Raw genomic sequence first — 72,089 nt, 5'->3', positions numbered from 1 at the left:
TTTTTTGCCAATTACGCCACTGGGATACGTGTTACGTTACTAACATCAAACCAAAAAATTGGATTCGGTTTTTATTTTGCATTCAGACCGATTCAAAATATTAGATTGATACAACGTGACAGGTTTCTTTTTTTCAAAATCATTAATTGATAAGATATATTCAACCCTTTTGAAGTAGAAGTAGAAGCTTAAGATTTCTCTTTCTATTGACATATTGAGAGAAATAAAAAATATTGGATGTGCTAATGTATTATAATTATAACTGCAATACAGACTGAAATGACGTAAAAGCGAAGCGAGCGAGTCAATTTTTTTTTGTTATTCAATTGCAGCAAGATTTGTTACTTTTTTTTAAATGAAATGCGATGGGTTATTTGAGGTGATATCCATCACCCCCCCCCCGGGAAAAAAACAGACAAAAACCGCTGACGCCTATTACCGTTTAACAAGGTGATTTTGGGTAAAATGAAATCACTTTTTATTTGATAAAAATGGATGATTCAAAACGCATGTAATAAAGAGGTTTTTATCGAGGCCGTTCTCTATAGGAGGTCCGATTATAATAATAATAATAATAGCGGTATTTATAAAGCGCCTTTTGCCTGAGGATACAAAGCGCTGCTATCATTACCCCGGCTTTAGCTCGAGCTGCCATCACCGGCGCTCAGTGCATGCAAGGAATTAATCCTGTCGGGTACCCATTCACCTCACCTGGGTCGAGTGCAGCACATTTCGGATAAATTTCTTGCTGAAGGAAAACACGCCATGGTTAGGATTCGAACCCACGACCCTCTGTTTGAAAGGCGAGAGTCAGAACCAAAGATGAGCTTCGGGAAATGGAGTTGAATTGGAGAAATTATATATGTTGATGATGTCTCAGTGCCTCTTTCCAAATTCACGGGTGCGGATATGGAGTGATATGGAGATTAACAAAACTGGTGTGACTGTATACGAAGAAGGGTTAGAGATAGAATGTAATTGAGGAAGAGATGAGAGAGAGAGGGGGGGGGAAGATAGAGGGGGAGTGGCAAAATGGAGAGTTAATATAAAAGTGAAGAATGCAGAAAGATGGAACGCGAAAAAGAAGCATGCTGTGTTTGCCACATGATAGTCTCCATGGTAACCGTCATTATTTTCCCCCCAATTGCTCAACTAAAGTGGACGTGATCTAGTTAAGTCGTTGTTATGTCGCGCAGCATGAGCAAACTGCCGGCAAATATTCGCTTTAACTGACGAAATACCGATATAAGTGACTTGAGAATTGTCCCGAATGATCGAATTACAAATTATTGCTACCAGTGATACCAGTATTATTTAATACTCTGCTCTGATTTGGGACACTCCCGTGCACCTGCCCCCTTCCCCAACATTCGAATCGTGTTAATACTAACAGCAAACTTTGCCAAATATTCCGTGGTACATCAGAATGCGAGATTCATTAAAAAAAAAGTACAGAACACGATGTGGTATAATTCTTTTCACAGTGATGGGTATCAAAACGGTACACAGTAAAAATTGTGGTGTTAATCGTTGTACTTAGAGGACCACACCAGTTATTTTACACAGGTGTTAAATTGGTGGTGTTAGTTTTACACATAAAGGTGTTTTTACAACACCTATGGTTGTTACATTTACACTCTTTGGTGTTATGTTCAATCTCTAGGGTGTTATTTTAACACCTCAGTGTGTGGTTCGCTATTAACACCAATTGGTGTCAGTTTTAACACCACAGTTTTTACAGTGTATAAAGTCATATTTCTAACATGAATCAAAATCGACTCGAAATGATGTCGGCCGGGATTCCATTCTGAAGTGATTCTGATTTCTGAGTTGGACTTACTTTTAATCGAACCTTGTTGATTCTCAGAAATGGTTTTCCAGTTTGCGTTAACGGCAACTGATTGTGCAAAGAGTTCCAGATTATGAAGTTCAACGTCTAGTTCAATCATACTTTATTTAGTGTAAAAATGTACTAAATCTGATATATGTATTTTTTGCTTCAGAATCAAGTATTTTCAATTAATTGATTATGACTGTATTATAAATCAATGTATACTAATTTATATGAACACAATCTACCTTATTTGCAGACTCAATCGTATGTGAATGTATATGGCTTGTTACGGAGGACTGTACATATCTACTGTACCTCAATTGTGTGTGCTATGTATAGGTTTGGCAGTTTCTAATTAGATCTTGTTGATGAATTAAATTCAGCTGTATTTATGTCACTAAGAAATTAGTCCGTTTAAGTGACATGTTTTTTATTTATTTTATGTCTCAAACAGAAATACTTAATCAAAAGACAATTTACTCTATTTTTGTCTTGAATTTTTTTTGTCGGAACTTTTGATCACTTGATATCTTGAGTTTCAAAAATATGTTTGTCCTTCTAGTTTGAAAATGATCGTGGTTAGTGAATTAAGTGTCATGCAAATTTATTCATTTATTCATTTATTTTATTTATTCATTAAAATATCTTTATACATGCAGCCTGGTCCTCTTAACATAAAAATAACAATATATACATAATAGATAAAAGTAACATTGGGTTCTGTAATGAGTGGGCTCAATAATATTTAAAATCAGAATTATTACAAATACAAAATTGTTCAAATATAACATACACTACCAGTCAAAATTCCCAGACGCACCACCACCTGCCTCAGTCAGAGAACGATAAAACCCGGCCGAAACAGGCAATAGTGATTCAAAGAATGGTGACTGGTATTGTATTCTTTTTTTTTTTGAGTTGATGAAATGGGAAAACTATCCTGTAGACAATACAATAATTGCGAAATATAAATTAAGATGTATGGTATCATTGACATAGTAAATACAAATAAAACAAAATATAAAGGAAACTAAGAATCTAATCATCATTGAGCATAGCATACTAGACTTAACAATAAAATTTTACAAAATAAATAACGCCAAGCTAAGTAATGGAAGCTTACTTGCGTAATGCACGAATTGTATTACATAAACAGCATCCGTTCCAACATATTGAATTTCCCAATCATTAACAACTAATACAAATTAATGAGAAGAACGGACGCAATGACTTGTTTTGGTGAGTTGTTCACATCGTTTTAGAGTCAGGTTTTGCCTCTCCAATACTTCATCTCTTCGAGAAGGACATAATCGGGTACTAGCGTTGATGATCATCCCGGACGTAATTCATTATTTTGGACATCCAACATGTCCACCAATCCTGATCAGCACAAGCAATTTCATGCATGGTCGGTGTTGGCGTTCGTGTCTGTATGATACAAGCACAGTTAAAAATGACTCCTTTGCACCAAGCTTACAAGATTCACCCATTTAACAATCTTTTGATAACTAAACTATATACAAGTCATGTTCATCTCAGGATTTACTTCATTTTAAGTTTGGTTCCGAGCTGTCGTAAATATAAACTAAATAAATAAGACTAGCACCAAAAGGGTCAAAACTTTGTTTAGAAATTTCCATTTTGTGCTGGGTCAGAATTAAGAATATGGAATTTAATACAAAAAGGATGTACTAACTTTGCTGCAATTCTTTATAAACTTGCCGTAGATCTGTGAACATTTTTTTTTTCAAGCGAAGCTTTGTTCATATTCCTTCTCTTTATTGAGTCTTGGGATCATACATGAAAGTATAAATTAACGTTGCTTTTTGTCTGGTTTCTCGAGATAATTTTATATATAAGCTTCGTCATTCACTTTGCTTAGATTACATATCCTTTATGAGTTTTTTGCGATTTTATCTCACTTGTCAAATATTAATATGTCTAATCTGCTGCGAATGTAAATCAATGAGATAGGCAGTTGAGTATATTCGAGAATGTTATGATACATCAATGTTTGATCATTCGAATATCAATTTTAAATTGCAGTTTCTATTTCAACACCTTTGGTTTTCACATTTGCACTCTTTGGTGTTATGTCCAATCTCTAGGGTGTGGTCCTCTATTAGAACCAACTGGTGTCAGTTTTAAACCATAGTTTTTACAGCTCAGTTCTGTTTTAGAAGATGTAACCATTTTTTTTTGTCTGAAAAGGTCTCTTGAAAGTCGACGTATCACATTTTGTTTTTATTTTAATAGTTTTCCCTCTGTAAGCGTATAGGACACACTATATCAATTGTTTGGATTGTGCTACCCGAATTCCGTAATGTTGTAAATCTTGTATATTAATGTTAGAAATGTTTCATGTTACGAAATTTTATGTGAAAATTAACCATAGATACCGGTTAATAATGTGTGTCTTCTTATCATGCTAATGAGCCCCGAATATTTGTTGTATCTTATTCACATCAACAGATCATACAGGACAGCACTTTTTACAAACAAAACTAAAAATATTTACAAAAAACTAATTAGGAATTGAGATATATTATTGTCATACTTCCGTCCTGGTAGTCTTTTTTATAGACTTCATGGTCAGTTCTTGAAATATCATTGGTTATTTGTTTGATATTTCTAGTAAACTGGTGAATATCCTGCAGATTCGATGTCAAAAATTAGTTCGTTGTAATATAGGCCTACTCTCATGACTTTTCATTTTCTTATTTAATGTATAGAAATCGCACAGCGTTGCTCTTTCTCGTGATTATTGTGTGCACGTTTACCACGTTTACAGAAGGTGAAGTTGAGATCATGTGTTTTGTAAGTTAATGCAAAGAGAAATATAATATTTAAAACGTGATATTGTTGCTGTAATTAAATGGTATTCCGACACACACGCAATTATGTTCACGTCGCATTTATGTCAATTCCCGTGTTTTGGGGTATGTGTGTTTTTATGTTTTAATGTATGAGTTGCCGGTTGCGATTATGGATATGGTTATGTATTTTTCGATTGACACGTTCATAGAAAGCGTTTACTTTTAATTAATTGGCGCATTATGATCACCAAGATAGATATGCTGCGGGTGAGTCATGAATGCGTTTGTTTTCTTTCCATAACAATTTACAAAATTGATCAATTAAATTTAGTGGGGAGGCATTTGAGGCATATTCACAGTTTTGTACTCCCCCCGCCCCCCCCTTAAAAAAAATAGGGGGATGATTAACCTGATTGGAAATAAGCCAGCATTAGTTTTCGGTTTTATACAACGGTGCATAATAGAGTCTTATACAGATGTCATGACCTCGGTAATGGAATTCTTATCTCTCCCGAATATAATGTACGACTTTCTCATACTCCCTGTGGAATATTCCCGAAAAATCTTCCTATTCCAGTTGACATGCATACTACACCGACTTTTGCATATTACCGGGTTACCTTTTTTAAAATGTGTAACACCTTGTTCGAGGGTGGCAATATGCGGGGATATCTAATTAAAAAAATGCATTTTTTATGTTCTAAATTCCTGTTTCCCCCTTTTAATTAATTTGCCTTTTAGTTGTTTTTAATGTAAAATTTCACTGTCTGACGCCACCCACTCTGACACACAAGGCCTACATCAATTTGCTGGAACATGACGTGATAAGTACTGCATGATGATTATCAGCTGCTCTTTTGATAGTGATTGATTGATTGATTGGTTGATTGTTTTGTTTGTTTCTTTGACTATTATAAAGTTCACACCTAAATTAACACTAATGCGTAAAGTTTTTCCATTTATTTGAATGCATTATTAAAGAGCATATAGCTGCCGTGGCCGGGGATCGAACCCCGGCACCTTAAACCACACTGCCACGGCACCTCTAATTGATTATTCGATTGATGGATTAGATTGATCGACTTATCGATCGATCAATATTGACTAAAAGTGGTTTTAAAAATGACTGATCATATTAAATTATTTATTGATGGATTATCGATTGTTGATTAGTGAGCGATTGACTTATCATTTCTTTACTTGATTTAATCGTTGATTGGATTAAAGAAATGAATAACGATTATTGATCAGTTGAATGAGTGGACGAATGGATGATTTCGTTCTGTGAATGCGTTGTTGACTGATAATTTGACAATGGATGGATGGACTGATAGTCGATACGTGGATAAGTTAACTGATTTTTGCTTGATCATTTTGAATAGCGAATGAATAAATGATCAATTTATTGATTTATTGTTCATTAAATGGATGAATAATAATTGATAAATGAATGAGTCGGTGCGGTGATTAAATGAATTGTTAATTTGTTAAATAGCTTATTTATAAAGTAGATGCGCTTTAGTGTTTGATTACTTGACTATATAGATTTATTGCAGCGTTGGTGAGTGAATGTTAATGCTTGACTGAATGGATAAATGAATGAATGATTAAAAGTATTAGTCTGTGTTTTCCCTAAACCAGTATTATTTTACATTAAATGATTTACTCTTCAAAGGTTTGTTCAAAATTACCAATTCGTTGAGGGGGCGTGTTTCCAACCATCAATAATCGTAAAAATCCATCAGTGGTGTAAAAATGGGGGGGGGGTTGGGCGCTTGCCCCAAATTTATAGGAATAAGACGAAAAGAGAAAAGGAAAGAAAAGAAAAGAAGGTGAAATATGATATCATTATCTGAATATTATTTCAAAATCTATCACAAAATTGGATTTGCATTAAATGAAAATTTCAAAGATATTGCCTGCTCGCTTTGCTCGCTCGCCACTTTGCCCGATATCCCATATCTAGCCCCCTTGAAATTCGTTGGCTTATTACGCCACTGAGAAATACTAGTACACCAGTTTTTGGGTTTTTTTAAACTAGATGGCGCTATTTCTGTTTGCGTGTGTGTTAGGTGTGTGTGTAATGTGACTTCATTTTTGGTGGCAACCCTTGGCGGTCGGACTTGGGTGAAGACAGGCCTAAGCAGAATTTGGAGGCTACACGGGCCTAATCACTAGTGGCAGGCCATAGATATTCATTCGAGCCAACCCATTGCTATTTTTTTTATTTTGATATGGCTGATTGACAAAGTGTATGCATATGATTATCCATCTAACACTGATTCTATTTTTGGTAATTACTGAACTTCCTTTTCCCAAATTGGGAAGAAATATCACCAATTTTGGACTATATTTTCACTGGCGGAAGGATTAGGGCTATTTTGCTGTTTGAGGTGATGAATCTGCTCCCCCCGAAGGTGTCTTCAAACACGCCAATTTATTTTTAAAATGAGCCGGTCGAGGGACCCTTTTCTGATCAGATATGGATTGCCAGATATATATCCTATCCACTGGTAGTAAACATTCGACCCCCGAATTTCATCCTTATTTTTTATGAATTTTTTAAAGTGCCAATTTAACACATGAGTCTATGGGGAATGAATTAGGCCTGTGATACCTAGAGGTCACGGAGTGCCCCTACTTCTCCCAGTAGCGTAATGAAAAAAAAAATCGAGGGGGGGGGGAACGCGCGTATGGTGGAAATTATATTTGCGAGCGAGGAATATATTGTCCTCTTTATTTTAAGAAATACAACAATCTAACATTATTTTGTAGAAGTTTGAATTTTTTTTTAAAAGAGTATCATTTTTCCTTTTTGCTTTCTTGTTTTTCCCATTTTATTTTCAATCAATTAATATTTCGAGGATCCATGGATCCAAGGCCCCCCTTCTTCCGCTTATACATGGCCATCGTAGGCCTACCTAGTCTGAAGTAGGGTTACCCGTCCAATATCGGTGAAGATTATTTTTTTGAACCACCTTTAGTGAATTGCCTAAATTATCTGATTGTATTGTTTTCATTCTCCCCCCCCCCCAAAAAAAGTACATGTAAATTCCATTATGAAAAAAATGCAGACCATTCAAAATAGATCAGCTAGACTTATTTCAAAGGCAAATCGCAGGGAAAATACTTCACCATTATTACAGCAGTTGCAATGGCTTCCAGTCTCTGAATGCATTGTTTTCAAGATTCTTGCTCTTGTTTTCAACTTGTGACACGCGGAAACTGATGTAGAAAGATGACACATGACACCATTCCTTGTGTTTCGGTTCGTTGAATATCGATAAGTCGTTATATACAAAATTCCAAAATTTCCAAGTACAGGAACAAAAGATGAAGAAATAAAAAAAACCTGCAAAAACCAATGAGAATAAAACAATTAAATAGAATGATAATAATGTTTGAAAAATGCACAAAATAGAAATATACACATATTTGCTTGTGACTCTAAGATAAAACATTCATCAATATGACGTCAAGTAGACTCGTAATAATAAATGATAAACATGTTGTCTATATCCATTCATTAAAACTTATTCAATATTGCCTGAATTCAACTCATCTAATCACAAATTCAGTTCCTCCATCGTTATGGATAACTCTTCCAACAAATAAATGAAATACATCCATTAAGTGAAATTTACCGAACAACAATTAAAATATGCCAACAAATTAGCATTGAAATACAGTGGTTTATAAATGATAACCACTCACCCTGGCAATCTGGCCTAGAGGACCATATTTCCTCTGGTGATAGCCTCACCCGCTACACGAATGTCATGTCAAATACCTTTAAAAGGAAAGTAACAATTATTACACATAGTAAGCAATTATTGTGACCCTTTACTCTGAAAACACAAAACTGAAACATTGAATTTACAATTCAATAACCAAAATCTTCAATTCTAAAGATTTTACTAAATCGTTTTACTTTACGATTAGAACCGAACACATTTTATGTTTATAACTACATACTACAATCAAGTATACAAGTACAAGTAACTAATATAAAGGACAGATGCACAACTAATTAATTATTTAATTCACAAAACCCCTCAGAATAAGACAAATATGCTATGCTAGCATAGATAGCACTTTAATATAACCTAACCTCTTATTCCGAACAATAGAAAATACATTGTTAACCAACTTTATAAACTATTGTTCAAAACTAACAGAATTGACAAAATAGGATAAATATCTTACCTATAATTCTGACCCGAAAATGAAGAAGCCTCTCTGCCTGCCCCATGAATGGGGTGCAGTGCAGGAGTGAATTGGAGCAAAATCCCCTCTCCCTTTTATGCAGATATCACTCTCCATTCACAGATGCTAAGCCTTGACCATAAAGATCTACGTCATACAAGCTCATAGCTCTGGAATGTGATGTTTTGACCCAAAGACCATTTAGCATCACTCTTACCCAGAAAGAGTGAATCATACTTTTTTAAAAGCATGAAGATTGTTAAACATTTCTACTTTGTACTACTTCCTTTGCACTTCCTGTAAAGGCATCTATTACTTACAGACAAATGATTAAGAGTAATGAAAATATATGAATTTTCAATAAACAGTTCATTTTGACCTGTTACAAAAGCATATATGGGAGAAGCTCCTGGACATATCAGACATAATCAGTAATTATATTCATGGGCAATACTATTCCTTAGATCACATGCTGACCAATACCTTCTTAAACACTGCCGTCACCTCCATATAGCCAACTTCTCCCACTTTCCAGCTCATTCCTAACATTCCTGAACAACCATAATTTGGCAAACAGGTTCCTAATTTAAAAAGAGGAATGTATATACAATTTGTTTCGTAGGACCCTATTAGATTAAAGAAGTACATTTTTTCAGTCAAATTCTCTTAAACTTCATGTCATTTCCCAGCACAATCATCTCCTGTCATATTTTGCGCCCTCAGTTTGAAATTTTGAATGACACTTATAGTCAGGGGCCTTCGCAAAATTTTGGGGACAGGATTTACAAAAGCGCCATTTTTTGCATGTGGGTCCCTGGTATCAAAAGCATTAATTCTAGATAGGGTGCCCTGAAATCGGTGAAGGGCACCCTATTTTAAAATGCTAATTTATGCAAATTTTATGCAAAAAACTCATAATTTACCATATCTCACTAAAAATAATTTTCAAATGCCCAATTTGTGTGTATTTGGGTTTTCTTATGCTAAGCATTTAACTGTAGGTCGATTTTTATAAAATTGGTGAGTATGAATCAATTTTTAAGGTTAATTTATGCAAATTATATGCAAATCACATGTAAAAACACATGTATTTCCATATATCGACATATAGAATTGTCAAAATCACAATTTTTTCCACACTTGTGTCACTGGTACCAAAAGCATTAATTCTTGATAGGATGCCTCGATATCAATGACTGGAATCCTTTTTCATAGGGCTAATTTATGCAAAATTATGCAACATCACACTATTCACCGTGAATTAATGTATATGTATAGTGTAGACCTAAACTTTTCTATAGAAGCCTATTTCTTTTCTTTTTTTCCGGGGGGTGGGGGTATTTGGGATTTATTTTGACAGGGCATCAAATCTAGATTGATTTCTGTACAGCTCCTGAATAAGAATCAATTTTCAATGTTAATGCAAATTTATGCAAAATTTATGCAAATATGTGTAAAACTCATCAACTATCCTATTTTGAGGTTTTAAACCGAGGGACAAGCACAACACTATGCATATGAGACACTGTTACACAATTCATTCATTATGGTGACTTTCCATGCGACCAGAGGAGAGCATCATGTTTAAAATGCAAATTTATGCAAATTATAAATCCTGTGCATACCCCTTTCACATTTAAAAAAAAAACCCGAAATCATATGGAAAAGATAAACAGTATTTCATCCTTCTTTTCAAAGCAATTCAAGAGGTCAGATTTCTTTCCCAAGTCGAGTTTTCCCCGGTCAGAAAGAGGAGGATATATGGATGGTTCTCATGGCAGAAAAAGCTGTCCATGTCTGCCCCTCTGACAACTATGTACATTTTTTTTAGAACAGGGACACATAAGATTTGAGCGAAGAGACCTGATCCTCCTTCTTTTTCTGTCGTCCCTTGATTGAAGGTGACTTGTATAATTTCAGTGATTTTTCTTTTTTGGCTTATGAATTGATCTCTATCTCTAAAACTAAGGTAACACCAAGACCAAATTCTCCCAATCAATTTTAGGCCGAATCAGAGTCGAATCTGTCTGGAATAGGTCCCGAATCAGAGCTATCGACTTCTCAAAATAATTGTCCAAATGCCTCACCAAAATTAATTCAACCGAATTCCATCCAAATACATCCCAAATGTGGCTCGAAAAATGTGTCTTGACCACATTCTGGAGTATTTTGGAGATGATATTCGGCTGGTTTTAAAATTTTCAAGACAAGCAGAATCTCTCCACGAATGTTTCCGTTGGGGAGGGAGAACAGAATAGTCCCAGATCCTTCCAGCGATTCCGGGAGCTCCCCGAATCCGAGATGAATAAGTACCCAATCTAGGCCATTTTGGGCAGAATTGATCCGACTTCGTTCGGGAGAATTTGGTTTTGGTGTAACCCTTTGCTTAAAGCTAGGATTAGAACGGAACCGAATCAGCTGCGAATCCATCCACATACACGTATTCTGGTGGTTTCAGGAATATTCTGTTTTGCCTTCGTAAATGCAAGAAAATTCGGGAACATTCGCTGAAAAATTCAGCTCATTTTGAAATGTTCAAAACCAGCCGAATACCCTCCAGACTATTCCCGAATGTGACCACAACAAATTCAATTCGGGCCACATTCGGGAAGTATTCCGATGGAATTCGGTTGGATTTTTAGAGGCATTTTGGGGTATTTTGGGAAGACTCGATTCGTATCAGTCGTAGAGTAATTAAAGGTCCGACTCTCTTGCCCCCCCCCCCATATCGTACGAATCATTACTCGAATACAAAGAAGAATATAGACGAATGAGATGAATTGGCCAGAAATGAGAAAAATGGCATCCAAAAAGCTGCCGAATCAGTAAATTATAGCCCATTTCGAAAGAATCTGGCACATTTTCGGAAAATTCTGTGGCGTACTTTGCGAATTCGGGCATCATCGTTCGATTCGGGTCGTTATTCAGGTCTTCATTTGGCGAAAATCGGAGGATTCGGGCTAAATTCGGCTCGATTCTGGCCGCTCTGGCTCGATTTTTGCCACTGTTCTGGTTGGCATACGGCTTTATGCTTTATGTAATATATTAGTCAATGGAATACAGCTTCATACATAAATTATTGTTAATTTACATAATATAACACACTTTTGCATGGAAACGGGATTTTCAATAGCATTCAATTGAAGATTTGAACTGAGTGATAGAGGTACTTCAACAGTTGGCCCCTTTTCCACTGTTAAACCCACTGGAATGTGACTAATTTACATATATAAAATAATTGCTAGTTTACATAAATTAGCATATTTTGCATGAAGACGGGATTTTCAATAGCACGTTTGATAGGGAAATTAAATCTATGGATCTGATAAAGATTTTCTTTAAGTTGGGTTTCTTTTTATTCCTTTTTACTAATTTTTACTATTCATGCATAAATCAACTGCTAATTTACATAAATTAACATATTTTTGCATAAAAACATGATTTCAATATCATGTTTGACAAGGAAATTTAAAGCTATTGACCTAAAAGAGACTTTCTTTGGTTTGGTATCTCTTTATTTACGTTTATTAATCAATTCCTATTGGCATATGGCTTCATGCATAAATTACTGCTTATTTACATAAATTAGCATATTTTTGCATAAAGTTGCAATTTTCAGCACCAGGTTCTGTGGAAAAAAATTAAAGCTTATGACCTGATAGAGACTTTCCTAAAGTTTGGTATATTTTTTATTAACTTTTATTAATTCCCATTGGCATATGGCTTCATGCATAAATTTCTGCTAATTTACATAAATTAGCATATTTTTGCATGAAGATGCAATTTTCAACACCATGTCCTGTGGGAAAAATTAAAGCTATTAACCTGATAGAGACTTTCCTAAAGTTTGGTATCTTTAAAAAAAAAATAATTGATTCCTAATTACATATGGCTTCATGCATAAAATACTGCTAATTTGCATAAATTAGTATATTTTTGCATGAAGATGCAATTTTCAACACCATGTTCTGTGGGGAAAAATGAAGCTATTGACCTAATAGTGACATAGGGAAAGTTTGGTGCTTTTGTAAACTCTGTCCCCAAAACTTCAAATTCAGGCCTAAGGCCCCTGACTATTAAGTTTCTTCATCATTCAAAATGAAGTGCTTCAGGATAAGTCAAACTTTATACAGTCATCATCCCTTTACTAAATCACATAAGTTTAAACTTTTTGCGCACTATTTTCCTTGTCATGAAATTCAATAATCTTAGAAAATCGATTGAATTAGAGCCGATGGGGTATTATAAATATTTGTATTTGATGAAACGTCCACCCTTTGAAATCTCAGAGTTTATTGCTCTGCGCGGGAATGAATATCTTCCTCCCGGCAGGCCATTTTTCTCCTCTGTTTTGCGAGTTAAAGATATGCACTGTCGCTAAATTTTTTGTAATCAAATTTGATTTTTCCAAGGGAAGCATATTCAATATAACTTACAAAATACCCTTTTCTCGGGACCATTTTCTTTGCCCCAAAAATATTACAAAACGCTTTAGCTTCCGCGATTGCGCGGGGTGATTATTACTTTAATTTCCTCCATTTTATCCCTTTTTTGTGCGTTCACAGTCATTTGAAAACAATTAAGGTTCAAAATCACAATATTGTCAACTGAATAGCAGTTGATATAGGTACTAGATACAAAAGAAACGGCTCCTTTGTACCGAAAGCTTCGGGGAAATGCCCCCTCCAGGCCTTCACCCACCCCGTTAAAGAGCTGCGCGCTTCGCGCGCTCTGTTCACGTGCATTTACAGCCCCTCCAACATGAAATCTCGGCTACTCGGTTGCTTGATATTCATATGCCATAATGATCGTGGGCATTAACGGAAAGACAATATAAATACATGAATTGGTTTGCGTTTTTCCGTCAAAACATACAATTCTTCTCAATAGCTTCTTGGTAATGATTACATATTAGTTGATGATACATGTCCTTCTGCTCGTAAGTCTCATGATATGGCCTTGATCAAGAGACTAGAAACTTAAGAAATTTCATAAATGATTACAAGCGAGCGGAGTGAGCGAGCCGAAATTTTCGCGTTTTCCCGTCAAAACATACATTTCTTGTCAATAGTTTGTTAGTAAATCAAGTATTAGTCGATGCTACATGTCCTTCTATTCGTAACACTCATAATACGGCCTTGAACAGGAGACTAGATACTTATGGAATTTCATAAATTATTACGAGCGAGCGGAGCGAGCTAACCGACATTTTGGCGTTTTCCGTCATTTTGGTTTTCATATTGGTAAAACATATTTTGTAAGAAAACGTATGTCTTTGTCTTGGTTCACTTGTATTCATAAGTATACATCATGATAATCATGTATGGCCTTGTTAATGGCGATACCGTGATCATGTCGGCGACATGCGGAAATAAAAGATATAATAAAATGGAGCGAGCGAAGCGAGCGAAAAAAATTTCTGTGTTTTTCGTCGGAAACATGAGATTCTGTTCATTATTGCTGTCATATACATTATTGGGTAGAGGAACTGTCCGTAACCAGACCAAGGAGTTATCAGGCGCTTGCCCGATAACTCCTTAACCAGACCGACCTCTGGGAAGACAAGCAAAAAAAAAAAAAAAAAAAAAAGGGGGGGGGGGTTGAACCCCCTAAACCCCCCTTGCTTATTTAGTGATTGCATTTATGAATAGACTGGATATGCATTAATTGGGAGAATATTGCCTATGATTTTGAGTGATTTTCGATTCTCGTGTGTTTTCATGGATTTTTTTGCTGGCTACACGAGACCTCGACCTGCATGCCACCCCTCGCCTCCCTGCCAAAGTAGCGCATCTAATTTTGTCTGAAGGAGAGCAGCAATGGACCCGGGGGCCACTTACATTTACATTGAGTGGATACCATGCGCGACCAAAAAATACGTAAAAAGGATGTCTTTTTCACGATAGGGCACGTTACCTACGTAACGTGATAACTGATAAGGGTGTCAAAAACACAAAAATAATGAAAAAAGGGTATCTATTTCGCTGGAAAAATTACGTGTTTAGGGTCGATTTTGCGGGTATGATAAAACAAAATTAAAATGTTTTAAAAAAGGATGTCCATTTTGCCCCAACACTTCGTGTTTAGAGTCCGATTTGCGCGAGATGTAGAAGGTACTAAACCAAATAAGGTAAAGCCGACGACCGAAGGACCCGTAACAATAAAAAATTTATGTACTTGTTTAGGGGTTCATTTCAGGGAATATTTGCCAAGAGTATCGTTTTGTTTCCAATACTTGTTAAAGGTAGGGTTTCACACACCAATACTTGTTAAGGGGTGCATTTTCAGAATATGGAAATTACGTGCTTTTCGAGACCCCATACTCGTGAATGGAAGTGGCCCCCCCCCCCCCCCCCCCCTGGGCAATGGACATTCCACTTTGATCGATGAACAGGCTTAGTCCTACAACATAGTTGGAATAAACTAAACTAAGAAAAGTGTTTTTGAATTAATATTACTTTCACGACGGCATTGTAATATCCAGAATAATCTCTTTGGCCTGCATTTTGAACTACCTAACAGTAACAGTTAAACTACGTCACACACATGCACCCTTATTCCAAGATGGCAGCCCCCAGTGCGTATGGAATTCCTAGATTACCAGGATTTGTATTCACTGAGAAACTCGGCAGTGGTACCTATGCTACAGTTTACAAGGCATATCGAAAGGTAAGTTTCATCGTTTCTCACGTAAATTTGAATTTTCTCTCATATTAAAGCGAATTTCCGATTGTTTGCTCCGCGCCGATTTGTTTCGTTTGTGTCTCAACTCCCATTATTTTTAGTCCCACATCATTAAATTTGTGTAAGTTGTATTGACTCTCTGTAAGACTGTGTAATGTTCCCCAAACAAGTCTGCGCAGTCCCCCTTGTCTGCGCACACACGTACCGTACTGTATCTGCGCGATTCTATTTCTAGTAAAAGAAGATAGGCCTATGCATCAAACACAAACTTACACATGCAATACATGATAAACAAATAGACTCTATTCATCAAAAGATCTGGGGCCATATTCTGAAAATTGTCTTATTACTATATATAGGCCCCCCTAGAGAAATATTCTTGTATCAACTTAACGTCTGATTTTTCTCTTTTAGACTATTGGTTCAAATCAACATTTTTCTGAGGTGGACTTGACCTTTAACATAAAAGTTGCTTAAATGTGTAAAAAACGCCTTTTGCCCTCAAACCCATAGGCATTATATGTAACTTACACTTTTCTATCGCGACGCTCATTACATGCATTAATGCGTGCTAGTCACACCAACAAAGGCGAGGCAAGACCGATTGAGTGTATTGTAGTACTCTTTTGAAAGGCAAGCTAGCAAGCGCATTGAAGTCAGCATCGACACTAGTGTGACTAGTGACGGAGGTTGCATTTTGGTGCCATTTTATCGCAATATCGGGGAATGCATTTGGAGGTATTTTCCCTATATCTAAGCAAGTTAAGACATTAATACTGTCATGAAGCATATCAATGTTCTCGTTAATATATTCTCTTTCGTGTTGAATGCTGATACTTTGCATTGATTGCTGATATTAATGACAAAATAGAAAGATTTCAATGCACATGCAAATTTTGGCCTAAAAACATGAAAATTTTGGCATAAATTCTTATATTTTTCAAAAAATATTAACCGGACTGTCCTGAAAACACTTGCAATCGATTTCTACTGTCTAAATCAATGTGAAATGCGTATTTAATATTTTTCCATTTTTTGTGCAAAAATATGAAATTTCATGAAAAATTGAAGATGGCCGACAAAAATGGGGTCCTCTGGGCCTTCCGTACAGGATATGACCCGGCAGCAACACATTTTCTTGACCACTGATATCATGCCAACATCTTGGGACCATCAAACCTTTTGTACCTGATCAGCTGAATAAATTCTCCCAGCCCCTGGACTATACAGTGCGTATCAAATAAAAGTTTACACTTAGAAAAATTCCTGTAAAATCATACATTAGTACTATCCTGAAGATTTTTCCACATTTCAACATTGGTAATGATCCATTTAAGCAAATGACGATATAATTGTCAAAAAATATTTCCGCTTGAGTGAGCACCACTCACTTTTAAAAAGTTAGTGAAAAATGATTTGCGCAGAACTTTGAAATAGTTATGCGAATAAAAGTAGACCTTAATCATGAAGAACACGTGGAATTTAGCTAGTAAAATTCATTTTAAGATATCTTTTACCTTTTTAAACTTGTTTCCATGCGGAAAAAATTCGAAGAGTGCATTATGCCCCACCCCACTCCCCCACACACCGAGGCCATCATGACAATATTTGCTTTACACTGAGCTGTGATTTACATGAAATGGCTTAGGCTTGATTTTTATTTTGTTAATCATTGTCAAGCTTGGGAAAGGTGTGGATAAACAAGCATTAAATGAAAAACGAAATGTAAACCCACTTTAAATGATAAAAACTTAGTGAAAAAATGCTGGAGATGTCTGATATAAACTTTTGTTCAGATTCAGTTGTGTCCTCAAATCAAGCTGGCACAAAAAGGGTAAAGGATGTGCTTACTAAGTGTTGAAATTTCAATTTGGGTGGCAAAATTGTTACAAAATGCTTGAATGTATCCGTTTTATTTCAATTGACTAAAAGTGCAAAGGAAAGGTATTAGAAGTGTTTCACAGGGTAAGTGTGATTTCGCCTATTCCCCTTGACACAGCGTGAAAACAAGCATTTCTGCGAGCTTTACAAAAATGGACAGTGTTCACTCAAGTGTAACATTCTGTCAAAACTTTTACTTTCATTGGATCGATGAGACCCAAACCCAAGAATGTATGTGAAAAAGTTACCCACATGTTGTATATTTTTTAATTCCCAGGGCTTTTTCAAAGTGTAAACTTTTTTTTGATACGCTCTGTATAGGTGCCGCTTTTCTGATGGCGACGACGGCGGCGTCAACACCAAATCTTAACTGAAGGTTAAGTTTTTGAAATGACAGCATAACTTAGAAAATATATGGACCTAGCTCAGGAAACTTGGACATAAGGTTAAAGGGGAAGTTCACCCTGACAAAAAGTTTATTGTAAAAATAGCAGAAAAAATGATAAAAAGTATTGCCGAAGGTTTGAGAAAAATTCATCAAATAATTAAAAAGTTATTAGAATTTCAATTATTTGATTTGTGACGTCATATGCGAGCAGCATTCCTACATAGCGAATGGTAAAAAATCAATGAAATGTCATTTTCTCAGAAAATTGAAAATGGTTTTCACTGTAACATTTGTATATCAATAGACAAATCATTTCACACCCGATCAAGAAAAAGAAAACAAAACTAGAATTTTAATTCGTCATGAGGACGAATTAGGTGATCTGTCTCTGATTCTCTTGATCATGAATATGACCACCATATTAATTCAGATCAATATGATAATCATGATGAAAACCAAAATATGTTGATAGCTCTTGCAATTCAGGAAATGAGGTGAAGCGGGGGTTGGTTATAATTATGATGAAATGGTAATAAGACAAGGTAATAATCTCAACTTACCGACAGACAATCATCCAATATATCAAAAGTGTTTCAATTATTGTATGATCCCAATATTTGACACAATATACGCAAAATCGCACAGATATTATTACAAACCTAATTTGGCTAGCACAAACGGTATCTTGGATTTTTCTCTAGGTGAAATGACAGAGAAAAGGGATAGTACAGACTTGAATATGAGATGACGTAGAAGACACAATGTATGAAGTTTGCTTCAGGTGAGATGATACCAGCCCACAGAAGTAGTAATTTGAAGACGTTCTCAAAACATGTGCCTCTTAGAGTAGAAAACTTTGATAAGTGTGTCAGAAAGTCTTGTGATGATGTAAAAAAAACAAAGAGATAGGGCAGAGAGGGAGAGAGAGAGGTAGAGAGAGAGCTAGTACCAAATCAGAGACTTTATATATAGTGAGTCACAGGTCAAAGGTGAGTGTGCTGTTTAAGATCAAATACTGACCACTTCGACATATATTGCCAAGGACTCTTTACACATAAGCAAATGAAGAGGATCTCTAATCCAATTTTGCAAGTGAAATTAAGGCATAACGCTGGCATCTGATCGGAAAATAAAGACAACTTAGCAATAGCTTAGAATCTCAGTTACATTATACTCAAAGCTCAGAGAAAACCAATCAATATAAATGGAGATATGGCTCGCGAAATAGAGGAATGTAAAATCCAGTTTTGAGAAAAAGTCATTTCCCATAGAGATTGCACACAAAATGAGCGAAAATGACATGCCTCTATAACTTGCAGTTTTTCAGGATGATCAGTTCCTTTAAAAGTGAATAAAGGCATCAAATTAGAAAGAGTTTGTCCTCAGCTACAACATATTGAAAACTGAGCGAAAATTGACCAATATTTACAGAGTTAAAGTCAAATTTGCATAATTATAATGACGTCATAAGTAGCAAAATGGGAATTTGAGTTCCGACGCCATTTTGATGACGTCATGATAAAATTTCGGGTCAAATGCGACATGAAATCACATCTCCCATCCATACTCTATTCGAATATGAAAAAAAAATGGGGGTCACCGTACTCCTTTAAAAGCTACAATGAACACTCATTTTGTATAGCATGTTTTTGCACATATATTGTCTATGGTTAGTGCGCGCGCGCGCGCGTGCTGTAAACTTTGATGGAGGCTAATTCCTTTATTACTTGTCGTAGAAGGTTGATCAAGGTATCAAATTGTTCAGAATTATATTATCGGTGCATTGATATGAAAAAAATGGCGATCCTATGTTTTATAGTGCCGCTACGTGCGGGAACGCGCGCGTAATCGTGCACGCGCAAATAAAAAAAAGCATAAAATCACCTGAAACATACTCTACTTTGGTCAAATAGTGATTTTGAGCATTTTAAAATTTTGACGCGCACGTCGTGACCTTTACATGACCTTTGATGACATGGGCAGTTGACCCTTGACCTGAAGTTAATGTGATGTAAATATTGTTAATTTTTGATAATTGATAATGTGATTTTACAAAATGGCGTCTAGATGACGTCATGATGACCTTTTGACCTTGAACTTGTTTCGTTCACATGACATGATAAGTCCCCATATCTGATGATATTTTGAAGATAATTGATGATGAAGATTTGGAGATTTTATGGTAACAAGAAAATGGTGGAAAAATAAAAATTAATAAATAAATAAATAAATAAATAAATAATAAATAAAAAAGAAAATTCTTACGAAATTAATAGTTGATCTGTCGATTGACAGATCACCTAATTAAGTCATCGGAACCATACAAAATTGGAAATTCATACATTTTATATTACATAACACATGGGGCAGCTGCTCGTTTATGACGTCACAAATCCAAAATTTTGAACTCTAATTTAATACTAATAACTTTCTTACTCTTTAGCGGATTTTCCTCAAACCTTCACCAATATTTTTTATTATTTTTTCTGCTATTTTTACAACAAAGTTTTCTTCAGGGTGAACTTTCCCTTTAAGCAAGTATTACCGAACATCCTGCTTGAGTTTCACATCACATGACCAAGGTCAAATGTCATTTAGGGTCAATGAACTTTGGCAAAATCGGGGGTATGTGTTGAATTACCATCATAACTCTAAGTATTTTGGTCTGGTTCGTAAAACTTGGACATAAAAGTCATCAAGTATCACTGAACATCTCATGTGAGTTTCAGGTCACATGACCAATGTCAAAGGTCATCTAAGGTCATTGAACTTTGGCCATTTTAGAGGTAATTATTAGATTGCTTTCATAACTTTCAAAATTTACATATATAGCTTATTAAATGTGGATGTAGGGGCAATCAAGTATCACTGACAAGTTTTAGGTCACATGATCTAGGTCAAATGTCAATGAACGTATGAATGGTGTTTTTGTGAATAATTATTTCCTGGTAGTCTTCAAAGTCACCACTGCTGCTATATTGAATGGCGTGATGCAGGTGAGATTTGGGCTGTGATAAGAATGGAAATATGGCATTGCCTGTCGCCCTCATGTTTTTATTTTTCCTGTTTTTTTTTATATCCAAGAGTCAACAAAGGGAAGTGGTGGCAATCAAATGTGTATCCAAGAAGAGCCTCAACAAAATATCAACAGAAAATCTACTCCAAGAGATTGAAATCTTGAAGAAGATTAAACATGAATACATCGTGGAACTCAAGGATTTCCAGGTACATGTAGACTCAGAATTATTGCATTTTATGATTGGTACATGTGAGCAAGTTGCACTATTATTGTTAACTAGCTTGTTTGTATTGTAGAGACGAGCACTAATTTTATGTACATGTATCATGAGAACACTTCCTTTTATAATCTAGAGTATATGCTGTGTGAACACAGCCTCTACTATAACAATAGACATTCCCCTCTCTTGGATACAAGATGTTCTATTATGTTAGTCTTAAGCTGCTGCATTGGACAATTTATAGGGATCTTTTATAACATCATGCCTTGATCATTGATGCTTAGTAATGACCTATTAAGGCACAGGGTATGTAAGCTAAGACACATTTTAGTTAGGAGTTGTTATGAGTCGAATGGATCCACCGCTGAATGCATACTGGCCTGAGGAGGCAGCTACACTACAGCTAGGATTCAGAGCGCCATGACAACGGCACCTGACTGCATCATCTCAAGTTCTATTCCAGGCCTTCATCGAACATCTAGATCCATATCTTAAGGTTAGCTTAGCACATTAATAGGTTATTTTAATTTACAGTTTAAATTTATTGGCCACGATACAACAATATCCATGATAATCCTGAGAAATTGATAGACAACAGTGAACACCATGCATTAGTCACAGTGTCTCTCTTTGAAAATGAGTACAAACCTGGGGGATCTTCACAAAGATTATAGAGTCTCACTTAGATACCTAGTAGCGTGCAGTTTTAAAGGCATGAATTCATTGGTCAGATCATGACCGTCGTGTGGTCCAGTGGTTAGAGCATTGGACTCATAATCACAAGGTGAATTTGAACCCCCACTCTGCCATTGTCTCCACTTTGATAAAAAGGCCCGACAGTAATATCTGTCGTCTATAATGTCAGCCACTGTGACTGATTAACCTAGACGTAAAATGTTTCTTAGGTAATTGGTTATATACCAGCTTGGCGTTTACCAGCAAAACGCTGTCCTGCTGAGTTCCTACGGGAGTTACCAGAAAGAGAAACAGAAATAGGTCATGCCAAGAGGACGTGCACTGCGTATTGATTAAGAAGATTGCCCTTTGCATATCATGTACATGTAAACATCGGCATTTAAGTGCAACTCTAAGTCATACTTTAATCTCTGTGAAACACCACCCCATCACTGTTTTATTGATTAATCCATATATTCTTTCCTGCACTCTGGGTTAATTGTTTACATGTAGTTTTAAAATTCTACAGTTTCGTTTTCAATTCTCGCACCCGTGGTTAGTGCCTTCTGTTTGATCCAGGGTATTAACAATTTATTAACCCAAATGCCTTGAGCTAATAATAATGAATTTTGGTCATGCATGTACTATGGAATGCTCATATGTTCCTGAATCATTGAATTTGGTTTGAACTTTGTAGATAAGAATGTGGTCTACATGTACATGGACTTTGATTTAGAATGGGAGTAGAGATGATTACAATTATAGAATTTCACAATTTATCTTCATCTCCATGTACATGTATTGCCACATACATGTAGTATCAAAGTGTATCGAAGTGAAGTTCTGCAATTATACAGTCACGTCAAAGCATCTGTGTCTTCAAGGAAAACAGCATCCAGTTAAATGCTGAACTGGCATTGTTAGTGATCATATCACATATATTTGAATCAACCTGGTTGAATGATTCAGGCCAGGGGGGCATGTAAATCACGAAACCCTGAAATGGGGGTCTATGGAACTGACTGAAAGGGTAAAATGTGGGGTCTTATGAACTAAAATATACCGGGTGGTGTGAAAATCGGTCTACGGAACGGAATGCTGGTACTGTAGTAGAGGTACAGTGCGTGCTATCGGGAGTTAGCCATGCGTGGTGATGCTAGCCGCGCATGCAGCTATGTGGTTCTTGTGCTGGATGGCAGGGCAGTGGAACTGAGATGTTTTGTGACTACAGGGGTCTTGTGAGCCGGGCAATTTCTGAATGGACCTTTTGTCATTCGGAGTATCAAGGGAATTGAAAATGAGTCTGAAAAAGGGGGTCACCAAAGCGGTACGTCCCCATAACACCAATGTATATGTGAGTGCCCCCCCCCCACTGACTCTGGTTCCAGAAGTTGATAATATTATAGATTGATCAGACCTTTCTTGTCTATTTTCCATAAATAGTGGGATCAGCATTACATCTACTTGATAATGGAGTTCTGCAGCGGAGGAGACCTGTCCCAGACCATCCATAAAAGAATAGCTCTTCCAGAGGCTACTGTCAAAAGATTTCTCAGACAGCTAGGTATTTCCATTCAATTTTGTTTTGATTTGATTGCCGAAGCAACTGAATGATAACTGCAGGTGCACTGTAAGAGTAAAGTGATTCAGATTCATTCAGAGAGCATCATTTTAGAATGATATTTGTAGGTAACTGTAATTGAATATTAAGCACAAGTATTGCAATTTTCTTAATTACATGTATTTGGGACTAGATCTTTCTTTTATATGGACAACATGTTTTTGTTGGTTGTCATTTTTGTATATGACTACCCAGTAGTACTTTATTATTACCACTAAACAAATTGAAGTTCCTCGTTTGTTTGGACATTAGTTTGAAAAATGATGCAAAAATGGCTGATTTTTGTCTCGCCTGCATAGCAGATTGAGACTGGTAAAGGCTGCTTTTCTGACGCCGGTGGCATCAACATCAAATCTTACTGAAGGTTAAGTTTTTGAAATGACAGCATAACTCGGAAAGTGTATAGACCTAGTTCATGAAACTTGGGCATAAGGTTAATCAAGTACTACTTAATATCCTGCTGAGTTTCTGGTCAGATGATCAAGGTCAAATGCCATTTAGGGTCGATGAACTTATACCATGTTAGGGGAGTCAATATCGAAATCTTAACCTAAGGTCCTAAGGTTAAGTTTTTGAAATGTCATCATAACTTAGAAAGCATATGGACATAGTTCATGAAATTTAGCCATAAGGGTAATCAAATATTACTGAACATCCTTCCTGAGTTTCAAGTCACATGACCAAGGTCAAATGTCATTAAGGGTCAATGAACTTTGGCCAAGTTGGGGGTACTTGTTGAATTACCATAACTTTAATTGTTTATGGATCTGATTCATAAAACTTGGACATAAGAGTAATCAAGTATCACTGAAGATCCTCTCTAAGTTTCAGGTCACACGAGCAAGGTCAAAGGTCATTTAAGGTTTATGAACTTTGTTCATTTTTGAGGTATTTGTTGAATTGCCATCATAATTCTAAAATTGTATTGGTCTAGTTCATAAAACTTGGACATAAAAGTAATCAAGTATCACTGAACATCCTGTGCGAGTTTCAGTTCACATGACCTAGGTCAAAGATCATGAAGGTCATTGAACTTTGGCAATGTAGGAGGAAATTATTGAATTGCTCTCATAACTTTCTTGTGTATGAATAGGGGACAAACATGTAGGTCTAGGTCACAGGATCAAGGACAAGTATCATTTTGTGTCAATGAAAATAGTATTGTATCATTATTTGAATGGTCGAATTCAATTCTTGTCTTTTTTCTTGCGCAGCCAGTGCCCTCCAGTTCCTTAACTCAAGAAGCATCACACACATGGACCTCAAACCTCAGAACCTTCTCTTATCAAATTCTTACAACCCAGTACTAAAGATGGCAGGTACACCTGAATACACTTTATTCTGAATAATACAAACTATAACAACTATCAAATATTCATAGAGATGTTAACAGATTTTACCCTTTATTAAAAAAATTTGGCCACCATTTGAAAAATGCATATAAAGATTTATATAATGAAATAGAAAGGGTCATTGCATATTCACGGTTAATTACTTATCTTTGTGGCTTTTTATGCTGATGATATATGTACATGTATGTTGGATGCTACATGTAGGAATATAATATTTTTTTAATAGAGCAAAAAATTATGTTGATATAGACAAATTATCCAATTATCTTAAGCTGTTTAAAACTTTTATTAAGATTACGAGTACATTTTCCTTTTCTATTTTTTAAACAATTTTGTTTTATTTTGTTTTCTATTTCATCATTTTTTTCTTCTCATTCTTCTTGTTCTTGTTATTTTTAATTTTTTTATTAATTTATTATTATTATTATTATTATTATTTTTTTTGGGGGGGGAGCATTTTAAGTTAAAACATTAGTCAGAATCAGAGATAAAAATCCTCTTTATACCACTAATACATTGTTCACACAGAGCTGAGTTGGGTGTACAAGTCCCTGCGAGCTTCAGAAAAATCAGGGAAAAATGGTACATTTTCAGGAATTTTTTGAAAGATTGAACAGACCGTAAGTATGAGTCAGGAAGAGTAGTACCGAGTACTGCTCGAGTGATTGAGATCTTTTCTCGAATTTGGCAGAGTTTACAGAGAGTCTTTTAAGATCTTTATACAAGTAATTCAGCCCTTGATAGATGGGAGTTTTCGTGCACTCTGCTTTTTTCCGAGATGGATGACCAGATAGACCTTCTGAAAGAAGAGACCTTGATTCTCTGTGCAGCAGCTGCGTGTCAAAGAGACTCAAGAGGAGAAAAAGGAGTTGAAAAACACGTAAAGGAAGTTTTGGGTCAAGCCATGGTTGATGATAGGTCTCGGAATGGCTGATTTAGCAACAGAGGATGAGGATAATTTAAAAAATTGCCTGCGTTTCGACTCTGAGATTTTTCAGGAACTTCTCACTGGAGTTGGACCTCGATCGACAGTCTCATGATCCCCATGCAAATTACTAAATGATGACTTCACCACCATTCCCCGATAACCCACAGATTCGACCACCACCACTGTCACCATGAATGATCTCGCAACCTAGAAAATGTTTAAGATTCTATCCACAGACGCCAACTTTTACCTATAAATATAATTCATCTTCTATCATTCAGCTTCTACACATTGCATAACTTTACACCACAAAAGGAGACAAATAAAGTTGTTGCGATGAAACTTCATGTTTATTAACAAGATTCACTTTGTGGAATACGTTTGTAAGTTTCACGTCATGCTGTACAGACTTGATGATCTTTTCATCCCCGTAATCCATGTTTGTAACAAACAGTGATTAAAGATTAGGTCACAAAACACCACTATGTTCTAATTATATTTAGTGGTCAAACTAGAAAAAATCCATTTGTTTTGCCACGGAAACCTATTATTTCATGATTGTGTGTAGAATTCATCATGCTGGATAGTTTAAGCGATTGATATTTGTCGGTTTTTCAGATCTTTGTTGTTGAATGTTTTGATCTTCGATTGTACAGACATGGATTGTCTGAGAACCATTCCGCCAGGTTCTGTTCTTGGGTCGTCTGTCAATGTATAGGGCGTCATTTTCCTCCGTGGCTTTGATATCCCAGACGTGGCGGCCTGTTCATGGCCATCTGATACCCCAGCCTCGGTGGCACGTTCCATTTCGAGGATTTCAGACTCCTTCGCTTCCATTGACGCTATCACTTCCTCTGACAAGTCTAAAGGCTGGAGGTCATTTTGTTCTCGATCCTTCACTTTATTAACCTTATTAACTTGATACGAGTCTCGGGCATCTTGGTTAATGAAAGGTACACAGTGTTTTAATTCTCACCAAACTGAACCACGTGATAGAAACCAAAATCATTCACACTATTCATAACTCGCTTTACTCTTGTGGTCAGCTCCCCAGTGACTCGGCAAGCTCTTGCAGAACTCGCAGCTTGTATTAGAATTGCGGGAACTCGTGTATGGAGATATACATGTATGCTAATTTATGCAAATTTCCCTGATTTGCAAAGAGATTATGATGAGTTGCTCACGAGTATAGCGAGTCTACTTTGAGTTGTTCCGAGTTTGATCGAGTCTTTCAAGAGTCCTCAAGAGCTTGACAAAATTTGAAATTTTTAAAAAATTGTACAAGCTTACTACGACATCATTCGAGTTGCATCAAGCTGCCAAGAGTTGTTAAATAAGAGCTTTCCCGAGTTGCTGTGAGTAACAGAGAGTTATCACGAGTTGAATCAAGAGATATCGCGAGTAGCCCAAAAAATTAACTCGCACAATCTCTTACACCCCATTCTTCTTTGTGTGAACAATGCATAATAAAAAAAAAGCATTTAGTAGAAGGAATCAAATAGAAATTAGATATTAAGAACTAAGAAACGTGATACCTCACAACCATTACAAAGAACTGACTTGGGGAGAAGAATTTAATCAATTATATGCTTATATATAATTATATATTTAATCAATTATATACTTACATAATTCGCTTCTGTTCTTTCAGATTTTGGTTTTGCTCAGCATATCACAGAGGACGTACAGACAGACATGCTGCGTGGATCACCCCTCTATATGGCCCCTGAGATCATAACAGACAGGATTTACAATGCAAAGGCCGACCTCTGGTCAGTCGGGGTCATAATGTTTGGTAAGAATAGCCATAAATTGTTGATTGGTCTTTGATTACATCATCTACTTTCTATTTCTTTTCATTTCAAATCATCAAACCGTAAATTGTCATAATCCATTATTGTTTGATAAAATCGCCATTTAGTCCATTGTCATTTCATGTATTTTCCAGTTAGGCTATACCCATCTCACCTAAATCCACTTGATCTAACACCATTTACAATTAGTTTGATGAACTCTTTATGATAACTCTTTATGAAGAAAATTTTCATTTAAACAGTGTAAAATATTGCATTTATTAGACAAAAGAGACAAAATAAGACCATCTTGGCATAAGACTAAAGGCTGACAATTAGGTTAAATAGGTTTATTTGGCAACACCTTTGTGAATTTGGGCCCAAAAATTATTTTGACAACAATATTGGACAGGAACACTCAATATGTGAGTGAACATGTATTTGGACCTTTTCTTACTTTTCTATTTAGAGAGTAATCCTTTCAAATAATATATTCGAAGTCTTGATGTATGCTGATACCAGGCATTCATTAATTTTCTGACTAAATCTTTCCACCATTTTTCCTCTCTTCATTATTTCTCAGAATGTCTTTTCGGTGGTCCACCCCTTGCTTCAAGTTCCTATGCCCAGCTAGCTGAAAAGATTAGAAGTCCTAAACCTATTGAGGTAAGCTCTATACAAGGCCTGATTACTTTAAACCTAGCCATTGATGATGGCATTGATTTTAAAGATTGATTGCATTGAATATACTGTGTGATATATCATAAAAACCAGCCCCACAATCAATCGCTAAGTTTTGTGTTACAGGCTACGGTGACTTGTGTGTAATTTTTGCCATCAAGGACCGGGGTGGATGGGGCTTAACTGAGTAAGCATTGACCAACCTACTCTCAGCAAAAGTGTACAGTTTTCAGACATTGCAACACATAGTAAAAAAAAGGTCAAAAGTTGTACAAAAGCCTCCTGACATGATCATGAAAGTTCATACTTATGTGTTTGATGAAAATACATAATAACTATCAATTAAGCCTTTAGTACCCTAAAATTTTGTGGTAACTCAAAATTTGTGTTGAGAACAAAATCTCAATCAAGAGATAATCTTAGTTTCTTCAGAGGTATCTTGAACATGTCTGTATAAATTTAATCACATTTTTTCTTCCTGTTTTTTTTTTCATATGGACAATATGTGCAACGCATCAAAAATAGGGAATTTTGAAATAGAACTTTTGAAATGTTAATGTACATATTTGGTTTCATATAGGTGGGGAGCATAGATATGTGGCCATTGTACAATGTTGAGATTACCAGCATATTTTTTTTATTTGAGTGTCATTTTAAGTGTTGATGGTTACCATGGTAATGTGGATAATGATCTATTATTCATTTCTTCATAACAAATTAAAATTACATTGAAATTTCTGTTGTCTCTTTGCTTAACCATTCTCCTTTGCATAGGGATCGCATAATTTCATACCTTTTTTGTTGTCTTTCACAGATTTTTGTTAGAACACTTTACAAAAATGAAATAAACGTCAATGATAAAAGTGGCTACTACATTGTAATATAGCGCACAGGTTTTCCTATATTTTCATGTCTGGATCAGATTCCTACGTTCGTTGAAACGTCTGATTGCTGTAGAGATCTCCTATCAAGACTTCTGAAAAGAGATCCAGGAGAGAGGATAGACTTTGATGAATTCTTCCACCATCCCTTCATCGATCTGGAACACATGCCATGCCAAGATTCACTTGATAAAGCTGTAAGTTCAGGCCAAGTAGAGCATTGTCACTTTTGTCTTGTCTTAAGTCTTTGCCATGTCTTTGCGGGGAATTCTGTGGCAAAAGCGCTATGTGTATGTTCATAAGGGCTTCCCTGCATTTGCCATTGTTTTGTCTAATAAGTCTGAGAATTGGAAATGAAAGACCAACTGGGGGATTCCCTTGTTAAAGCCGCAGACAAGGTACCTTAGTGTATTGGGGTAATAGTGTCTCCCAGATTAGGGCAAGTCCAAGGGGGTGTTTCACAAAGATTTAAGTATGACTTAGAGTCGCACTTAAATGCCGACACGTACATCATATGCAACCCGCAATGTTATTGATCAATTCGCAGTATTGCACGTCCTCTTCGCATGATGTGACCAATGCGGTCATGCCTTTTACACTGCACGCAAGTAGACATTTAAATGCAACTCGAAGTTATACTGTAATCTTTGTGAAACACCCCTCAGGTAGGTTGATATTTTAAATATTTTTTGAAGACAAATAGATACTATTACAAAATTATCATATGGCACTGCATAATTCAATCACTGAGATCAAGATTGTGTGATATGGCAACATTTTTTTAAAAGAAATTGAATCTTTTGAACCCATCCCATATCTAACCCACTATTGTAGTTGTACAAGTAAGACACCATTTCCATTTCTTGCCTGGTAGACTGCCAATCTTTGTTATCCATAAAATGGTACATTCTTGAAACAGAGGTGTGAAACTACATTTATCATCCATTTTAATATATTAACCAATTATAGTGTTTACTAGCATTTCCTCGTCTCACATCAAAAGTTCTAAATTTTCTTTCACACGACAAATTCAGGTATCCATCATTGAAGAAATTCCTGCAAAAACAAGTTGAAATCTCCCTTCTACATAATACACGTGAATGGACTTGGCAGGGATTTTCAATTGGGGGGGAGGGGTTTTGCTTTGTGTTCTGGTATGGGTAAAACATGTATGAAGAAGTGATATCTTAGAGAATGATATTATAAATTGTTAGGCATTTGTATAAATTAAAAAAAAAGAATACAAAAATGAAATAGACATTGTATGCAGCGTTCTCGCCAGAAAAAAATTCACCCATGTCGGGGACTTGTGCTGCCACTCCTGGGGGGTGGGTGCGGGAGGGGGGGGTTCACCCCCCCCTGGCGGAGCGCGGAAGCGACGGCCTTTTCATCAAATAGAGAGACGCTAAGGAAGCCCCATTGTGGCATATTTTTAAACCCACACAAATGCACATAAATGCTGGGAGTAAACATCGATTGATCAAATGGTTCGATTGGCATGCCGCCAATCACCAATCGATTAGCAAAATTTACACAAATCGAATGTTCGGCAGATCCCGATTATGACATTGGGAGAACTCAAATACCAAGGTAATAATAACAAAATGACAAGAAAACAATGATGACACTTCATACAGGTTTAAAAATTATGTTACCGAGATAATTTTTCAAAAATAATCAATGATTGTATTACATTCACAGTTACACACCAACATGAAAGCGCTCCGAATTTTTTTTAATCCCACCCGACCTTGCCCTCGATACACAAAATGAGTTCATTGTCTGCGTGCACAAAACAATAAGAAAACACACAACCAAGCTCACTTGAGCTGATTGGACCTTCGGATAGCCAATGAAACTTTTGGGGAAACAAAGAAGAAGGCAGTGGTTCCCTTATCAGGAGAGGTCATGACTTCAGAAATAAATTGACCCCTCCCCATCTCTGTGTGTGTGAGGGAGAGAGAAAGATAAGGGTGGGAGCCGGAGAATTCCTTTCATGTTTCAAAACAATAATGCAACCTTTTTTCTATCCCCCTCACACAATGAAAACTACATTCCAACATGCGCCCGTCTTCACCGGTACTTTCTCGACTAGTCTCCAAAAATAGACCCAGTTATACATGTAGTTTCAAATGATAAAAAATCGTAATTTTAAAAGGTATTTCAAATTAAATATTTTGCAAAATATTTTTTTGAAATACATGTGTAGAATCGTGGGCAGTGCCACAAGTGGGGGCGGGGACATGGTGTGGGCAAGGGATGAAATTGTTCAAGAAATGCTCCACCTGGGGTCAGTCTCAAAGAATAGTTCATGAATGAGTTGTTTACATCTTTGGGCTTTGGACTGGCTGATCTGGGCTGATTCATTCATATGCAGGGGTGTGGCACTTGGAGGGATGCATGCATAATACCAGAGTACCAGCATGGATTTAGGAAGGATTTTCATTGGAACAATAAACTGAAAGTTTTAATCTCATTTCATGTAGTTTCTTTTGATATAAATATCATGGAGAAGGGGAAAAAGGTCCTACTTTCATTTATTCTAAACATGTGACTTTGATGGAGATTTCACCATAAAGTAGGTCAACTATTGTGACTTAAAAAAGACCTGATTCCCGACAAACAATTGAATCATTCGATTATTTTTTCAGGAAATAATTGAATGGTAAAAATGACAATCGTCCCAGGCCTAACATCCATGCACCATAGCGGTCACGCACAGTTCTCAAACTCCTTTGCTATTCGTTCATTGTGTGCAGAGAGGGCGGGATAAAATGGCAAAAACAATACAACTCCTTTGCTATTCGTTCATTGTGTGTATAGAGGGCGGGATAAATGACAAACACAGTACAAGTACATGTTCCTTGTATATACAATGCATTTATTCCAAGTTCCACTCCCATCATATCAGTAAGCGCAGCTACCGGTAGGTCATGGAGCATAGCCGATGTGATGTGCGGGGCAGACGGGGGAATAGGCAACGGAACGACCGTACCGTGCCGTCATATGCCCGCAATAGCAGCCGCGAGCTAGCTGGGCGCCTTGCCACTTTCCTAGCTGTAGTAGGCCTGTAAGTGGTCTTAAGTTGGTGGGACTTCGGCGCAACCCGATAAATGAAGTTGATATCACTAAGATGAGTTCATGGAGTGTATTATTTTTTTCTGAAAATTTCCATTTAATTTTTCCACGCATGTTGCCACACATGTCGCTGAAATTTTATGCATGGTTCCACTTGGTCTCCATTTCCGCACGCATGGTGTTTGAACCATGCGTATTATACACTGGCGAGAACGTTGATTGTATGTCATTTTATAGAAATCAATGAAATTAGTAGCATAAAGAAGTGCACAAGGAAGCCAGGATCATAACACAATAACAAAATAAAACAAATATCTCATTGACAGGTTCAATCAAATATTAAAGGAAAGGGTTGATATAGAATGGTGTACAGTACATGGTGGGAATTACGACAAATTATTAAAGAAGTGTAGTTCATCCCACATTTTACAGTGTGCAGGTGTATTTTTTTACATTTTGAATTTTTATGAACTTATCATTTTTTTTTCATTTTAGAGAACAAATGTAATGGATGCTGTGAAATCTGATCAGAAAGGAGAATGGAAAGAAGCAATCAGGCTTTATCTCAAAGCCATGGAGTATTTCATCCCTGCTGTCCAATGTGAGTATTTAAGTATCATGCCACAAGGTGAAAGATAAAGGTCGCAGAGGTCATTATGTTCCTGAAAATGGCTTGTTCTCACGCTATTAAGTAAAGAAATGTTTGACGGTTCTACATACTTCAAAAAATTGCGTACATGTATGCGTATGTTACTGACGATGAATCGATTAGATTCTGTGTGTTTGTATTTTAGTAGGAATCTTGCTACCAAACACTGCTGTATTCCTGCATTTCCCATTGTTTTACATGTGTTAAATGGAATTTACAAAGCGAATTATGAGCATATTCTATTACTAATTTTTATAACTTTTACACTTTTTATTAATATACATGTTAAAAACTTTCATAACTTTCTCATTGTTTGTTCAATATTGTTCAAACTTTCACTGATCTACTTGTCTGATTTTTATTTTTCTTCCCTTTTAAACACTATTATTTGATTATTGATTTCATTTCTCTCTTTAGATGAGCAAGATCCCACCAAGAAAGAAGCTCTAAGAACGAAAGCCAGTGAGTACATGAGGAGAGCCGAAGAGTTGAAGGGATTATTAAAACCAAAGAAGACATCTTTGAACGACTCCATCCAGAGTGACGCTGAGCAAGCATGCAGTTCTTCCACCGAATCAGGGCCAGTGTATGATATCCATCTGTTAGGTAATGATAATGATTTTCTGCTTTTACATTTGCTTAGGTACCTTTTCAAAAGTAAGAACTGCATTTTTTCACGTTTCATTATATATAAAACAATGGCGCTATGAAAGGGCGTATATTGCCTTAAGAGCGGGATTCCTGCCAAAAGACACAGCACATACGTTTTTACAAGGAAAGTCCATCAGAATGATGCCTTACAAAGTGCTTCACATATACTTATTACCCTTGTCATTTGATCCTGGCTTGCCCGCAACAAATTCATCCAATCTGTCCGCTCCCGGAGGAGCATTTTTTAACAAGAGTTTCCAACTCAACACGAGATAAGTGTTGTATGTGAGCTTCATTATTAAATGTTGAAAGGTTATTTTAGTGAAAAATATAAAAGTAAACTGCATTTGTCAAGATCATGAACATTGTAGAGTTGAGATCTAATTGATAGAACAATGTGCATCCTTAAACATGTATGAAAATTATCTGTATGTAACTCCTTGACCAATTACACTGTGAAAGGGTATTTCATTCTTGCCTTCTTCATTTCCTGTTTCGTGCTTTTTTTGTCTATCTTCAACAATATCATCATTCATTTTGAGATTTTATCTCATTCCTATTTTTTTTCCAGATAAAATGGCTAATGGTAACCCAGAAATGAAAGTTGCTGTGAAACTTGTCAAAGATGCAATAAGAGAGGTAGGCAGAAAAGAGAATATTCAGGAATTCTGGAATATTTAAGTTTAGCAGACTGATGTAAAAGCCATTCAACTTTATGAACAACAGTGATTGGTCAGATAATTCACACAGGGCGTACACTACTGCTTATTCATTAATTAGATGTTGGTATCGCAAGAAACTTTCAATCGAATGCAATTCAATTTCAGATCCTAAAATCAACCACAAGTTTTTGTTGTTAATTGCAAATGTATGATAAAAAGCTAGTCTCTCCATGCATCAACAAAAATAGATTGATATGTTCTTGTTCAAATTGATCTTTCACTTGTGAATTTGCAATTGATTGCAAAGTTTTTCTTGCTGCACCCAATGAGTCGCTATACTGTACTCTTTGTGAAAAACCTCCCAGTTCTGTGCTGCCAAATCTAATTTTCAAACATTTTGATTCTTATCAGCTAAGCTTGAAATCCAACCTTTGTAGATTAGAACCCTTAGTGTTAAATACAGTGTGAACAAGGTAGTATTTTATCAAAGCCTGTACATGTGCATCATCTGTGTTTGCAAAGGAAACATGTATGTAAAAGTGTATCTTTAACAATACCAGACACATATATGTAACACACATTAAGGGTATTAAAAATGCAATAAATCTACTAAAGGGTTTCAAAGTAATTTGTATCAAAGTTTGGAAGATTCATGGAAAGGATAAGAAATTCAATAGGTTGTCAGGACTAGAAGGTCTGATCCCTTTGAGATAAGAACAAAGCAAATACTTTGGTTGAAATAGGAGTGGAAAACCCGCAACAGCAGAGGAAATTCCTGGCAATTTTTTTTTTTTACATTTGGTATAGTTTGCATTATTTGTTTTATTCTAGGACATCGGTGAAGAATATCAGATTGCACTTGACCTCTATGAACAAGCTCTCGCTCACCTAATGCCATTATTACAAGGTGAGTCTACTAGCACCGGTTGGTCCTTCTCCAAAGTGTATAGGAAACATGTAGTTCATTTGTAACTTAGGAATGGTTGGCATTGGACGTTTGCATGTAAGTCAGGTGAAAGGGGTTTTTGAGAGATGAAAGAAGAGACAATTTATTTTAGCAATTTTCTTGCTAAATTCTAAAAACAATAAAATTTGTGAGAGAGCTCATAGAATTCGCTTCAATTTTAATACAAAATGCAATCCAGGTTTTGATTCATAGAGCTGTTCCTATTTTATGCACAACTTTACACATTACTGGTGATCTAGTATAATAAATGTGTATTTGTACTGTAGTTATTGAGTTTCTGTTCACTTAATTAGAGTAACATAACATTCCAAAGTCAAATATATCACAAAGCATGTTGATCATAATAATTCATAATAAAATAGAAGATATTATGAATTAGAACTAGATAGAAATGACCTTTCCAAAATAAGTGAAAAAAGCACAGAATGGCTTGCCATGACTGCCCAACTTTTACAAAAGGAAGCAAGCGACACATCTGTCAAATTTGAGTTATTGTTGTTTCTGAAACACCCTTTGTCTGTTGCACATTCGGGCAAAATTTTGGGAAGATATGATCAATCTAGATATTGAAAGAAATATGCTGTAAAATTGCATTGTAAATGACAAACACACAATGCTCATTTACAACAAATAATACTTTTGTTACTTGCCTCCTTTCTCCAAAGTATGGCAGATGAATAGCTATAATATGCATTTATGAGAGGCAGAGCCCATGAGACCCTTTTTCAACATGTAGTGGTAAAACGTAATTGGTATGTAAACTGATGGAGAGGACGAAAGACAAGCTTTAAAAATATATGGGCAATTCCACAGGTTGGTGGACATGAGCTTAAAAAATCAAATTCAATATTTTCTTGAATTTGTTAATACTTTAAGTCCTTCATACATGATAGTTTCAGGAACAAGAAATAAAAAGTTTATTTTCATATGTATACTTTGGGAAAAAATGGTCAAAAGTTGTGTCTTCCATTCTGTACCAAAATACAAGAAAAATAGTGAAAAATGAAATATGCCTTTTTACCATTTTGTTGTTGCAACAGCATATCACTTTATATATTTCTGAAGTTTAGAAGAGTCAAATTACTTAAAATACACAACAGCTTTTCAAGTTAATTTGTAGTACTCATTCAAAAATAAATATTGCAACCTGCTCAGGTGATGTAACGTGAGTAACCGAAAAAACTGACTTTGTTTTCTGAGAGAAAAATTCTTCACAGTTAATTGGTGGGATTTTAAATTCTCTTCCTTCAAACAATCTTTGACACAGTGATGACTATCAAAATCATTAAAAAGTCCAATTTTTTTATAAAAATGATGAAGAGAAACTGTAACGTGAGTAACTTTGTAACGTGAGTAACCATTATGTAATGTGAGTAACCAGTAAAAATTATTCAGTTCGGTAACATTTTCTGTGGGATGTCAAGTTTTAAGTCTCATGGTGAGTTGTGAAGTTATTTTTGATTAATTAAAAGCAAAATGAGTGTACACCTCTTTGATGTGACTCTTTGTTCATCAAAATATCAGTGGTCATACAATCACACAAAAAATTGAATATTAGTAGATGTATTCACAATGCGAGAGTGCATTAGTAAGACTTGGTTTCGATTAACCAAACTTTAAAGAGTGTTCGAACAACACATTAAATGCCCTTACCTGTAACCCTATCTAGGCCGGGGTATTTTGGGAGTTGATATGGCCCGGGGGGAGGGGGGGGGGGTTGGGGGCGTCCCAGCCCCCCCTTTAGATCTCGGCCATTGGCCGCATGATCACGCCGAAAAATTTGCGCGCAGGTTGTCTTGGACATGGTCTAACAATACAGTAATTTCTTTCATACAGATTGGTATAAAGCGATTATGCTAATTTATGCATAATTAGTAAGCGAAATCATACTTTTCCCTCCTACTCCCTAATAAAGCTCCAATTGTTCAAATTTTTGGTATAAAATCTCTTTTTGATGTTCCTAGCAATGCATTTTACACACATAATTGAATTTTTAATGACATGTGTGTTGTTAACCATACATGGACAGGATGTAACGTGAATAACTGTAATGTGAGTAACCATATTATCTGCACCCCAAGTAAAACCCATGTGTTCTTTATTTTTTTAAATTATATACAAAGTTTGTCTCCCTAATATACTTCTTTGAAATGGATATAATCAACTTTCATAAATAGCATTGTATGAGGAGACTTTTCACTTATGTTGACTTTTTATTTTATGCATGTCCAAATCATGTAATGTGAGTAACCGACACATTTCAAAGATTTGCCAGGAGCATAATAAAAATTCCCAAGTTTTGATTTTATACAAAGGATAGTCAGACTGTGTACTTTGTTGTGAAAAGGAGATGTTTAGTTTCTATCAATAATAATGGAGTTACAGCTCCAAGTATGAGTCAAGGTGTCTCCAAATGTAACGTGAGTAACCGTGGAATAGCCCATTATATGTAAAACCAAAAATCAAAACTAATGAGAGATAAAAAATGAGAGAAAATCATTATACCAACTAGTCAAGAATAGAGGGCAATGAAAGAAAACAGAGAGAATGGATTATTGTATTGTGGTTTAGCAGCAAGCTAATGGGTAATCATTTATTTGGGTTCATCTGCTTTTAAGTGAAATTCCACTATTTGTAGATCGAATTTCTTGTTGAAATCAAGCATTTATAAAGAAAAATTGTATTATATTATTTAGCATGAATACAGAGAGTAGCGATTGATCCAATCAATTGTAACTATGGAAATCCATCAGTGTCATAATTTTTTCTACAATTTTTTTCTAAATGTCCTTTGTAAACAGGCGAACACACCAAATTGTCAAGAAAACAATGGCATTTGAAGTGCTATTCCACGGTTACTCACGTTACATTTGGAAACACCTTGACTCATACTTGGAGCTGTAACTCCATTATTATTGATAGGAACTAAACATCTCCTTATCACAACAAAGTACACAGTCGGACTATCCTTCGTATAAAAACAAAACTTGGGAAATTCTATTATGCTCCTGGCAAATCTTTGGAATGTGTCGGTTACTCACGTTACATGATTTGGACATGCATAAAATGAAAAGTCAACATAAGTGAAAAGTCTCCTCATACAAGGCTTTTATGAAAGTTGATTATATCCATTTCAAAGAAGTATATTAGGGAGACAAACTTTGTATATAATTAAAAAAATAAAGAACACATGGTTTTTACTTGGGGTGCAGATAATATGGTTACTCACGTTACGGTTACTCACGTTACATTTTGTCCATGTATGGTTAACAACACACATGTCATTAAAAATTCAATAATGTGTGTAAAATTCATTGCTAGGAACATCTAAAAGAGATTTTATACCAAAAATTGGAACAATTGGAGCTTTATTAGGGAGTAGGAGGGAAAAGTATGATTTCGCTTACTAATTATGCATAAATTAGCATAATCGCTTAATACCAATTTGCATGAAATAAATTACTGTATAGTATTGTAGATTATGTCCAAGACAACCTGCACGCAAATTTTCGGCGTGATCGTGCAGCCAATGGCCGAGTTCTCAAGGGGGGCCTGGGAGCCCCCCCCTCCCCCCCACCCCCCGGGCCATATCAACTCCCAAAATACCCCGGCCTAGATAGGGTTACAGGTAAGGGCATTCAATGTGTTGTTCAAACACTCTTTAAAGTTTGGTTAATCAAAACCAAGTCTTACTAATGCACTCTCGCATTGTGAATACTTCTACTAATATTCAATTTCTTTTGTGTGATTGTATGACCATTGATATTTTGATGAACAAAGAGTCACATCAAAGAGATGTACCCTCATTTTGCTTTAATTAATCAAAAATAACTTCACAACAAACCATGAGACTTAAAACTTGACATCCCACAGAAAATGTTACCGAACTGAATAATTTTTACTGGTTACTCACATTATATGATGGTTACTCACGTTACAAAGTTACTCACGTTACAGTTTTTCTTCATCAATTTTATAAAACAATTGTACTTTTTAATGATTTTGATAGTAATCACTGTGTCAAAGATTGTTTGAAGGAAGAGAATTTAAAATCCCACCAATTAACTGTGAAGAATTTTTCTCTCAGAAAACAAAGTCAGTATTTTCGGTTACTCACGTTACATCACCTGAACAGGTTGCAATATTTATTTTTGAATGAGTACTACAAATTTACTTGAAAAGCGGTTATGTATTTTAAGTAATTTGACTCTTCTAAACTTCAGAAATATATAAAGTGGTATGTTGTTGCAACAAAAAAATGGTAATAAGGCTTATTTCATTTTTCACTATTTTTCTTGTATTTTGGTACACAATGGAAGACTCAACTTTTGACCATTTTTTTCCGAAGTATACATATGAAAATAAACTTTTTATTTCTTGTTCCTGAAACTATCATGTATGAAGGACTTAAAGTATTAAAAAATTCAAGAAAATATTGAATTTGAATTTTTAAGCTCATGTCCACCAACCTGTGGAATTGCCCCAATGAATTTATGTAATTTACGTCATATCTAGAAAACATTTTGAAAATTCATGCGTTTCAGATGTTGACATTGCTGGCTGTCCATAGTTTTGATTGATCGCATCAATGACAACTCTTTGTGAGACAGGGTCCAGGTCTTCAGCTGTTATTTGTAAAGTCTTTTGGAATGTAGTGCTTGAAATTACAAACAGCTTTATGAAGCACCCAGCAGGAAAAAGTAGAACAACTATTCCATGGTCTTTGTAGGTTTGCTTGGTGGAGTTTATAGTGTGGAGAAGGTGTACGGTTAACCATGTATGATATGAAGAAGGGACTGTCCATCTTCAGGAGACGGACAGTCAACCTGCCTGAAACGTCGAGTAACCTCTCTTCACTTCATCCTGCTACCACTCAAACCATCGCTCCTCAAGCCATATACAGCTCATCTCATCTGGATTACAGTCCTTTTCAGGACTTCACTCACTTTCCTCTTTTCATCCTTTCTCGTCTTTCAGTTTCAATCTTTCTGCTTGTATTTCCTTCCCTTCTTCATATTACGCATGGTGAACCGTAAACCTTCTCCAGATCCATGTATACAAATGATGCATGGGTTAGAGTGGGTGCACAAGGTAACTTTGGCATGGTTTAGACCATAATGCCAAAGTTACCGTGTGCACACAGTTCCTCTGACCCACGAAAGAAACCCATGCATCATCTGTTTCATAGAATGGAAAAAAATTATTGAATAAACCACAAAAATTAATGATTTACCGGACGTATGATTTATTTACCGGATGCATGGAAATTCCAAAATGTAATGCAGACAATTTGATAACCCTGGCAAACATAAGTATGGGCTTAACTGGATCATTTTGCATTCTTTATTTGATTCATTCTGCCTTGATCAAAAATTCAAAATTTTGACATGAACAAGCGTAACAGTACATGCGTGATGACATCACAATGACCTTTGCGGGCGATAGCTTGTTTACAGTGGATATCGTTTTGATTATCGGGATATCCGATATTGTTCATGCAACCCAGTAAAAATTCTTCCATAGCTCTCAACCAATCAGATTGCAGGGATTTTCTCATCCATTCTATAATACATATTAATAATAGTAATAGTATATTTACCCTGGGTAGCCACTTCAGTTCCGAAAACTGTTCTCCCAGCGGGCCTTGCTATTATTAACCCGGCTTTACCCGGGCTGCGTAGTCTCTCAAGCATTCAAGGAATTAATCCTGCTGGGTACCCATTCACCTCACCTGGGTCGAGTACAGCACAGTGTAGATAAAATTTTGCTGAAGGAAAACATGCCATCGCTAGGATTTGAACCCACGACCCTCTGTTTGGAAGGCAAGAGTCTGAACCACTAGACCACGACGTGCCCACATACATAGTTAGACACCAAGAGCCTAGAAATTCACAAGAAATGAGTGCTGTTAAGATGTATGATAGAAAGAACATGAGCTCAATTGAAATGTTGAAATTGGAAGGAACTGTAGTGGACATGGAATAAAGGAGAATGGGCCACGTGTTGCGGAGGGAAGAGGATGAACCTGCAAAAAGATCCTAGGATTTGGGAGTAGATGGCATGAAGAGGAAAGGGGAAAGACCAAAGATTACATTGAAAGAAGTGGTGAAGAAGGAAAGTGGGAAGGTTGGTTTGAACGGGGAGGATGCTCAAGACAGAAAGAAGTGGAAGGAGGGAGTGGAAACATGGTGCAAGGGTCAGTAACCCTTATGAGCAGGGGGAAAAACGTAAATCAGACGTAAATAAATGATGAACCAGAAAGGCCTGGGGGAGTATGAATTATGCTTGCCTGCATCTGTAGATCTTGATTTTGGACTACCATCGTAGCTGGTCAAAGTTTTAATTCCAAAGTCAAAACAACTCACACTCAGATATCACATAGTCCCATTTTTAAATGGTGTTACATGACTGTAGACTTGGAAAGTAGAGCCATTGGATAGAAAAATATCAAATATTCATTTCAAAGATGATCTACCAGGTGGTATCCTGCCACAAGCTTACTTCAATTTCAAGCTCAAATGATGGTTGAAAAAATTAACATTCAGTGGGATGAAAATTTTGACTTGGGTATTGATACAATCTAGTTTGAATGCGGTTCCATAGATCACTATTTCAGGAATGTCTTACCTTTCAAGAAAACATTACCTTCTCACATGCTTTAGAATATTTATGTGGTATTCTAAGAACTGAATATTATCATATTACCATCTGAATTATTAATAGTGTTGTATTACTCGTTTTCTGAAGTTGCCTGAGAACTCATTTCAAAATTTATGATTGATGCTTCATTATAATATTTCTCTTATCTGCTTTATACATAATAATAGATACTAATAATACATGAGATTTGTATAGCGCACTTTCCATCTTGATTACCGGTAGATGCTCAAGGTGCTCCAGAGCAGAACAACAAAAACTATTTACATATAATACATGTCTGAACAATAAGACAATGTCTATCAAAAAGCTCTCATATACAGGCATGTTTTCAGGTTGCCCTTGAAGGTGGTCACTGAAGTCTGGATTTTCAAACTCTGTGGATTTCTTTATAATGATAATCATTCATAACTTAAAAATTAAGTTTGATCTCCCACTGCATTATCTTGCATCACCAAAATCATAAATCTGAATTACTCAGCATAATTTATAGCAATGATATGGACTTATTCTGGGTATTTAATTGTTTATTACATTTTTTCCCTATCTGGTGTTATGTGTGTCAATGTTTTGAAGTTGGAAGTCGAGGGGTGGTTACTAGAGACAATAAACAGCAAATTAAGACAATTCTGCACCACGTCGGTTCAAGGAAATACAAAGATGTTATCCTTACAATGAGCAAATTGGCACTCACTGATTGGATCATACATGATCTATAATGCAAAGAGTGAGCCACAGTTGACCAACATGACACTTCTTCACTAATTCTCATTCTGAATTTCCCAATATGATTGTTAGACATTTAGAGATAATTGATTGAAAATTTTCCTCGCATTATTATGGACTATGGACTGATTCCTCTTCCCTTCTCCTTGTCCTTCAACCTTCCCCCCCTTCTCTCCCACTCCCCCTCTCTACCTCTATATCTATATTCCCCTCTCCCCTTTTCTTCTTTTCTCTCTTCTTCCCAATCTGTTCCATACCCTTTCTTTTTCGTCAGTCCTTGCTTTCTCATTCTCCCCATTGTAATCTCTAAATTTCATTCCAACCATTCTTGTTTCATTTATGTATGCCATAATAATTACTGTATAACAAACTGTAATTGGTCTCAAAAGTTGCGCAAGACTTGAAAGTAAAAAGTCAGCGAGCGGCGCGGTCAAAAAATTTCACACGGCAAAAGTATCGCGCGATTCGTTGAGGGGGGCCTATGAGGCACCCCCCGGCCTAGATAGGGTTAAATGTATAGCTTACTGTATTCATTTTATGTTGCCCTGTATCACATTCATCTAGAACTGATGATCTGGGCCAATTATTGTACTTGATTCCATTTTTTATGAATAAAAGGTGATTTATAAAAAAAAATTCTTGCCTTTTGAATTTGGAAAAAAAATCCAGTGAAGTGCAGTTCATCCTTTATCTCTCCTCCCCCTCCCTCCCTCCCTTCCTTTCTCCCTCCCTCCCTCTCCCCCTCCCTCTCCCCCTCCCTCCCTCCCTCCCTCCCCTTTTTTCTCACTACATGTACCTCTGTCTCTTACTCCCTCTCTCTGATTTTCTTTTTATTCCTTTGTCTCTTTCTCTTCCTGTCTCATAAAAAAGTCCATAAAACAGTATTGTTGAATAATAATGAACCCATATGACTGAGGTTATTACACGCTATACCTTATATAATCTTGCTTTTCCAAGTTTTCATAGCTTTGATTCCACACTTTTAATATTGCAGTGGAACAAAAGGGAAAACGGAGAGATCTACTGTTGAAGGAGACAGAGAAATGCATGAGCAGAGCCGAGGATTTAAAGCAGTATATTGAGGTAATCTTTCATCAATCTTGGCATTGACTGTAGGCAGCCTGTAGGCGGTTGCCATAGACTTAATGTGTTTGTTTGTCCGTCCTTCCCTTTTTATTGTGCAATATGTCTCACCTACTTTGTACATGGTTGTCAGAAACTTGATGTTCTTGGGTTGTCCAACCATCCCATTTTTTTGTTTTTGTGATAACTAACTTAATATCATTTGACTTTTTAAAGTCAAATCCAAATTTAGTCCACTGTAGAGGGCCCCCATTTCATAAGAAGTTGCTATGATTGCAATTCTTACTGGAATATATTCACCTTTTATTTGAACAAACAATCAAAAAGCTAAATTTTCACTATTATAGTAGTTGACATTCCAACAAGACTTGCCATTATACAAGTAGCAAGTTTCTTTCAAATTAACTGGGCCCTAATTAGATTTTACATTTTGATTGACAAGGTCAAAGTTCAATTATCACATAGTTTATTATTTGAAAATTTTGTGTGTAATACATTTATGTCTTGCAATGGTGGAGGCATAAAGTCTTACCTTGTATTGTCAAAAATCTATCTACCGGTAGTCAATATATAGTTGATATCGTTCATGCTGAAAAAAAATCAATCAACTTCATTATCAATTTACTTATATGATTTTGTGACTCAAGTTTCTTCAATATTTAAGAAATTTGAAGTGCACTATGGGATAATTTTTTTTGATGAAATGCTTAAAGGACAAGTCCACCTCAAAAAGAACTTGATTTCAATGAAAAGAGAAAAATTCAACAAGCATTACACTGAAAATTTCATCAAAATCGGATGTAAAATAGGAAAGTTATGGCATTTTAAACTTTCGCTTGTTTTCAACAAAATGGTTACATGAACAAGCCAGTTACATCCAAATGAGAGAATTGATGACATCACTCACTCACTATTTCTTTTGTACTTTATTATATGAAATATTCTTTTTCTCGTCATTGTCATGTGAAATGAAGTTCCATTCCTCCCTGAACACGTGGAATTCCATTATTTTAACATTTTGTGCTTTAGGCAAGGAGGTCCTAATCATCAAATTTGTAAAAAATGAAATATTGTATAATTCAAACAATAAAAAACAAAAGAAATAGTGAGTGAGTGACGTCATCGACCCTCTCATTTGGATGTAACTGGCTCGTTCATATAACTATTTTGTTGAAAAATAAGCGAAACTTTGAAATGTCATAACTCTCTTATTTTACATCCGATTTTGATGAAATTTTCAGCATTGTGCTTGTCTGATTTTTCTCTATTGATTCAAATCAACATTTTTCTGAGATGGACTTGACCTTTAAAGAGACACTGTAGATGTTGATGTACAGTACATATACAATGACTTTTGGTAATTCATTACACTGGATTTTATTCTTTATCTCTTCATCTGTTTTTGGTTTTTATTTACATAATTCACATTTTAACAGGGGAATTGCACATCAGTGATGTAAATGTTAAACCAATGTTCAAGATTCAATATTCTTTTATTGGTAAATGTACGAATACAAAGATATTTGGTTTCCCATGGCAATAACCATATATGTATACTCAAAGTTGAAAAGTACAAAATACCATAACAATATTAAAATATTTTACGTGATCATCAAAGTATATTGTTAATATATGTAACTGTCTGCATTTACTTGAATAAAAGAATTTCAAAGAATGTCATTCAAAATTCTGTTAATTGTATATAAATCATTAATCGGTCAAGCCCCACATTACAATACAGAATTACTCAAACTTAAAAAAGCCCAATCACAGTCGAAGCCTGCAAAGTTCCACAGATAAATTATTGTTTCAGATCCCATTTCACAAAACAAAAGTCACACTTGGTGATCGTGCATTTGCACTTGCTGCCCCCAAACTATGGAATAGCCTGCCGATTGATATAAGAAGCTCTCCATTCTTGCCTCTCCTCAAATCAAAATTAAAAACATATCTCTTTAGTTAAGAAAATATGCTGTGTAGAAATAAGTAAAAAGAGTTCTGAACAAGCGCAGCTGAATATATCCATAAAAGTTGCGCTATACAAATTAATGTTTATTAGTTATTAATACCCCTAAAAATCATAATGCATGTGGATGAGGATAAAAGGTCTGCATGCTGCTATAATATCCACCCATCCCAGTATATGTGAAAAACATTCATCATCTTTTTAACACAATAAATGTAAAAGAAATCGATTACATAATGTAACACTTGTATAACGCATAGTGAAAGTAATGTTACACATTTATGAGATTATTGTGATGCGGCCAATGTGAGGATATTAACAATATGTGACGGGCATGAGGTGCTTGTGCAAACTTGCTTTTACATAATATTGTGGATACACAAGATGCCTACATCATCTCTAGCATCACAAATTTAAAAATGTGCATTAATTGTCTTATAAAACCGGTCGGCAGAAATAATTTGTGATGAAAAGTTTGTTCAACTCCCTCAAAGTATTCTAAGCTTGTACAGATGGAAAGGTCACATTTTCTTTCTTGTAACGACACAGGCATATATGCACCTTAATCGCACAAGTGCAATAAATTCTTCTAATAACATTTCCTCTGAAAGAATGCCTATTTCAGATGGCGTCTCAGCTTTAAATGCACTATGGGGAATATGATCCATCAGAAATTTACAATGCTGCATTGAAAAAGGCATGACGGGAAGGTTGTGTGAAATCAAAGCATTTCAAACATTCTTTAAACTACATCCTTAGTATTACTAAGAATTATTTGCGGCATATGTCATCATTCCTTTTTGTTATTCATTCTACATGTATCGCTCTCATCCCTTCACTTATCAGATTGAAAAGATGAAACCGATGAGACAATCTTCATTGGACAGACACATACAAGGCAATGACCATAGCAAGGAATGTAAGTCGTTCAATTATTTCAGTTTCATTCCATTTGATGCCAATACCCTTTTCAGGTTAGATAATGTCATTAGTGACTGACTAGCCACCCTGAAACCAACGGTAAGTTGCCCAAAATGTAGTTTTATATTCTTATTGAACGTGAAAAAGTTTTCAAGATTTTTTTCGGTGCGGCACAGCAACGGCAAACAATCTGTCCCCAGACGAAGTAGCAGTTTTTAGTCTAGCCCACAGAGTAGCATTGCGGCCTGAAAGCACAGTCTATTAAAGTTTAACATTATAATTTTATATGTGACTTGGTTGGCAGCTGAGGTCACATAAAGAATGTGTCATTTACAATGCCTAGACGTGCTTGAAAGCTTGTATTATTTCAGACTATGTTCATTGTCTATTGTTAGCCATAATGCCAAACAATACACTCATAGAAAAATTATAAATAAAAGCTTCCTACATGAATGGCAAGTATTAAAAAGAAATATCTGTAATGACTGCTGGGAATATCTCAGATATGGCGATTCATGGATACAGCAGAGGAGCTAGTTCCAGAGACATGGTTCCGCAGCAGCAAATGATGTGGTCCTGGGTTTGGTCTTGCCAACAGAGTGGCATCATTGCCTATTAAAGCGCAGTCTACACCTTTCGGTACTTTTACAGAGATTAGGTCCTGTTCCACTTAGCTCCACAAAGAGACTGAAGGCTTGCTTCGTAATATGCCATTGTGTCATGAGGATCTGATACAAACAACAAAACAAATGAATGTTAATGTACATGATGTGTGGTCAAGCTTTTGTTTCAAATGATGCGCATCAAGTTTGAATATTTATAAGGTCATCTACAAATTTTACACTCTGATTTGTTAAAGCTCAAATGAATAGATCAAAATAAATTTTGAGGCATTTATTAGCTAGTTGCATGGAACAAATCACAAGCACGTGTTACGGTTTAAGTACAGCAGATCAATGAATATCTGATGATGTTCTGGTAAGAATCGAATAGCCCTATACTTCGTATTGGATGCTGAATTCAAGTTGCGTATTGGGTGCATGTTGGCTGCTGAAATTTGTTTCAAGTACATGTAATACAGTAATCTACAGATCACCACTGTTAATGGGGAAGCAAAAAACTCATTATTGGAATGAGTTCCCAAACTGATGGTGATTTGTGTGTAGCTTTATTCAAACCAGTGCTGGATCATGGGTCTGTGAGGTGGCAAATATGACAAATATGACAATTATGATAAAAAGGTTTATAACTTCAACCAAAAAAAACAGAAATCAAATTGGAGGCTCAGTTCTAATATAGAGGAGAACTTTGGCATAAAGGGGAGCCCCTGCATCTACGATTGCAACTGTGTAAATATTGAACATTCTGCATTACTGTATGCCATTTAACACATTTTTCATCCAAATGGAGTACTGTTTTGATGGTAATGAATTTGCATCGAGTAGCTGGTCAGGCTAGCTCAATCGCTTATTCTAGATATTGACATGTGAGGGAATAGAAGAAGAGAATAAATAATAGTAGAAAATCTTTTAGAATCTTTAGAATGCACATGTCAGGACGAATTGACTACCTTTTTTGGTGTGGCCAAATGACTCTGGAGTCTTGGAAATCAAACACAATGGCCCGAATTCACAAAGGCGGTTTTGAAAACCACCGGTTGAACCCATGGTTTATGCAGATTTTCTGTATAAATTACGCTTATTTACCACGTATATTAAAAAATGTCCAATGCTGATGCACACTTTTGTCATAGTGCGCCAAATTGACAGCTGTTGACATGGATAAGTACTCTATTTTATTCACGAGTCCACTCTTTTGAATTAATGAGCCCACTTTTAAAACTGTGGACTCATGAATGAAATAGCGTACTTTATCCATGGCAACAGCTGTCAAAGCTGTCAAAGCGTGCATCAGCATTGGACATTTTTTTATATACATGGTAAACAAGTGGAATGCCTCTGGCCGTCTCACCTGCATCACGCAGATCAACATAGCAGCAGTGCTGACTTTGAAAACTACTATAACTCGCACAAGATGTTCAGTGATACTTGGTTACTCTTATTTCCACGTTTTATGAACTAGACCAATACACTTACAGAGATAAGATGGTAATTCAACAAATACCCCCAATGTGGCCAAAGTTCATTGATCTCACATGACCTTTGACCTTGATCATGTGGCCTGAAACTTGCACAGGATATTCAGTGATACTTGATTACTCTTATGTCCAAGTTTCAAAAGTCAGATCAATAAACTTGCAAAGTTATGATGGTAATTCAACAGATACCCCCATTATGGCCAAAGTTCATTGACCTTTGACCTTGGTCATGTGACCTAAAATGCACACAGGATGTTCAGTGATACTTGATTACTCTTATGTCCAAGTTTTATGAACTAGACCAACATACTTTCAAAGTTATGATGGTAATTCAACAAATACCCCCAATTCGGCCAAAGTTCATTGACCCTAAATGACCTTTGACCTTGGTCATGTGACGTGAAACTCATGCAGGATGTTTGATGATACTTGATTAAGCTTATGTCCAAGTTTAATGAACTAGGTCCATATACTTTCTAAGTTATGTCATTTCAAAAACTTAACCTCAGGTTAAGATTTGATGTTGACGCCGCCGTCGCCGTCGAAAAAAAGCGGCGCCTATAGTCTCACTCTGCTATGCAGGTGAGACAGTAAGCGTAATTTATACAGGAAATCTGCATAAACCGTGGGTTCAACCGAGGGTTTTAAAAACCACCTTTGTGAATTCGGGCCAATTTATCATAAAAAAGATTACAAATTTCTACTGGCTCAAACTAGGGTTTGGAAAATATTCATCCTTGGCATTTCATTTGCAATTAACTATAATGTAAATAAATGAACACCAATAAAATTTGTGTATTTTTGTTTAAAGTCACATGAATTGGATTTCCGAATGCATTAATCAAAGTAGACATAAATTGGTTAATGTAGACCATATTAAATTCCATATGGATAAATTGTTTGATCTAATATGTTTTGTTTGATCTATTGAGCTTGTTAATATTTCTGGGATTTGATCATTTCTCTGATCTAATTATGGAGTGTTTTCCCCAGAGTATTTGAAACATTACAGACTTGGAGGCAATGTTACAGTCTCAGATAACTGATAGACATGTACTTACAATATATGCATCTTTTTGTTTTCATCTCCTGTGTAGAGAGAGTAATATTTTTTTGATAAATGCCTGTGGTGATTAGATATTTGCTATGGTTTTTATGATCAGTGATCTTTTGCTATATTAGTGAAACTAATCCCAAATGACAGTAAATCATTGTATGAAAATCACATGTTTCAATCAGACATGATTATGATTACCTCTGGGACCCACCTTTAACATAAAAAAAGCTATAAAGGACTTGCGCAAGAGCATATATTCACAATCCCATTTGTAGAGTTAGGCATAAAACTAGCATTTAGCCAGGTGTACAGTTAGGCATTAGGCAGGAATAGAGTTAAGCCTTCATAGAGTTAGACATGTATACAACTATCCAAATTGCGTACTTTTGGATTAACAAAATAAAAAGGTATACTTCTTGGGCCAATTTCTTATCTCACCAGTCCAACCTTGCTACATTGCATAGGCCTACATGTACATGTAGGAGCCTTAAGTACATTACATGTATGGAAATTTCAGGGGGCGACGGGCCTTTTTACCCTTTGACAGCTTTTGAGGACATTTTTGGGGCTCTTTTTGATTGACATCATTAATAAAGCTCATAAAAAGATAATGTACCTTTTTTTCACCAGAATGGTTTAGATTAAGTTTTTCCCTCTTTTCTGCATAGAATATTCAATGAGTAAAGTTCAAAGTTATGTGGCAGCTAAGACTTTATGGTGTTGCGTATTTGTTGAGTATTTTGTGCACTTTAAGCACAAGGACATCCTTTAAGCATTCATTTTCATACATGTATACAGGTGTTTTATTTAATTGGCACACATCACAAATAATATTTGAACATGTACTTTAACTCGGGTTATTGACGTTATCTTAATGAATGCTATAGATGAACTTCTTCATGCTTAATGGGTTACCAATTATAATTAAAACTGAATTAAAAAAAGATAAAAATGCAGTGAACCCCATCAGATTATGCACTCTTCCATGCTGAGTGTTGAATGGAGACAACAACAATACAATGTTCAACCAGCCCAGAGAAACAAACTTTGTTGAATGTAATATTTTATCACCTGATTTCACAATTAAATACTGTATCTATTGAAATGGCAGAACTTGAACACTTGAAATATGTTCATTTTCTGGTGGAATTCATCACAACTTCAGAGCTCACCTGGCAATGAAAATTTGCTAAACAAGTTATCCACATGTAATGTGTGCACATGCAGGGCGTGCATCAGACACAACCGAGACAATACTAGAGGTTTATTCTTTGAATTATAGACAAGAAGTTTGAATAAATAAAATCCAGGGCGCATTGTGTGAAAAAAAGGTGAATGATCTGAGAGGACAAGTTTAATAGTTGCTCTTGCATAGTTAAAATGGAATTAAAACAAAAAGAACTCATAAAATTAAATCAAGGTGTAGTATGGGTATAAATTGCTCATTCATTGCTTTGAGGAATTACTTTGTTTTTACCAGGCAGTGTGCATCATGGCCCTGGGATGCGGGGCTGAAGCACCCCAAGATTTTCCTGATTAGGAAAGGTGTGGAAGGTGTGAAAAATTGAGAAATTTAACAAATTGACCTTCATGTTATAGTGAAACCCCTTTTTTAAAATTTATTTTTGCTTTTCAAATTTCTAGGGAACTAATTGACCTCAATTTGTAGTGAAAATCTGTTTTTTTTTCAAATTTGCATCAGCACCCCCAGTAAGAAAAAAAAATTGTTCCTAGGGCCCTGGATGTGTGATTGAAAGGCCGGGGCGAGATTATTTCATTATATGATGGAGGAGAAAACAAAATAGTGAGTTAATAATCATTAATATCAAAGGTTGATTTGCCTGTAGCTAAAGCTAAGGTTTATTGAAAGCTTGGGGTGCTTGTGTTGCTTTTTTTAATTAATGCTTGCAGTATTATCTGTTTCATTGTATTAGAGGAAAGTGATGGACAGTCCTGTTACCCTGCACTGTTAATAGAGTATTTGAAAAGCTGTGGGTTTCTCTTAAGGGTGTTTGAGTTATTTACAAAAGGTCACAGTTAGATTGTGCTTTATGTCTCTTCATTTGGTCACCAGAAGGTATATTTCATTTTGAAAAGTGTTTCAAAAATTGACTTATTTTCATCTTTACTTTAGGGGCAGTTGTTTTGTTATTTTTTTATGAATGGGAAGCATTTTCAGTGAGGACACTGCATTTGATAACTCACAAAATAAAAACCGCATGCAACCATGTGAAAGTGCTTTCGGTGTGAACTTTATCCATCACAAGGTCTATCAATTCAACCTGAAAATGTGGATGTTTCACTTTAGAAGATGAAAATGTGTTTTGTATTTTTTTAATTCTTTCACCACTACATTAATCAAGTTACATTGAAGTGAGAAAGGGTGTGTTTATGCTTCCATTGCGAGGACAGAATCAGCGATTTCAAACGTCGATTCAAAACGCCGATCGTAAACGTGGTTCTGGGAGTGCTGTTTATGCTTAACTTTTCAGAGCTAATCATGATCTCCAGCTGGCTTCGCATCGTAAAGCGAGGTCAAATTGGGCGCGCCTTTTTTCGAAGGTTTTTTCTGATTGTTGTTATTACGTGGAGATAAGCATGGAGCAATACGACTGTATTGCCCGCGGAGTTTCATCTCACCGGAAGCATGTACCAAATGACGTCATTTAAACACGTTTACGATCGTGGTCCTGTTTATGCTTCCCCAGAAAGCCTGATTCTGGTCAAACGACGTTTACAAACGCACGTATTTGTGAGTTTACGATCGGCGTTTTGAAATAGCATTTAAATGAAAGTAAGCATGGACGCAAACGTGTTTTGGACTAACCACGTTTGGAAACGCTGATTCTGGCCTGAAAAGTGGAAGCATAAACATGGCCAAAGTTGAATGATATTACATCAGCTATAAGGGGTTTACCATTGTGCTGATAATTGTCTTGGGGCTGCTGCCTTCCAAGTTGCCTAGAGACTGTGAAAGGTGCGTGGGGAGGTAGTATCTGATTAATGGACTATTCCAAGCCTTGAAATGTCACTACACCTGACCTTTCGTCTTTAAATGTGCAAGGAGATCCCTTTGTCTGTATGGATATTAATTTCCCTCTTCGACAATATGTGGAAAATGAAATGCCCAAAGTGGTCCTTCTTGGAAATCTCCTTGAGCGATTCTTATCTTTGTTTTTTTTTTAAGTAGACGTAACCAAGTCTTCATTTACCTAATAGCTATTACTCAGCTGTTATCTTTTAGGAATTACATGTAATGTAGGTCTCTTGCAACTTTTATTTAAATTAATCATTTTACATTGCCAAATATAGAACAGTAGGCTATCCCAAGTGAATGATGATTGCAAAAGGAAATGGAATTAGTCATGTGACCGCACATTCAAAGCAAGGATAGGGTGTTAACTACTAGTTACATTTAGAAGAAAGTTCTAGAGCTTGTTGCATGAGCCTATTGCCACACCAAACTCTGACCAACAAGATTATGCCATAAACACTTAAAACATAAAAAAACTTTTTGTTCAAGCAATAGGCCCTTAATCTTTTTTTTTCAAGAATCGCAGAGCAGAATGCATGAAAATACAGGTTTACATGAGGGTATTTTTTTATGAATTTCCATCTTGTCTAGTCCCATGGATTTTTATTAAAACAGCTTTTATTTATTTAAAAAGGTATTATAAAATGTTGTTTAAAGAGACACAAAACTTCTAGGAGTAGAAAAAAACATTGATTTTTTTGTTAAGTTTGAGAGGGAAGTGGAATTATCTCTAGCAGATGAAATCATACATATTTTTAAAAATGCTTCAACTTTACTAAGTCTTCAGTTAATTTTATTGTTTTATATACTAATTGATTTCTTAAGGAACCAGTTAGTCTTAGGTACAAAGTCTGGGAATTTTAGAAAAAATATATCCACCAGGTTTTATTCTGCATGTACAATGTATTGTCTTTTTTTAACTTTTGGATCCAATATAAACGAAGAAGTCTTTGATACAGCTGTTAAATCATTGTTTATCCAAAGCATACCTGGTCATAAGAGAGCAAGTCTTTAACAAATTATCAAATCATTTTCCAAAATTTATTTAGAGCTGCATTTAAGTGTGCCTTTTTGTCTCGCCCACTAGATTTGAAGGCGAGACTAAGGGATCCAAATGCCATCCGTCTGTCACAGACATAATGATACATAACTTTTCAACGATAAGTTGCTTTTCAATCAAACTCAAATTGTAGATGTACTAGGGACCTGCATGTTATGGTGCAGTTGTAGGTCACCTGGTAAGGTCATAGGTCATTTTGAGGTCAACGTCAAATTATACGTTGGGGTCAACATAAAAGTTTATGTGCAAGGCTCTCTTATCAACACATAATGTAACTCCGCAAACTTAAGTCACTTTTCACCCAAACTTGGGTTGTAGATGTACTTTGGAGACCTGCATGTTATTGCGTTGTAGGAGGTCCCATGTTAAGATCAAAGGTCTTTTTCAGGTCAACATTTAAGCTTACGTGCAAGACTCTCTTTAATATGATACATAACCATATTAAAGTCAGTTTTTCACCCAAACTTGGGTTGAAGATGTCCTTAGGAGACCAGCATGTTATCATGGTAAGGTCAAAGGTCATTTTCAGGTCAACTTTAAAGTTAACGTGTAAGGCATTCATTATGACACATAACTCTGCAACCGTAAGTCACTTTTAAACCAAACTGGGGTTGTAGAGGTACTTTGGAGAGTTGCATGTTATGCTGCAGTATGGTAAGGTCATTTTCAGGTCAACGTTTAAGTTTATGTGCAAGGCTCACTTTGGACAAATGTTATTCCATCCCAGTTATTTCACAATGAACTTTTGATGATGATGATGCACAGCATTTGTATAGCGCCATATATCTGTCAAAGACATTCAAAGGCGCATTGTAGGAGCCAGCCGCTTTTGATACAATTCTGTTGCGTGCCATCGCAAATCACGATATTTCTGGTTATTTCCACAAGTGGGTGAGACACAACATCGCTTTTATATGCCTTGTTTTAGTTTACAGTGAAAGACTGCATGAATGGTCTAACGTTTCTTGAAAAAATGATATGTTATTTTCACGGTAACTGACGTTGCACGGCATAATTTTACACACTTTTCATTGTGTGTAAAATTATCTCTAAAACAACAAATGATGGAAGTGTGTTTTTAAGTAAACTCCCATCATATGTTGTTTTAGAGATATTCATACACACATTGAAAAGTGTATAAAATTGTACCGTGTAACGTCAGTTACTGTGAAAATGCCCTAATACTGAGTTATATTAACCAGACCATCGCTGATGTGGTCTACGGTACACCATGTGGAGTTTTATAGAAACAGTGGATAGAAGAAGAAAAAGGAATTGGATAGGCAAGAAAGTGGAGATTTGAGAGTAGAGTATTCTTTTCTTGAATGTAGTCCTGAAATTCCATTTTCTTCTTCTATTCACTGTTTCTATAACACTCCACATTGTGTACCGTAGACCACATCAATGATTGTACATGTACATGCCACCATGCAAACAACATCTAACCAGACCATGTTCACACACATTAAAAAAACATTTGGATAACCATCAACTGGTTTATTGAGAGTGCTACATTTACGCCAGTCATTGGTGTTAGTTTATGGTGATGTTTAAACACCTTTGGTTGTTTTTTTAACACTATGATGTTGTGTTATGTTAAATCTCTAGGGTGTAATCTTAACATATTGGGTGCGATTCCTCAAGACACCACCTGGTGTTGGTTTTAGAACCCCAGTTTGGATAGTGTATGTCATGCAAAGTTTCAGTGGTTTTGTCATTTTACTGAAATTTATGTAGAACATGGAAATATTCCACTGAGATCCAAGTTTGTGGATGTACATTCCCTCGCTTCCCCCCCCCCCCCATCCCCTCACCAATTGTTTTAATTTACTCCAGAGAGAAATTGCTTGTGGCAAGAACATGATAGAAAAGGGAGAGATGCATGACATGGGGAAGAAGGAGTGTGGCAAAGAAAGACTGAGGTTTTGTCCCGGTGATCATGATAATCCTGATTTTCCAGCTTCCTTTTGAGAACTCTTTGAGTTGTAACGTATGGGTTTCATCATGAGAAGCATAGTTGAGGTGTGCTGCTGGACACGAATTTAGAGTTTGGTGGGGATAAACAGGAAGGAAGGGAGGTGTCATGATGCATGGTAGAGACAAGCGTGAGGTGTGCGACAAAACGACATGGCTTTCTTTTTTCCTTCTTCCCAAACGAAGTCATCAGTCTTTGAATGACAAGGTGTATTCTGACTAATCAGTGTGTTCTATCACCTTTGTTTAAGGCCTGGTCACACCACCCGAGCGTCGTTGGAGCAGTCATGGAGCGGTAGGGAAAGAGGGTCGAATTTCGCTTTCAAAATTGGGGAAAAAATCAAATCAAAAATCAAAAACATGAAAAAAAAGATTGAAATCGAAAATGGTGATGGGTAGCGAGCGATGACGATTTTTTCTCTCTGCTCCACGACCGCTCAAACAACGCTCGGACGGTGTGACCATGCCTTAATATGTTCAATGTGGGAGTTTTATTGAGGGTTAATTTGGGTGCATACAACGACTTGAAATCAGTAACAAAATGCATACCTATCTTTGATTTTCGTTTTTATAAGAGTAATTCTTAGTGTGTATGGGAATATCTTAAGATTGTTTTTCCTTTTATAGTAAAAGAATTAAATTTATTTTTTTAAGTATCTAATCTCAATGCATGACTTACATTTCATTCCTCTTCCCTTACCTCCCTTCATCTCTCTCAGCCTTTTTTTATTTCCCTTCTTTTTCCTTCCCTTCCCATCCGGTTCTCATAGCCCCCTCCCTTATCTACTATATCCTCTTTGCTTCATCTTCTCTCACCATCGCTTTTACCTATTCCCATTACCCCTCCCCTCTCCCCTTGCCATTTTCTTCTGTCTCCTTCCCTTCTTCCCTCTCCTTCTCCCCTCCCCTGTCACCTTTAATCCCCTTGTTTCTCACGAAGAAATTTGGTTATGACCCATCAAATCAAATGAAGATATGAAAGTAGAATTGATAGTTTGGTAAGCAGTGTAAGTTTCCTTTTCATCTTCCCTCCATCTTCCCTTCTCAGACATGGTCTTCTATTTTCCAGAAAAAAACATTCAAGTTTATGGTGATAAGAAACCAATGTGTATCAGTTACTTTGTCCCCTCCTCCCACCGCTCCACTGTCACCATCTACCCCTTCCCTCCTATCCCAATTCCAATTAAATTTTTTTGATTCCCATCTTTCCAAATTCTGTCCCTTTCTTGTAATTAAGAACATGGGTATATTGAATCTTGTGGAGGTATGACCACAGGGAATTATTAATCAATAATAAGGAAATTCACCTTTACAGACCCCCACCCCCCCCCCCCCAATGGTTCTCTCTTACAAGTTCTCTTTTGCTCACTCTCTCCTCCAATACATGTATGTCTCCCTTATTTACAAAGGGGATTTTTTTTCTAATCTTGTGAAGATATGAACACAGAGTGTGTCTATTTTTCTTGGGGGGGGATTTATTCATCCCCAATCAATAATATAGTAATAGGTCAGATTTTGGGACTATTTTGGTAAATTACAAATTTTGCTTTGTTTAGTTTCTTTTCATTGTGTTGTATCCCTGGGATTCTATGAAATTAGTATCCCCTAATAATTGATTCATTACTCGTCTGCTTTTATGGTGTAGAGAATATTATGATCTGATAAATTGATAAAAATCTGATATTTTGAAAATGTTAAACATTGCCTGCAGAATCATTACTCTTAATGTTTGAAAGCATTAGGACTTCTTTGGGAGTCAAAATCAATCATTCTTCATTGAAAATGAAGCCCTTGTGATTTAGCCTAGCATTAAAAGATTATTAATGAGAATTGTACCGGTCATCAATCAAGTGTTTGTACGTGGGGATGATAAAAAAAAATGTGAGCGACGAACCTGTTGTGTGCTGACGATAGAGATTCCTATCAGATTTGACATGAGTATGATGAATGTTCTTTGAGACTGCCTACCAATGTAGAAACAATTAACTAAGTCATTGACTCAATCCGAGCATTCCAACCCCCCTACGCAGAAGCTTCAAAGCGTGATGGATGTGCCCTACATCTGCCTTTTAGATGATGACCTTTCAATCCTAGCGAGATCTGTCATTCCTCTATTTACCGAATTCTCACCCAGAATGGGTCTGCCCTTGAAGAGCCCAATCAGGGGTAAATTAGGGTGACCTTTCCTGACTCACATTCACCACGGCTGCGGCCAGAACCCTACTTAACCGTAAAAAGCCCCATATGTACTTATACCCAGGTCAGGAAGTTATCTACAGAGTATGTTGTCTGATTAGGTCATGGTGGAATTTAGGGTATTCAAACAAAGCAACACATGTGATGTGAGGGGGTTCTCATACCCTTGCCACAGAGCAGTGTATACATGTAGATCACAATAGGTGTACATTAACTCCATACTTTTTGTCTTCTGTTATTTTAGTTTGGATTTTTAAAAGTCATTTATATGCTTTTTGTACTTTTAAACATAAGTTTTTAATCATTTGTACTCTATTCTCCCAAATAAATATGAGAAATATTCATTTTCCCAATACCTGTCATGATTTTGACTTACTTTTCTCTTGCCTGCATAGCAGAGTGAGACTTTTGTGCTGTTTTTGCGACAGCGGAGGCAGCATCAACATTGAAATCTTAATCAATGTTATGTGTTTGAAATGTTGTCATAGTTCGCAAAGTATATGGACTTATTTTGTGAACTTAGACATAAGAATAATCAAGTTTCACTTATCATCTTGCCTTAAGTTTGGGTCATGTGCCCAAGGTCAAAGGCCATTTAGGGTCAATGACCATAGACCATGTTGGGGGAATCAACATCTAAATCTTAACCAAGGTTACATTGTTGAAAATGACATGACTTTTAAACACATTAAAGTACAGTGTGTATGAAGCTTGTTTATGAATCTTGGACATTAAAGGGTAGACAAGTATTAAAACATCATACCTGCATTTCAATGTCAATTGTCATTGTCAATGAACTTTCACCATATTGGGGGTATTTGTTAAAATACCATTATATCTTTGAAAGTTTATGGATCTAGTTCATGAAACATGGACATAAGGGTAATTAAGTATCATTGATGGTCTTGCACAGGTCTTTGGTCATATTATCAAGGTCAAAGATCATTTAGGGTCAATTTATCTAGTAGTTTATTAATGCCTTTGAGACTACCAGACTCCTTCCATTTGTATTTTGATTTTGATTTTTTTAGTTTTTTTTTATCTGGCTAGGAAATTTTAGCCTTTGTACTATAATGTCTTGTCTAGTTGTCTAGGTGAAAGGCATGCCCCGACATCTTTTTATTTGGTGGGCTTTGTCAATTTAAGTGTAACTTTCTAACAGCCACGCCAAGTCATATTATTGTAGCATAAATTAGTGAATACCTACATGTAGCTGGTACATGAGTCTGTTGCTGTTATACGAAACGTCAACAACACATCTTTTTGATGTCAAATGTCTGGTGGCATCCTTGTCAGTAAAAAAACTCCAGGTAACTCAAGACCGGAGTGTTTAGGCGCTGGCAGTTTCACAGCGATGGTTCATAGTCTTCTGCATCAGATGTATTGCTGACTTTTGTTTAATAGCATCAGACCCGTGAAGTCAGAGACAAGCTGCAACCTCCACATTGATTTTAGTCCAGTGATTGATTGTAGTCCTTATTTTATTAGATGAATGGCCTCATCCAGTTAGATTAGGAGGTACTTGTAATTTGGATTAGTTGGCTTATACCCTTTTTACACAGGCTAAAATTTCCTTAACCCCGTACTATAGGTGGGGCTAAATTGCCATTTAGCCCCACCTATAGTACGGGGTTAAGCTTAGCCCACTTTCTTTTTACACAGCATTTTTGCAAAGTGGGCTAACCCCACCTTTAGTACGGGATTATTTGGCCCTGCAAAAAAGCAGGGTTATCCCAGCAATTGCGGTGCTAAGAGCGATAGTACGGGGTTAAGATCGCTAGTGTAAAACGAAAGTGGGCTAAGCTTAACCCCGTACTGTGTCTAAATTGCCATTTAGCCCCACCTTTAGTACGGGGTTAAGGAAATTTTAGCGTGTGTAAAAAGTGTACGAGTGAAGTACTTGTACTACGAATGATCGACAAAAACCACTAGTCCGGGGTTAGCGAGTTTCGTGTGTGAAAAGCAAGCATTCCTTATCCGGGGTTAGCAATAACAATTTGGCATGTGTGAAAAGGAAAAAAAATAGTACGGGGTTAAGGATAGTACGGGGTTAGCGATAGTCCGGGGCTAAGAAAATCCTGTGTAAAAAGGGTATTTGACATGGCGATCTGTGAATCATGTTCCTACACCATACAGGCACCATCCCTGTTATACTCTAGAAGGTAAAGGACATTCTCATTCAGAGTTTTTTATGTAGGATTTTTTTTTATGGGTCGCATAGAATATGTACATTTTGGCTGGGAGATGGTAGCCTGTGAATTATGTGCCTGGCTACCAGACAACGTCATTTGAACTGCAGGTGGGTGTTTTATAAAGTTGTTTGTAAGTTAAGACCGACTTTAAGAATGATTGGTGATCCTTTCTTGTGGAAAATGGTATAAAGCAAAACATTCATTGGCAATGGTTTAGTGCCTAAGAAAGGTTCACCAGTCATTCTTAAAGTTGCTCTTTACTTACAAACAGCTTTATGAAAAGGCCCACAGGTGAATGGTCATGCCTAATGATATTTCATTATAGTTGCATAGTTTAAAATTAAAGGAGATTGTTGCTTGGGGATGATGGCTTGTGAAATATGTGCTTATGTGCTTATTTTCTTGAATGTATCTACCAGGCAAACTCCTTTCAAATGCTAGGTGATAGGTATGTACAGTATGTCAACTACTGTACGCCATTTGATTCGTTGGCATTGGTGCTGGGGGGGGGGGCTAATGGGGTTTGGGGAGTTGGTTTACCTGAATATTTCTCTTTAAGTTTGATATAAACAGTATTTATTCCATAATTTACTGGGATAGGGTGACCTGTGAATGATATGCCAACCTGTTATCTACATGTAGGCCTGCGGAGGTTGCAGCTTTTGATTTTGCTCTGAGTCTGATGCTCTTTCACCAATCATCAGCACTACATCTTTTCTTTTTTTGGAGAAATCCTAGCCAATAAAACAAAACACACAAATAAAGTGTATCCATGTGCAGTGCAGGCTTTGGTGCCACAGTTTTTATTCTTCTGCATCAGACTTACAAGTATTGCTGACCTTTTGCCAAATAGTATCAGACAGTTACAGGCAGAGACAGAGGCTACAACTTCGACCTAGATGATATGCTATGGATATATCTGCAAAGTCTTACCCCTTATTAATTTTAGTAAAATGCCTTGTCCAGTCAGATTGTTAGATATTGTAGCTTAGATTACTTGATACCTGACATGGAGGTAGTGATGTGTAAATTGGGACCTTTCGCAATCATCACGGACGCTAGTATTAGGGTCACCTTACACAAAAGTTAACGCTTAATCATACACTTGATTTTTAAGATTGATTGTGCATTACAGTCAATAGAATCAAACGTAGAAAACTGCTCTACGATCAATGCTAAGCTTTGTGTAACAGGGGAGTTACAGGCCCTACAAATCTGCTTTTCGTGTGCAAATCCCTTTCCGCGACACCCGTACCGCATACATGCATGTATATTACGACAGATGGCTGGAGATATTCAAAATGCAGGACCTAAAATAGATTTATGACATGGAGAAGAAAGTGGTTTTTCAAACAAATCGAGAACATATTGAGTGAGGAAAAACTTACTGAATGAAGGCTTAAATATAGATCATTACAGTCCATCGAATCGATATTACATTTAATGTGGATTATTGGTGGATCACTGGCAATTGATTTCATGGATAAGATCAACCTCCAGCCGAACATTTCGCATGCGTTGATATGTACACATCATATGCGATACCTTTGAACTCGTTTCCTTTTGTTTCTTTTGTTTCTTTGTTTCTTTTGTTTACTCCTTATACACAAACGATATGCCTCTCGCACACGATGTGAGGGGCATTATGTTTTACATTCCCCAGAAATGGGGATTAGATTCAAATTCCGGGGGGACCACTTCCATTGATGAGTGGATACCAGGCACGACCATGGGGTTTCGAAAAGTACCCTAAACATGCTAAACAAGGGAAGCAATTCTTTTCCAGATTATGAAAATGCATCTCTTAACAAGTATTTGGCTTGTGAAACCCTACAAGTATTGGATATATATCCCTTATTTCAGCATTTTAAACATCGTTTTGACACCCTTATAACGTTACATAGGCCTATATACGTAACGTACCTGCCCACTCTGTCCCCTTTTACGGGTGGTCGCTACTGGTATCCACTAATCAATGGAAGTGGGCCCCCCGGGCGGCCTCTCGAGCTCTAGGAGGAGTCAAATGTGGCTTTGGAAAGTCGTCCTCAATCGGATAAATCGCTGTTACCATAGTAGCAACCAGAATTTTGCACACGAAACGCATATTGAATGTTTCCGTCGCAGATGCGAAACGAAAAAAAAAATCTCATGTCACACAATTTGCATTGCAGGACTGAGTGTTACGACCATGATGACGGGCCCAAAAAGTCCCTTCCAAAGTCAACGACCGTTGTAAATAAGCGTCCGCGTCCTCAAACGAAAGGTCGGGAATGATGTGCATACAGGGCCTTGCCTGTTAAACTATAGTAGGTGAACAGCATTCATGGTCAGGTTTTTATGTTTCTTTTGTTTATAGTAGTTTGCATACATTTTGGCTAGGAGATGGTGGCCTGTGAATTATGTGCCTACCGGGCAACGTCCCTTAAACTGTAGGTGAACGGCCACGCCCAGCCATTTAAGGCAATTTAGGCTTGGAAATAGGTTACATATATTTTGGCTGGGAGATGGTGGCCTGTGAATTATGTGCCTACTGGGCAACATCCCTTAAACTTTAGGTTAACAGCCACGCCCAGTCATGTTTTTTATATAGATGTAGATCAATGCATAGTTGAAGGCAATTCTGGTGTGCTTTTACCTAGCACTGAAAAGACTTTGCCTGGTATGCACATATTTCACAGGCAACTTTTTGATGCCAGAATCTCCTTACATTTTAGCTGGGAGATGGTGGCCTGTGAATTATGTGCCAACTGGGAAACATCCCTTAAACTGTAGGTGAACGGCCACGCCCAGCTATTTTTTTCTTCGTAGTTTAAGGCAATTTTGGCTTTGAGATAGGTAGATTACATTTTGTCTGGGAGATGGTGGCCTGTGAACAATGTGCCTACCAGACAGCGTCCCTTAAACTGTAGGTGAACGACCACGCCCAGTATTTTTTTTTTATAGATGCTTAGTTAAAGCAAATTCTGGTGTGTTTTAACCTACATGTACATGTAGCACTGAAAAACTTTGCCTGGTATGCACATATTTCACAGGCAACTGTTTTGATGCCAGAATCTCCTTACATTTTAGCTGGGAGATGGTGGCCTGTTGATTGTGTGCCTAATCAGTAATGTCCCTTGAACTGGAAGTGAATGGCCACGGCCATTTTTTTATATATAGTTGCATAGTTCAAGGAGATTCTTGCATCAAAATGGTTGCCTGTGTGAAATATGTGCCTACAAGGCAAAGTCCTTGCAATGCTAAGTGAAAGGACAATGTCACTTAATTCAACAGGATTTCTGCCAAAGTGGGGGGGGGGGGACATAATAGGACATGGGGAGTTTCTTTAATCTGAGTATTTATAGTGAGTTTGGTATCAATGGTATTTTATCTATTCCTTAAGTCACTGGAATATAGTTACCTTTTAATGCCAACATGTTATCTAGGCAGAGGATAGAGCTTGTTTCTTTGTCGTGAACAAATGTCTGGTGGCATCCTAGTCAGTAAAAACACAAGACAGGAGTGATTAGGCACTGGTAGTTTTGCAACCACGGTTCTAGTCATCTGCATCAGATGTATTGCTGACTTTTCTGTAATAGCATCAGACTCATAAAGTCAGAGACACAAGCCCCCTATATATATTCACTTTAAAAGATGAACGTCTTTGTCCAGTCAGATAAAGAGGTACATGTAGCTTGATTTAGTTATACCTTGCTTGGAGATGGTGATCTGTAAATTATAAGCCTACAAATCTTTGCTCGTTAATTAAAATATGCTTTGGCTGAGAGATGGTGGCCTGTGAATTATGTGCCTACCGGGCAATGTCCCTTAAACTGTAGGTGAACAGCCACACCCAGCCATTTAAGGCAATTTAGGCTTGGAAATAGGTTACATACATTTTTTCTGGGAGATGGTGGCCTGTGAATTATGTGCCTACTGGGCAACATCCCTTAAACTGTAGGTGAACGGCCACGCCCAGCTAATTTGTCTTCGTAGTTTAAGGCAATTTTGGCTTTGAGATAGGTAGATTACATTTGTCTGGGAGATGGTGGCCTGTGAATAATGTGCCTACCGGGCAACGTCCCTTAAACTGTAGGTGAACGACCACGCCCAGTATTTTTTTTATAGATGGTTAGTTAAAGCAAATTCTGGTGTGTTTTTACCTAGCACTGAAAAGACTTTGCCTGGTATGCACATATTTCACGGGCAACTGTTGTGATTCCAGAATCTCCTTACACTTTAGCTGGGAGATGGTAGCTTGTGAATTGTGTGCCCAGTCGGTAATGTCCTTGACTTGGAAGTAAATGGCCGTGGCCATTTTGTTTTTATAGTTCATAGTTAAAGGAGATTCTGGCATCAAAATCGTTGCATGGGAATTATGTGCCTACCGGGCAACGTCCCTTAAACTGTAGGTGAACGACCACGCCCAGTAATTTTTTTTTTAATAGATGCTTAGTTAAACTTAAGGCAATTCTTGTTTGTTTTACCTAGCACTGAAAAGACTTTGCCTGGTATGCACATATTTCACAGGCAACTGTTTTGATGCCAGAATCTCCTTACATTTTAGCTGGGAGATGGTGGCCTGTTAATTGTGTGCCTAGTTGGTAATGTTCCTTGAACTGGAAGTGAATGGCCACCGCCATTTTTTTCTCTTATAGTTGTATAATTCAAGGAGATTCTGGCATCAAAATGGTTGCCTGTGTGAAATACATGTATGTGCCTTCAAGGCAAAGTCCTTGCAATGCTAAGTGAAAGGACAATGTCACTTAATTCAACAGGATTAACTGCCAAAGTGGGCGGGGGGGGGGGGACGTAATGGGATATGGGGAGTTTCTTTATTTGAATATTTATATTGAGTTTGGTATCAATAGTATTAAATCTATTCTTTAAGTCACTGGGATATAGTTACCTTTTAATGATATATACCAACATTTTATCTAGGCAGAGGATAGAACTTGTTTCTTTGTCATGAACAAATGTCTGGTGGCATCCTAGGCAGTAAAAACACAAGACTGGAGTGATTAGGTGCTGGTAGTTTTGCAACCACGGTTCTATTCATCTGCATCAGATGTATTGCTGACTTGTCTTTAATAGCATCAGACTCGTTAAGTCAGAGACACAAGCTGTGTCCTCCACATTGATTATTGGCCAATGATGTGCCTGCAAGGCATTGCCCCTTATATATATTCACTTTAAAAGATGAACGTCTTTGCCCAGTCAGATAAGGAGGTACATGTAGCTTGATTTAGTTATACCTTGCTTCGAGATGGGGATCTGTAAATTATAAGCCTACAGATCTTTGTCCGTTATTATACTGTAGGGTTTTGGCTAGTTTACATGCTTTGGCTGGGAGATGGTGGCCTGTGAATTATGTGCCTACCGGGCAACGTCCCTTAAACTGTAGGTGAACGGCCACGCCCAGCCATGTAAGGCAATTTAGGCTTGGAAATAGGTAGCATACATTTTGTCTGGGAGATGGTGGCCTGTGAATTATGTGCCTACTGGGCAACATCCCTTAAACTGTAGGTGAACGGCCACGCCCAGTCATGTTTTTCTTATATACATGTAGATGCATAGTTAAAGGCAATTCTGGTGTGCTTTTACCTAGCACTGAAAAGACTTTGCCTGGTATGCACATATTTCACAGGCAACTGTTTTGATGCCAGAATCTCCTTACATTTTAGCTGGGAGATGGTAGCTTGTGAATTGTGTGCCCAGTCGGTAATGTCCTTGACTTGGAAGTAAATGGCCGTGGCCATTTTGTTTTTATAGTGGCATAGTTCAAGGAGATTCTGGCATCAAAATCGTTGCATGGGAATTATGTGCCTACCGGGCAACGTCCCATAAACTGTAGGTGAACGACCACGCCCAGTAATTTTTTTTTTAATAGATGCTTAGTTAAACTTAAGGCAATTCTGGTTTGTTTTACCTAGCACTGAAAAGACTTTGCCTGGTATGCACATATTTCACAGGCAACTGTTTGATGCCAGAATCTCCTTGCACTTTAGCTGGGAGATGGTGGACTGTAAAATGACGCCCAGTCATGTTTTTTTATATACATGTAGATGCATAGTTAAAGTCAATTCTGGTGTGCTTTTACCTAGCACTGAAAAGACTTTGCCTGGTATGCACATATTTCACAGGCAACTGTTTTGATGCCAGAATCTCCTTAAATTTTAGCTGGGAGATGGTGGCCTGTTTATTGTGTGCCTAATCAGTAATGTCCCTTGAACTTGAAGTGAATGGCCACGGCCATTTTTTTTTATATATAGTTGCATAGTTCAAGGAGATTCTGGCATCAAAATGGTTGCCTGTGTGAAATATGTGCCTCCAAGGCAAAGTCCTTGCAATGCTAAGTGAAAGGACAATGTCACTTAATTCAACAGGATTTCTGCCAAAGTGGGGGGGACATAATAGGATATGGGGAGTTTCTTTAATCTGAGTATTTATAGTGAGTTTGGTATCAATGGTATTTTATCTATTCCTTAAGTCACTGGAATATAGTTACCTTTTAATGCCAACATGTTATCTAGGCAGAGGATAGAGCTTGTTTCTTTGTCGTGAACAAATGTCTGGTGGCATCCTAGTCAGTAAAAACACAAGACAGGAGTGATTAGGCACTGGTAGTTTTGCAACCACGGTTCTAGTCATCTGCATCAGATGTATTGCTGACTTTTCTGTAATAGCATCAGACTCATAAAGTCAGAGACACAAGCCCCTTATATTCACTTTAAAAGATGAACGTCTTTGTCCAGTCAGATAAAGAGGAACATGTAGCTTGATTTAGTTATACCTTGCTTGGAGATGGTGATCTGTAAATTATAAGCCTACAGATCTTTGCTTGTTAATATACCGTAGGGATTTGGCTAGTTTACATGCTTTGGCTGGGAGATGGTGGCCTGTGAATTATGTGCCTACCGGGCAACGTCCCTTAAACTGTAGGTGAACGGCCACGCCCAGCCATTTAAGGCAATTTAGGCTTGGAAATAGGTTACATATATTTTGGCTGGGAGATGGTGGCCTGTGAATTATGTGCCTACTGGGCAACATCCCTTAAACTGTAGGTGAACGGCCACGCCCAGTCATGTTTTTTTATATAGATGTAGATGCATAGTTGAAGGCAATTCTGGTGTGCTTTTACCTAGCACTGAAAAGACTTTGCCTGGTATGCACATATTTCACAGGCAACTGTTTTGATGCCAGAATCTCCTTACATTTTAGCTGGGAGATGGTGGCCTGTGAATTATGTGCCTACTGGGCAACATCCCTTAAACTGTAGGTGAACGGCCACGCCCAGTCATGTTTTTTTTATATAGATGTAGATGCATAGTTGAAGGCAATTCTGGTGTGCTTTTACCTAGCACTGAAAAGACTTTGCCTGGTATGCACATATTTCACAGGCAACTGTTTTGATGCCAGAATCTCCTTACATTTTAGCTGGGAGATGGTGGCCTGTGAATTATGTGCCTACTGGGAAACATCCCTTAAACTGTAGGTGAACGGCCACGCCCAGCTATTTTTTTCTTCGTAGTTTAAGGCAATTTTTGCTTTGAGATAGGTAGATTACATTTTGTCTGGGAGATGGTGGCCTGTGAACAATGTGCCTACCAAGCAGCGTCCCTTAAACTGTAGGTGAACGACCACGCCCAGTATTTTTTTTTTATAGATGCTTAGTTAAAGCAAATTCTGGTGTGTTTTAACCTACATGTAGCACTGAAAAACTTTGCCTGGTATGCACATATTTCACAGGCAACTGTTTTGATGCCAGAATCTCCTTACATTTTAGCTGGGAGATGTTGGCCTGTTGATTGTGTGCCTAATCAGTAATGTCCCTTGAACTGGAAGTGAATGACCACGGCCATTTTCTTTTATATAGAGATGCATAGTTCAAGGAGATTCTGGCATCAAAATGGTTGCCTGTGTGAAATATCTGCCTTCAAGGCAAAGTCCTTGCAATGCTAAGTGAAAGGACAATGTCACTTAATTCAACAGGATTTCTGCCAAAGTGGGCGGGGGGGGGGAACATAATGGGATAAGGGGAGTTTCTTTATTTGAGTATTTGTATTGAGTTTGGTATCAATAGTATTTAATCTATAGTTACCTTTTAATGATATATACCAACATGTTATCTAGGCAGAGGATAGAGCTTGTTTCTTTGTCATGAACATATGTCTGGTGGCATTCTCGTCAGTAAAAACACAAGACAGGAGTGATTAGGCACTGGTAGTTTTGCAACCACGGTTCTAGTCATCTGCATCAGATGTATTGCTGACTTTTCTGTAATAGCATCAGACTCATAAAGTCAGAGACACAAGCCCCTTATATATATTCACTTTGAAAGATGAACGTCTTTGTCCAGTCAGATAAAGAGGAACATGTAGCTTGATTTAGTTATACCTTGCTTGGAGATGGTGATCTGTAAATTATAAGCCTACAGATCTTTGCTTGTTAATATACCGTAGGGATTTGGCTAGTTTACATGCTTTGGCTGGGAGATGGTGGCCTGTGAATTATGTGCCTACCGGGCAACGTCCCTTAAACTGTAGGTGAACGGCCACGCCCAGCCATTTAAGGCAATTTAGGCTTGGAAATAGGTTACATATATTTTGGCTGGGAGATGGTGGCCTGTGAATTATGTGCCTACTGGGCAACATCCCTTAAACTGTAGGTGAACGGCCACGCCCAGTCATGTTTTTTTTCATATAGATGTAGATGCATAGTTGAAGGCAATTCTGGTGTGCTTTTACCTAGCACTGAAAAGACTTTGCCTGGTATGCACATATTTCACAGGCAACTGTTTTGATGCCAGAATCTCCTTACATTTTAGCTGGGAGATGGTGGCCTGTGAATTATGTGCCTACTGGGAAACATCCCTTAAACTGTAGGTGAACGGCCACGCCCAGCTATTTTTTTCTTCGTAGTTTAAGGCAATTTTGGCTTTGAGATAGGTAGATTACATTTTGTCTGGGAGATGGTGGCCTGTGAACAATGTGCCTACCAGGCAGCGTCCCTTAAACTGTAGGTGAACGACCACGCCCAGTATTTTTTTTTTATAGATGCTTAGTTAAAGCAAATTCTGGTGTGTTTTAACCTACATGTAGCACTGAAAAACTTTGCCTGGTATGCACATATTTCACAGGCAACTGTTTTGATGCCAGAATCTCCTTACATTTTAGCTGGGAGATGGTGGCCTGTTGATTGTGTGCCTAATCAGTAATGTCCCTTGAACTGGAAGTGAATGACCACGGCCATTTTCTTTTATATAGAGTTGCATAGTTCAAGGAGATTCTGGCATCAAAATGGTTGCCTGTGTGAAATATCTGCCTTCAAGGCAAAGTCCTTGCAATGCTAAGTGAAAGGACAATGTCACTTAATTCAACAGGATTTCTGCCAAAGTGGGCGGGGGGGGGGAACATAATGGGATAAGGGGAGTTTCTTTATTTGAGTATTTGTATTGAGTTTGGTATCAATAGTATTTAATCTATAGTTACCTTTTAATGCCAACATGTTATCTAGGCAGAGGATAGAGCTTGTTTCTTTGTCATGAACATATGTCTGGTGGCATCCTCGTCAGTAAAAACACAAGACAGGAGTGATTAGGCACTGGTAGTTTTGCAACCACGGTTCTAGTCATCTGCATCAGATGTATTGCTGACTTTTCTGTAATAGCATCAGACTCATAAAGTCAGAGACACAAGCCCCTTATATATATTCACTTTGAAAGATGAACGTCTTTGTCCAGTCAGATAAAGAGGAACATGTAGCTTGATGTAGTTATAACTTGCTTGAAGATGGTGATCTGTAAATTATAAGCCTACAGATCTTTGCTTGTTAATATACCGTAGGGATTTGGCTAGTTTACATGCTTTGGCTGGGAGATGGTGGCCTGTGAATTATGTGCCTACCGGGCAACGTCCCTTAAACTGTAGGTGAACGGCCACGCCCAGCCATTTAAGGCAATTTAGGCTTGGAAATAGGTTACATATATTTTGGCTGGGAGATGGTGGCCTGTGAATTATGTGCCTACTGGGCAACATCCCTTAAACTGTAGGTGAACGGCCACGCCCAGTCATGTTATTTTATATAGATGTAGATGCATAGTTGAAGGCAATTCTGGTGTGCTTTTACCTAGCACTGAAAAGACTTTGCCTGGTATGCACATATTTCACAGGCAACTGTTTTGATGCCAGAATCTCCTTACATTTTAGCTGGGAGATGGTGGCCTGTGAATTATGTGCCTACTGGGAAACATCCCTTAAACTGTAGGTGAACGGCCACGCCCAGCTATTTTTTTCTTCGTAGTTTAAGGCAATTTTTGCTTTGAGATAGGTAGATTACATTTTGTCTGGGAGATGGTGGCCTGTGAACAATGTGCCTACCAAGCAGCGTCCCTTAAACTGTAGGTGAACGACCACGCCCAGTATTTTTTTTTATAGATGCTTAGTTAAAGCAAATTCTGGTGTGTTTTAACCTACATGTAGCACTGAAAAACTTTGCCTGGTATGCACATATTTCACAGGCAACTGTTTTGATGCCAGAATCTCCTTACATTTTAGCTGGGAGATGGTGGCCTGTTGATTGTTTGCCTAATCAGTAATGTCCCTTGAACTGGAAGTGAATGGCCATGGCCATTTTTTTTTATATATAGTTGCATAGTTCAAGGAGATTCTGGCATCAAAATGGTTGCCTGTGTGAAATATCTGCCTTCAAGGCAAAGTCCTTGCAATGCTAAGTGAAAGGACAATGTCACTTAATTCAACAGGATTTCTGCCAAAGTGGGCGGGGGGGGGGGGGACATAATGGGATATGGGGAGTTTCTTTATTTGAGTATTTATATTGAGTTTGGTATCAATAGTATTTAATCTATAGTTACCTTTTAATGATATATACCAACATGTTATCTAGGCAGAGGATAGAGCTTGTTTCTTTGTTGTGAACAAATGTCTGGTGGCATCCTAGTCAGTAAAAACACAAGACAGGAGTGATTAGGCACTGGTAGTTTTGCAACCACGGTTCTAGTCATCTGCATCAGATGTATTGCTGACTTTTCTGTAATAGCATCAGTTTCATAAAGTCAGAGACACAAGCCCCTTATATATATTCACTTTGAAAGATGAACGTCTTTGTCCAGTCAGATAAAGAGGAACATGTACATGTAGTTTGATTTAGTTATACCTTGCTTGGAGATGGTGATCTGTAAATTATAAGCCTACAGATCTTTGCTTGTTAATTAAAATATGCTTTGGCTGAGAGATGGTGGCCTGTGAATTATGTGCCTACCGGGCAATGTCCCTTAAACTGTAGGTGAACAGCCACACCCAGCCATTTAAGGCAATTTAGGCTTGGAAATAGGTTACATACATTTTTGCTGGGAGATGGTGGCCTGTGAATTATGTGCCTACTGGGCAACATCCCTTAAACTGTAGGTGAACGGCCACGCCCAGCTATTTTTTTTCTTTGTAGTTTAAGGCAATTTTGGCTTTGAGATAGGTAGATAACATTTTGTCTGGGAGATGGTGGCCTGTGAATAATGTGCCTACCGGGCAGCGTCCCTTATACTGTAGGTGAACGACCACGCCCAGTATTTTTTTTTTTATAGATGCTTAGTTAAAGCAAATTCTGGTGTGTTTTAACCTAGCACTGAAAAGACTTTGCCTGGTATGCACAGGCAACTGTTGTGATGCCAGAATCTCCTTACTATTTAGCTGGAAGATGGTAGCCTGTGAATTGTGTGCCCAGTCGGTAATGTCCTTGACTTGGAAGTAAATGGCCATGGCCATTTTGTTTTTATAGTTGCGTAGTTCAAGGAGATTCTGGCATCAAAATCTTTGCATGGGAATTATGTGCCTACCGGGCAATGTCCCTTAAACTGTTGGTGAACGACCACGCCCAGTAATTTTTTTTTTGTTTAATAGGTGCTTTGTTAAACTTAAGGCAATTCTGGTGTGTTTTTACCTAGCACTGAAAAGACTTTGCCTGGTATGCACATATTTCACAGGCAACTGTTTTGATGCCAGAATCTCCTTACACTTTACATGTAGCTGGGAGATGGTGGCATGTGAATTGTGTGCCTAGTCGGTAATGTTCCTCGAACTGGAAGTGAATGGCCACTGCCATTTTTTTTATATAGTTGCATAGTTCAAGGAGATTCTGGTTGTCA

The 72,089-nt window shown here is 37.0% G+C and overlaps 1 protein-coding gene across 3 annotated transcripts; it reads left to right on the top strand.

The window, feature by feature from the left end:
• The first annotated feature begins 15,386 nt into the window (after window positions 1–15,386).
• Window positions 15,387–47,110, top strand: LOC121415876 (serine/threonine-protein kinase ULK3-like). Of its 3 annotated transcripts, XM_041609250.1 has the most exons (13): window positions 15,387–15,525; window positions 20,894–21,034; window positions 23,167–23,287; window positions 24,559–24,663; window positions 27,276–27,419; window positions 28,001–28,083; window positions 29,021–29,176; window positions 32,553–32,658; window positions 33,124–33,312; window positions 33,929–33,996; window positions 34,851–34,926; window positions 43,364–43,452; window positions 46,265–47,110. In XM_041609250.1, the coding sequence occupies exons 1-13, from the start codon at window positions 15,403–15,405 to the stop codon at window positions 46,415–46,417; spliced, it is 1,554 nt and encodes a 517-aa protein (XP_041465184.1). In that variant the 5' UTR covers window positions 15,387–15,402; the 3' UTR covers window positions 46,418–47,110. The 3 variants fall into 3 exon arrangements, with proteins under 3 accessions (XP_041465184.1, XP_041465187.1, XP_041465186.1); XM_041609252.1 differs by lacking the exons at window positions 15,387–15,525; window positions 20,894–21,034 and adding an exon at window positions 21,392–21,544; XM_041609253.1 differs by lacking the exons at window positions 43,364–43,452; window positions 46,265–47,110 and having other exon boundaries at window positions 34,827–34,905.
• The last annotated feature ends 24,979 nt before the right edge of the window (window positions 47,111–72,089 follow it).

Source organism: Lytechinus variegatus, chromosome 5 (assembly GCF_018143015.1).
Source record: "Lytechinus variegatus isolate NC3 chromosome 5, Lvar_3.0, whole genome shotgun sequence".
In the NCBI taxonomy this organism is placed as follows: Eukaryota; Metazoa; Echinodermata; class Echinoidea; order Temnopleuroida; family Toxopneustidae; genus Lytechinus; species Lytechinus variegatus.
This window is presented reverse-complemented; position numbering and strand designations above follow the sequence as displayed.

Excerpts from the sequence above, each read along its gene's own strand:
- LOC121415876 (XM_041609250.1), top strand. The coding sequence starts at position 15,403 with ATGCACCCTTATTCCAAGATGGCAGCCCCCAGTGCGTATGGAATTCCT. Across the intron at positions 21,035-23,166 it reads TGGAACTCAAGGATTTCCAG|TGGGATCAGCATTACATCTA; the intron begins GTACATGTAGAC and ends TTCCATAAATAG. Across the intron at positions 28,084-29,020 it reads GAAGTCCTAAACCTATTGAG|ATTCCTACGTTCGTTGAAAC; the intron begins GTAAGCTCTATA and ends TGTCTGGATCAG.